Below are 64,118 nucleotides of genomic sequence, written 5' to 3'. Positions count from 1 at the left end.
TTAGCCAATTTTATTCACTTCTTTTAGCCCCAAGACTCCATACTTCTCACGTCTGCAACAGCAACCATCTCTTTTTTTTAAATGTTCATTTATTTATTTTGAGAGAGAATGTGTGTGTGAACAGAGGGGCAGAGAGAGAGAGAGAGAGAGAGAGAGAGAGAGAGAATGAATCTCAAGAAGGCTCCATGCTATCAACATGGAGCCCCCGACATAGGGCTCAATCACACAAACTGTGAGATCATGATCTGAGCTGCAATCAAGAGTCAGATGTTTAACTGACTAAACCACTCAATCACCCCAGCAACCATCTACCTTTCTTCATGGATTTCTTCCCTCTCAACTCCCTCCCCACAGAGGACAGTGTGGCTCCCAGCCTCTGCCTTATTTCCTATTGCTGAACATTATTTTTCTTCTGGGGGCAAATGTGGAGAGAAGGAGAGAAGGGGGGAAATATTCTATTCATTACTTAAAAGGAGCAAAGAAAACCACGATAGAGCCAGAGACTGATAATAAGAGTAAACAGTTTAGAAAAGAAATGAGAACCTATCAAGAGTTGTCAGTGCCAGAAGGAGCTCCTGAGAAAAGGACCTCAGGTCAGCCCCAGGCAGGAAGATCAGCTTCATAGGTGTGTGACACAATGCAGTAGTACCAGGCACTAAACTCAGAGAGCACCCATGCTTAGTTGCATGACTCTGCTGTTCCCGTGTTGACATTCTTCGTAATTTTCTTGGAACTTGAATTTTGTAAGTAAAGTCCAGTGGGACTAGGCAGCATGTATGTAAAGAGGGGATATGGGCCATCTGTATATCTACTGTTCCTTGCCTCTCTATTCACATGTAGCATTTGCGATTCCCCATGGGCAAAGAATTCCATTGGACCCGTGTGTGGAACTCAGCAAGACTCAGAATGAGTGCTAGGTAAGCATGTTGCATCTACAACTGTGTGGGCAGGGGTACTGACAACCCCAAGAGGCCCTGTTTTCAGTGTGAACCAGAACTTGGCTTGGGCAAAGAGGACAAGGCATTTAAAGAAACTTGAACAACTAAGGAATGCTCTTCTTGCTTATGTTACTTTCTTGTATTAGTCAATCATTACACTGAAGATGACACAGAAGAAAAGGCAAAGATAGGATATTGGATGGTTATTTTCCTTTGTTCTAGAATCAGTAAGCCAACTACACAGAATGTTGGTAGAATGCGTGGGATCATGAAATAAAGGTTAGTTTGTCCTGCATCTGCACTGTACTGGCAAGAACTAAACACACGAGAAAGTACGAGCTAAGAAATACCAATTGCGTAATTTCAACGAGTTAGATGCTTTTGTTTGCATTGAAGACTGCCATCATACAATACGAAGATTAATGGTAAAATTCATGCTAATGCAAAATCTTAACTCAGAATGGCGTTTTTACATAGAATGCCATTCAAAGCAAACTTTAAAAAACCTTAAGTTGAGAAGTCACAGAAGGAAAATGCTCTTGCATTTTTCAGTCCCTTATTGGTACTTTTTTCCTGCTTTTTAAACAAGAAGCTTGCAATTTCATTTTGCAACTGGCCGCAAGTGACCAAAAGCATCCTGCTTCTGAATTATTCTATAATACGCACCCAAATTATTCTACATTTCTTTCCCAAAATGGTGTGGGGACCACTGAAGCACAAGGGAGTCCAAGAGACTTCTCTCTGAAGTCCATAGACAAGAATTGTTTTATTCACCCACTCTGGAGGGTATCATGACTTTAGCTCCTTTGTAGGCAATGAACATGATTATAGCCTAGATGGACAGTGTTACAGTGCTTAATACCTCCGTGTTAACACAACTGCTGAACAGATGTGGGTTTTTTCCGGCTAGGTAGGCCACATGTGCACTTTCGGAAGTGTCCTCATTATCCAAAGCACATTTTGTAATCCAGAAAGAAAACAGGTTCCATGATGTGAAGTTACAGAGAGAATTTGTGGCTCATTACAGCACTAGAAGGAATACTCATAGTGAATGACTGGAAGAGTTTAGATGAAGCTCTGGGTAGACCCAGAGGGATGCCAATCCTGGGTCCCCCCCCCCCCCCCCCGCCCTAATCATTATTCAAGAAACAAAACTACCCAAAGCCTTCAAATTGTGGAATAGAAGGGCTTGGAAGAAACTGCTGTCCTGGTCAGCTCCTTGCCTCACCACAAAAGGCTACAATAGGGATATCAGTGGGTCCCTTGTCCAGCTTGAAATCAAGTAGCGGTGATTTTTCTCAGGACATCATAGTTTGGGGCAAAGTTCTGGTTTGCTGGAAACAGAAGCAGACTGGCATACTACTGGCTATGATTGCAAAAGAAATGGGAGACATTATGGTAAAGGAAATGCCAGACCACCAACTTTCTCCCTGTCGACAAGACTCTTGGTATTATGGTAGCAATTAAAATACCTTTTCATGGTCAGTCTTGGCAGTCTCTTACGTTTTTGTGTTTGCATCTGCTGTTTCGTTCTTTTTAACAAGTTTTTATTGATCACCTATGGGCAAGGCACTGTTCTGTGTACTGGGATTATCCAGCAAAATAAAACAAATCTACCCTCCTAAACCCTACATCGCAGTGGGAGAAGAAATAACCAAGTAGAGTACGTTATGTTGTAGATTAGAAGATCTATTGAAATGTTGACTAAGAAAGCAAGGGTCGAGTAGACACAAAGAGATGCAATTTTAAATGTGGCTTTTACATTCCCTGATTAATCCCAGTATCTTAAGTCTTTTATGGTCTAAGTAGATTAGGTACTGATCCAATGATCAGTCACAGCACTTGGTTCATCGCCTATTTGGTGATCTTTGTGAGCTATCTGACCTACGTTTTCGGCAACCTCGGTAACCTTTGTAAGGTTTAGTTTTAATAGCATCCACAGCAAGGGCAGGCAAACTATAGTGTGTGAGCTGAATATGACCTACTGTCTGTTTTTATTAACTTTACTGGAACACAGCCAGGCCCATTTGTCTACACATTGTGTAGAGTTGCTGTCACACTACAGCAGCAGAGTTGACTGAATATGACAGAGACTGGACGGCCCATAAAGCCTAAAATATTTACTCCTAGCTGTTTACAAAATAAAGGTTATAATCTATAGACAGCTAGGGGCTAGGAGCATAGGAGCTAATAAAAAAAGTGAAACAGGTACTAACACATGCTGTTGGAGCAAGTGAATCTGGCTCCACTAATCATTAGCTAATTCTGACAGATGAGTGTGGAAATAATTGTGTATTGAGCTATTAGTCAAAATACTGTTTATAGTAATAGCAAAAAACCAGAAGCAATGAACACATCCAAAAAGGTATTAAATACAGGTATATTCCTGGAAATGCAGAGGATTTATAAAAACAAGACTCATAATCTCGGAAATCTGACAAAATTCAGTCTTGTATTTTATGCTGGCTCCCCTCATTTTACTTCCTACCTTATGATTACTCAGATTTTGTTCATTCCCTCTGCTTCAGGTTAGCTCCTCCACATGTCATGTTGGTCCTAACTGTTGCGGGAATTTTTCTGGTCTTTTATGCCCATCTCATTTCTTGCTGCTGCTTCTTGTTCCTAAGTACATACAAAGGACCTTATGTTTGGAACAATCAACTACTCTCATCTCATTCCTTCAATCTACTTCTCTTAAGCAACGCCATTCTAGAAAAGCAGATTGGAACACTGTACATACTCTTCATTTCTTTCATTTTTCAACCCCCTGCAGTCAACCTTCTATGTCCTCTTTTCACTTGCTCTAATGGTAATATATCCACTCAGATTACTAATGGTCTAGCTGCAAACCAAATAGCAGTATTTTTTTTAATAGTGCAGACAGTTTAATTAAATCATTGTTATTTGTTCCAACTCTAAATTTTAATTACTATAAATTAGTTCAGAAGAAATATGAAGATGTAGGTAATATAATTTCCAGTAAAAATGAATCATGTATTTAGGGCTTAGTGTCTATTAAGTAGTATTCCAGCTGCTTCACATGTGGCTAATCATTTGATCTTTAATAACCCTACGAAGTAGGTATCCTTACCCCTGTTTCACACAAGAGGAAATGGAGGGAGATGTTAAGTTACTTAGCCTAGCTCAAAATTACGGAGTTAAAACTTAAAATTCAGTTTACTTCTAGAACTTACACATAATTACTAAATTATATAGCTTTCTCCAGGTTAAAAGAACTACAAAAATCTTAACTACAAAAAAAGGGCCTACTTTTATTATTTTCAACAGTTCTTTTTATCACAATGAAAATAAACTAACACACAGCTTTACAAAAATAAATTTTTATTAAAAGCAGTAGAGTCTGAGCAGGAGACAGTACAAAGAATGTAAACAATGTAAACATCACTACATTCAGCTCAGCCCGACGAATCCTGAAAGACAACTCTAAATGCTCTATGTGCCCTTACTAGCAAGATACATTGATCTATTATACAGAGAAAACACGCTCTAACTTTGATTTGGAATAAGTATTTTATCGAAGTCGGTCCCAGCGCCAAATACTGGCATCATCACAAACAGCTATTAGAATACTGCTATCCCTGCTATAACTGTTTTGTCGAATAGCAGCACCACATTTATTATGAGTCAGTGTTGTACATCTAGGGGAAAACAAGACAACAGGTTAAATGCCATTCACAGAAAATGTTGTCAGTATCTAACTTAACCAGTGAATTAGGAAACAAATAGATATTCCAAGCCCTATAAGAAGCATTGAGAACATCACTAAGAGTTCAATCTCAATTTTCATAAAGTTTGGGTACTTTAAAAAAAAAACAAAGTAACTTGTCACCAAAGTACTCATGATAACCAGTCACTATGATAAAAGATAAAGGCTTTAAAATAACTGAACTCTTTAAGTGTTAAAAATGATTTAAGGATGATACCTTAAGTATCAATTACTTCCTCTATATTGGCATAACAATTGTGAAAAGGGCAGGAATTATCAATAACATTTCTAAATACTTACTTGGCTTTATGAGGATCTTCCACTTCTAAATCCCAAACATAAAGTTTGCCGACCTGATTGCCCAATGCAAGCATCTGTACAAACATATTTTTTAAAACGTCAAGTTGTTAAAATAGGTTATAAAGCATTCACGCATTTCTAAGACATATTCATACTGCAAAAACACCTCAGCTCCAGTTTATAGCCATACTCATAATTATTTATTTGCATCTTAAATTTCAGATTTGTAAGTGGGGATAAGAGCAATTAATAACTCAATGAAGCACCTTGAGTAAATCAGAAGGCATTCTGCAATTTATGAAGGACTTTATTGTTTATTAAACAAAAAAAATTTTTTTTTTAAATATTTTTATTTTATTTCTAGGAGAGAGACAGAGACAGCGTGAGCAGGGCAGGGTCAGAGAGAGAGGGAGATACAGACTCCGAAACACGCTCCAGGCTCTGAGCTGGCAGTCAGCACAGAGCCCGACGCAGGGCTCGAACCCACGAACCGCGAGATCATGACCTAAGCGAAAGTCGGACGCTCAACCGACTAAGCCACCCAGGCGCCCCTAAACAAAAATCTTTTTAACATTTATTATTGAGAGACAGACCATGAGCATGGTAGGGGCAGAGAGAGGGGGAGACAAGAATCCAAAGCAGGCTCCAGGCTCTGAGCTGTCAGCACCGAGCCAACGCGGGGCAGTGGGGCTCAAACCCAAATCACGAGATCATGACCTGAGCTGAAGTCCGAAGCTTAACCGACTGAGCCACCTAGGCGTCCCTATGAAGAACACTGTTAAGTACACTGTTAGCATGTACTCTTTACTCTGCCTTAAAGAGTTGTAGCAAAAATTACAGACAGCTCCTCCAAAGCTTTCTTAGAAAATAAATACCCAAGTAATTTATTACCACAAAATCCTAACACCAATCTCTTTAAAATTTTAGATACTTTGCCCCTCTGCTGATTTTTCACTAAGTTTTCTACAAAAAAGCTACTTAAAAAGGTTAACAGTCTAATCACCAAAACATTCAATCTTAGTAACATGTTACAGAAAGTGAACTCCTCACTGCCATGCTTGACACCTGTCAACTGCATTTATAATAAGCACTGCAGATGGTGTATAGAGCCATGAAGATGGAATAAATAACAGCAAACCAAAATAATCAATATAGAACACTGAGGTAGATAGATTCCTAGAGGAATCCGAACATGGATGCACAACAGAAAAATGAAATTATAATGGTCTTAAGTAATTTGAATATGTAAAAATTTATTGCTACCTTTTGCCAGAAATCCATAGAAAACCTCATGTACCAAATGTCACACTGGCTGTAATCGAATCGCCCGAGAATAGTCACATTAGACTCACTGGGTTTAATTTTGTCTATATCATCTTCCATTTTGCCAGGTTTCCAGCACACAATGGCATTTTCACAAGACTTTAAAAGAGAGATGAGAAAAAAAAAAGATACATTACGTACAGAACTGAATTTTAAATATATTTTTAAAGAAAATATTTTTTTCTGTACTATGTTTTTAGAACTCACAAAACCGGTTTATCAATCTACTTAATACAGTGATAAACATTCATTTATATTTGGAGTCTCTGCCCACACCTGAGGACAGAAGTCATGTTATCAACAGAATTGAACACTACCCAAAAGCATTATATTATCTGCAATATTCATTTTGAAGTACCAATTTTCTTCGAAACCAAATTCAGCTCTAGATAATCTGGCATCCAGAGACTTGAGTGTTTTACAGCAAAGGTAAAATTACAAAACCTGTATACAAATAGATGGCCTTTCAATGTGTCCCCTGCTCAGAGATCAGATTGTAAGAGAAGGCAATTAAATGCAGCGGTTTAACAAGACATTGATATGGGCAAAGGACTGAAACAGAGTAAGTAACACCTTCCCTCTCCTGTAACATCATATATTTGCACACATCCTAGTTAAGCAGTAAGTGGTAAAGAACACACTGGAAGAAAAAAACTACAAAACAGTGGGCACTATTAATATTATAGGTCAGTGGTGTGCCAATTAAGGGACATTTAGCAATGTCCCTGGCCTTTAGTAGGTAGAGGCCAGAGATGTTGCCGAACATCGTACAATGTACAGGATGGCCCTCTCATAAAAAAAAATATCCAGCTCAATATCTCAACAGAATCTAGACTGAGAAATTCCCTTGTAGGTGGAGAGCACCTCCTGGAATTTTACAGGACACAGCCTACACAATCGTATGTGGCAGCTCTGTCAAGTTCACTGATATATGAAATAGGTTAACAGAAGGGCCACAGGAAGATGAGGGAGGAGACAACACCCTTTTTCTCTTCTCTGCCTTTTGTAGATCATTTGAAATCACATGGCTATCTAGCTGACATACAAGGTCTTTACTGTAAAGTACCCTGGAGATCACCTAATCTGGTACCTTTTAACTAAGTGCACACTTGGACTGAGAGCCTGTATACTTCCCTCAAAAGACTCACCTTGGTCCCAGCCTTACTGAATGAGAATCTCTACAAGGCAAGGCCAAAGCAGAAGAACTGGAACACAGCTCTTCAAGTGCTTGTCACTGATTACCCTGGTAAAGGACCCTTACTTAATTAGTAGAGTCTCCTCATGGAGAAATAAAACTTAAGAACGTAAAAAGAATTTGACAAGCCTAACAGACGACGACACTTGAAAATCACGTAGAGAGCTTTTTAAAATTACAAATTCCCACGTCCTTGTGCCAGATTTAGAATCTCCAAGAGTGAGGCCTAGGAATCTATTTTTACACTGTTCCCCTTGCGATTCTGATGCAGACATAGATTTAAGACCACCAGTATAGTTCTTTCAGGTCAGCTTCCAGAAACCTAAAATGCAGAAATCCTTGCCTGTTGTCTGATTAAGTTCTACGAATAGAAATTGTAGCGTTGGTGGCTTTTTACCTTTATTTCCAAAATGATACAGTAAATGAATTTTCCCCTATTTATCCTCACTCTAGCTTGGAAAACTAAATATTAAATATAAAGGGAACATAAAACTGCGAAAGGTACAGAAAAGGCAGATGAGTTAGGAACCTTGGGGCATGAAGAACATTTGGTCCCTTGGTTTTCTTTGGCTTCATTTACACACCCCAAGCTGGATTCTAGCAATGGCAGCAACTGCCCAGTCCGAACCGATAAAGGCCAAACAAACTCCCAACAAAAGACGGTTCTCTCTAGCCACAGAACCAGGAAGATAGCAACACAGCAAGAGAGAACACTTTCAAACACCCTACTCCAGCCAAACACCCCAGGGAAAAAACAACCAAACCTGGGCCTACCCTCCTGTGAGCCAGTAAAGGCCCAATGCGGAGCACTTCTCAGGTGGTTAACTATGCACCTCAAGTGCATATCTGACTCTCCGTATCTATCCCTCATCATAATGAGGTAACTCCCATCCTCTCCAGCTGGGGTGGTATCAAGAGGCCCAGCAGAAATTGGCATGTTTACTTACCATCAGCCCAAACCTAGGGTCACTGAAGACTTGGGAAACAATAGGGAGATATTCTCATCTGGACATGCCCTACCACCTGCCAATCATGAAGCAGCGCTGCTCCCTTTCCCCAGCTGAAAATTTATCAGAGGAAGCCTGCTCCAAAAGTTTTAAAGAAAGTAAGACCCAGAGTCTTGTATAATACTCAAAATATCCAGATCTCAATGAAAAAGTCATTGTCCTACCAAGAATCTTAGAAAATCTCAATTTTAATGCTAGAAGACAATAAATGCCAACACTGACATGACACATATGTTGGAACTACCTAAAAAGGATTTTAAAACAGGATGATAGAAAGGTTCGATGAGCAATTACAAACACACTGAAAACAATGAAAGTCTCGGCAAAAAAATAAATAAAAAGTATCAAATGGAAATTTTAGAGCTGAAAAATACTACCACCGAAACAAGAAAATCAATGGAAAGGTTCAACAGAAGAGAGGTGAACAGAGTCAATAAATTTCTAGTTAGAACAGAAACTATCCAATTTAAACAAAAGAAAACAAAAAATGGTAGTCCCAGGGGCCAAATAAAAGATTTAACATTCATAGCATTAGAATTCCAAAAGGAGGGGAGGAAGAGAACAGGCCTAAAAACGATTTTTAATAATGGCTGAAAAGTTTCCAAATCTGGGACAAACTATGTCCCCGGGGGACATAAATCTACTACAAATTCAAGGTGAATAAACCCCAGAAGGTAACCTCAAATCCGTATCATGTCACATCACATTGAAGCTGCTGAAAATTAGAAAGACAACAGAAAAAAGTCCTGAAAGCAGTTAAGACAGAACACCTGTGTTTAGGAAAAAACAATTCCAATGATGTCAGGTATCTTATCAGAAACCACAGACCCCGGAAAGAGGGAGTACAACATTTGTTGAAGGTTTGAAGAAAAGAATTGTCAACACAAAATCCTATAAGGAGCGAATGTACCTTTCAAGAATGAAGAACCAACGGGGACATTCTCAGAGGAAGAAAAATGAAGAATTTGTCACAAGTAGACCTGCCCGAAAAGTATGGTGACAGGCACTTTTATAAACATAAGAGAAATAACATAAGAAGGAATCTTGGAAAACCAGGAGGGAATAAAGAAAAATGGAAAAAACAAAAGGAGTAAACACAATAGCCTCCTTTCCCTCTGGAGTTTGAAAGTTATGTTGGCTGGTTGAAGCCAGAATGGTAATACTTTTTGACGCTCTCAAGTATAAAGGGAACATTTACGACAATTATACTGTAAATGGAGGACAAAGTGACCTACAGGAAAATAAGGCTTCTATACTTCATGCAAAGTGGAAAAATGTTGATAGAAGACAGGTTAGGGAAATATGTATTTATACTTATGTTTGCATGTTATATTTTCAGGCAACTTTTTACTTTTACTCTACACTATTTTATACCTAAAGTGACTTTCTTATAGACAGCATAACAAAAATACATAATACATATGACAAAAGGTAACAAAATAGGTAATACACATATATAGCATAACCTCTAGAGGAAGCACCAAAAAAGCTACCTAAAGAAATGTACTCAATACTACAGATAAATCAAATTGAAATTCTAAACGATGTTCACATAGGGGTACCTGGCTGGTTTAGTGAGTCGAGCATGCGACTCCTGATGCAGGAGCTCTGAGGCAAGCCCCTACATTAGGTGTAGAGCCGACTAAGAAAAAAGATGTTCATATAACCTATAGGAAATTAGGGAAATAACCCACATAAAAGAAAAAAATTAAAGGATCCAGTCACCAAGACAGAGCAATAACAAGCAACCCACAGAGCAGCAGAACATCCTAACACTGAAAGCAATATGGGAAAAACCCACAATTACAGCTGGAGACTTGCCAATCTCTCAGCAATTGACAAAATAAGTAGACAGAAAAATCCGTTAAGATATGGAATTCAACCATGCCATCAAGAAGAGCACCTAAGTCACACTTACAGAACTTACACCCAAACAGAAATGCATGTTTTTTTTTTTTAATTTTTTTAATTTTAATTTTTATTTATTTCTAGGAGAGAGAGAGAGACAGCATGAGCATGGGAGGTTCAGAGAGAGAGGGAGACACAGACTCTGAAATAGGCTCCAGGCTCTGAGCTGGCAGTCAGCACAGAGCCCGACGTGGGGCTCGAACCCACGAACCGTGAGATCATGACCTAAGCGAAAGTCAGACGCTTAACCGACTAAGCTACCCAGGCACCCCAGAAATGCACGTTCTTTTCAAGCTCCCGTGGAACATAATACTTATTTGAGAAAAGCCTCAAGTCAATAATCTAAGCTCCCTTGGAGCCTGTGGGTGGCTCAGTCAGTTAAGCATCCTGACTTTGGCTCAGGTCATGATCTCACCGTCCACGGGTTCAAGCTCCACATGAGGCTCTGTGCTCACAGCTCAGAGCCTGGAGCCTGCTTCAGATTCTGTGTCTCCCTTTTCCTCTGCCCCTCCTTTGCTCAAGTTTGCTCGCACTCTCTCTCAAAAATAAACATACACAAAATTAGAAAAAATGATTTAAGCTCCCACACCTTAAGAAATCAGTAAAGGAGCAAAATATACTCATAGCAAACAAGAGAAAGAAAAGATAAAAAAAAATTTATGAGTCTCTACCAGATCAACAAAAAAGGAAGACGATAAATGACCAGTTTCAGGAATAAAAAAGCGTGATCTATAGAGACCTTGCAGTTATCAAAAGGGCAAAAAGAATATTACCAGCAAGTGTACACATCAATTTTACTTTAGATATAATGGACCAGTTACTCAAACAGCACAGGTTACCACAACTCACACAATATGAAATAGTTAATTTGAACAGCTCTTTTTAACTTTCGGGAAGTTGAATCTGTTATCTTTAAAATTCTCCCTCAAAATTTCTAGGCCCAGATGATTTTTTTTTTTTTTTTAAATTTTTTTATTTATTTCTAGGAGAGAGAGAGACAGCATGAGCAGGGGAGGGTCAGAGAGAGAGGGAGTGACAGACTCTGAAACAGGCTCCAGGCTCCGAGCTGGCCGTCAGCACAGAGCCCGACGCGGGGCTCGAACCCACGAACCGCGAGATCATGACCTAAGCGAAAGTCGGACGCTTAACCGACTAAGCCACCAAGGCGCCCCTAGGCCCAGATGATTTAACTGCAGAATTCTAACAACCACTTATGAAGAATTAACATCAATTCTTTATGATTTCTTCCAGAAAATAGGAGGGAAAACTCCCCAATTCATTTTATAAAGCCAAAAGCCAGTGCTATCAATAGGAAAACCAGACAAAGCAATACAAAAAACTTCAGACTAATACAGTCTCAAGCACACAAATATTGAACAAACTATCAACTATTAGCAACATATATAAAAAATTACACACTAAGACCAAATAAACTTATGCCAGGGATATAGGACTAGATCAGTATTAAAAAAAAAAATGATGGGTACCTGACAGCAGGACCTCAGAGCAGAGCCTGCTTGGGATCCTCTCTACCCTAATCTGCCTCTCCCCCAATCCCACAGATTTTCTCTTTCTCAAAGTAAATAAACTTTCAAAAAAAAAAAGAAAAAAAAAAGGAATATATTGCATTAACAGGTTAAGGAAGAAAAGCCATATAATCATAGCAACTGTTACAGAAAAATTCAACATGCATTCATGATAAAACTCTCTAAATATTAGCAAGGGGGACAGTTCTCAACTTGATAGAGAACATCTACAAAAAACAGCTAATTGTGAAAGATTGAATTCTTTCCCCTTTAACATCAGAAACAAATCAAAAACATCTCAAGACTCTAATTCAACGTAGTACTAGAAGGTTCCCAGTGCAATAAGACAAGAATAGAAAGGAAAATATAAAACTGTCCCTATCTGCTGATGACATGATGGTCTATGTAACAAATCCCAAGTACTGGACAAAAAGCCCTCCTAGAGAACTAGGTCACAGGATTCCAGGTCAATATGTAAAAATCAAATGCATTCTTTTAAACTAGCAAAAACACATAGAAATAAGGAACATCATTTATAATCAGAAAAAAGAGAAGTACTAAGGTATAAATCTAATGAAGCATATACAGGACCTGTATGCTAAAAGCTACATAATGCTGATAATAAAAATCAAAGATCTAAATAAATGGAATGTCATACTATGTTCATGGACTGGAGAGCAAAGATATCAATCCCCCGCCAAGGGGGACTATAGAGCCAGACTATAGTCTATAGACTATATAGACTATAGTCTATAGCCAGCTCTGACTATAGAGCCAGAGGAACCAAGACTGTATATAGCAGTGGTAAGAGGGAAATAGAACAGAAAAACCAGAAAGAGCCTCATACAAGTAAGCCAAACAATTTTTGAGCAAGGTGCAAAAGCAGTTCAAAAGAGAAAGAGTAGTTTCTCAACCAATGGTGAATAACTGGATATCCACAGGCAAAAAACCAACTACTAGCTAAGCCTTATACACAAATGGACTCAAAATAGATCATACATCTAATGTAAAACTAACACTATAAAACTTTTAAGATGAACACAGGAAAAAAATCTTTAGGATCTGGAGCATGAAGAGCTTTTAAATGTAACATCAAAAGCACGATCCATAAAATAATTTTCTTCCAACAAAATTCAATAAATGGAAACTCGTCAAATTAAAAACATTGGCTCTGCAAAAGACCCTGTTAAGAGGATGAAAAGACAAGTGACAGACTGGAAGAAATTTTTGCAAACTACATATCTGATACAGGATTCATATTTAGAATGTATTAAGAACTCTTAAAACTCAACAATAAAAAAAACACAAAACCAATCCAATTAGAAAATGAGCAAAAGATATGAAAAGACATCATCGAAAAGGATTTATGGATCGTAAATAAGCACATGAAAAAGATGTTCACCATCACTAGTCATCAGAAAAATGCACATTAAGACCAGGATGAGATCTCACTACACACCTATCACAACAGCTAAGATAAAAAATAATGACAATACCAAATGCCGGCGAAGATTCGGAGACACCGGATCGTTCATACATTGCTGGTGGGAGTGTAAAATGGCACGGCCACTCTGGAAAATAGTTTGGCAGTTTCTTAAAAAACTAAACACACTTAACCATGACCCAGCAATTGCCATTCTAGGCATTTATCCCGGAGAAATGAAAACTTAAGTCCACAAAAAAACCTGTACACGATTGTTCATTAGCAGCTTTATTTGTAATAGCCCCAAACTGCAAAGGACCAAAATGTCCTCCAATAGATGAATAGTTACATAAACTGAGGTACATCTGTACCATGGAATACTATGAAGCAATATAAAGGGAAAACTATTGATACACACAACAACTTGGATGGCATTACACTGAGTGAGAAAAAAACCAATCTTAAAAGGTCCCATACTGTAACATGCTTGAACTGACAAAATTCACGTGATAAAATGACGACACAGAACTACACGCACACATTGTACAATGTCAATTTCCTAAATATGATATTGTGTTATAGTTATGTGAGATGTATCTGAAAGAAATCGGGTGAAGGGCAATATGGGACCTCTCTGTACTTTCTTTGAAACTTACTGTCCATTGAATTATTTCAAGATCAAAAGTTTACAAAAAGGAAACTTATACCTATATCTAGGAAAACTATACCTAGAAGGCCAAGAAAAAAAGTCAGGCTCTGCTCAAGAAGCTATGAAATGCCCTGAAATCCACATCAAGAAAAGAGACTGGATAGCATTTTTTCCAAATATGACAATCCTAAATACTCAGATAACATCACAACCAACTACTTATATTATCAGCAAAAAAATATGTAAATATACATCAACACATTAGAGATCAGGGCTTGACAAACTACAGCCCACAGCCAACCCCAGCTGTCTGTTTTTGTAAGTACAAATTTACCGAAATGGACACAAACATACCAAAAAAACCCACTACTGACTTTAGAAATTGGGTTATTTTATAATAACATCAGGTATCAGAGAAGAATATCATCTTAAAAGTTAATGTGTTTCCTGTTATTACAGCACAAGTTATAATAATTCATCAGGATGTCATATGCCTGAAAAGAGTTTCCAAATCTATGAGGCTCCGAGGGAAAAAAAAAAAAGGAATTTCCCATTTGCCATCCAATTTACCAAACTGAAAAAACTGTGCTGCCTGAAAAGTTCCCACTCACATAAACACAAACAACAGAAGTACAACTTAACACAAGTTAGCATACCTTGGAAAGTATCAAATCACCTAACCATCGCACACAATCGACATAATTCCTATGTATGTCTCTGGTGGAAAAGTCAGGAAAATGAATTTTCTGAGAAATAAATGGCCTGAAAGGGAAATGTCAAAAGTTATAAGAAAACAGGGTAGTAGAATCACATGAATTTTCACCTGCAGATTTATAAAACTTTAATAAATACAATACGCTATCTACTCAATCTTTTAAAGTTTAGCATCAACAGTCTATGAAAGTCAATTGTATCTAGATTATTTCAAAAGAACATCATCTTTCTAGAACAATGACACATCATTCCAAAGGCTGCTAAAGAGAAGATTAGATAAGAGTCCTGCCTTGAGGAACAATTTCTGAAAATGGTATCTGAAAGGAATCTGGCATTTCATAAGACTTTTCCTGTACTTATTTGGGAAAGTAAAACATACTTTTTTTTTTTTGCTTCAAGATGTCTGTGAGAAGACCACACACCACCAGTACTACCAGTTCTACAATTAAACGTATACCTAACATTTCTAATCTAGTAATTCAGTTTTAAACTGAAATAACTATAGAAGAATGATATGCCATGAATGAGTTACGTCTTGGGCAATTCAACATGTCCTTTCTACTTTTCCCTCATAGGCAAAAAAGGATGTTGGGTGGACTCCTCTCCTACATTCCTTCCAATTCTATTTCTGGGAGCTTTTCTTTATTAACACATTAAAATGTTATTCATGATCTGATATGAATTCTTAACTCTGCTATAATTATGTTCATTGCTTTTTAGCCAAATAAATATTATAATCTTTGCTTAAACCTCTTAAGACCAGCATAACTCAGTGTTACTTTCTGTAAACTGTGAACTATGGTTTCTGATTATTTCAGAGCTCTAGAAAATATAAAAACATAAATTTAATATTCTAACCCTTGGGGTTCTAAAAGGGAAATCTGAAAGGTGAACTAATTTTCACAGGCCACCGAGGTCTCACAAATGTTAGTGCGTTGAAATATTTGTTGCTGATTATCAATTTAACAGATAACCTATTATACTCTGGTTTGATAACCAGAAAGTAAATGCTAGCTAGCTCTTTGTTAAAACAAAAGTGCCAACTCATTTAACATATGCCGATTTATGACAGTTATAGTGAAAGTGCTAACAGCCTGATCAGATTCTGAAAAGACAGGTACTGAGTTCAAGAAATGAAGCATTTCAGGGGCGCCTGGGTGGCTCAAGTCTGTTCAGTGTCTGACTTGAGCTCGGGTCTGATCTTGGGATTCATGGGTTTGAGCTCTCCATTGGATTCTGTGCTGACAGCTCAGAGCCTGGAGCCTGCTCTGGATTCTGTGTCTCTCTCTTACTCTGCTTCTCCCCTGCTTGGCACTCTCTCTCTCAAAATTGAACATTAAAAAAAATTTAGGAATTTAAGCATTTCAAAAACAGATTTGAATTGAAGCATTTCAGAAATAAATTTTTCGAAAAGAAAAAACAGAGGATCGCCTGGCTGGTTCAATGGGCGGAGTGTGTGTGTGTCTCTCTTTTTTTTTAAATTTTTTTTTCTTTCTTTTTTTTCTTAATGTTTTATTTATTTCTGAGAGAGACAGAGAGACAGAAAGAACAGGGGAGGGTCAGAGAGAGAGGGAGACACAGAATCTGAAGCAGGCTCTAGGCTCTGAGTTACTGTCAGCACAGAGACGGACACAGGGCTCAAACCCACGAACAGTGAGATTATGACTTGAGCAGAAGACGGAACCTTAACCGACTGAGCCACCCATGCGCCCTGCAGACTGTGTCTCTTGATTTCGGGGTGTAGGTTTAAGACCCATGTTGGAGGGTATAGAGATTATATTTAAAATAAAAATGTTTGTATATATTAAGAAAACTGCCAACTCATAATCCCATTAAGCAGCTTCCTGCTTTCGAATTTTATCCATTTAAAAAAAGGATAATCATTTAATGGACAGATTTATGTTACCTTGAATCAAAGCCAAGAAACTCACTTAAAAAAATCAAGATTTACTGTCTTGATGTAAAATTTAGTGTTGACAAATAATATGAGTAACATTATTCAGAAGGTCTTTACCCCACAGCTAGTTTAAGCAGCTTAACATCATTATAATATAAAAAGCCAAGCATATGCATACCTAAATAAGTGAAACATGCTCCTAAATTGAGAAGAAAACACAATTTAAAGGGGACTTTGAAAGATGAGCTACAAACAGACAAAAAAAAGCAAAGCGCTTCCATTTAAAATTAGTAAATTTTATGGGATGTAAATTGTACCTCAAAGTTATTAAAAAGGGCTCTAAACTCAATCTTAGGGGATTATGTTATGGTTTGGATAAAGTAAAACACATCGTCATCCACCAGCATGAAATAAATCATTTTAAATAGGACAATTTTTACCTGTTAGTTTTATTTGGATTATAATCATAAGATTCTTTAATTGCATTCATCATTCTCTTTGAATTGATCCTCCAAAGTTTAAGAGAGTGATCCATACCACAGGACATTATTTTTTCACCCAAAAGATCATAATCCTGTATGTAAAACAAAAAAGCTGATATAATATTGCCCAGACTATCCAACTGTCATCTGATGTACCAGTGAACTGTATTTCAAGTAACAAACATTTCTGAGTTTCATCTATGTAGCCTGTAAATAAGAGCTGTTACTGCTTTCAAGATGTAATTTTAACTGATTTGTCACCACCGCATATATGAGCTTATATAAATCAAGAAAATAAATTGTTTGAATTTTGTTTTATCTATTCAATTATCTTTAAATATTACCTTTGCTTGATTGTGAAGGTAAATAGAATGTTGAGGGAAAGTAATTATTCTATGATGCAAAGACCTGAGTAAGTTTGTTTTGTCTATTAAACAATGAAACTGACAGCTGTACATGAAACTATACAATGAGTCTTAAAACATCGGAAATTTTGCTTTATCTGTATATCTACATCAAAACACTACAGTTACATTGGTTTTAAGTTCACTTTTAAAGAAAAAAGGTCTAAGAAAAGGAAATAACATATTTTAACTTTCTCATTTGCTATCTACTAATTGTTAAGACGGCTAACAGATCATCCATTATAACAACCTTATTCACCTTATTTCATAAAACAGGCACAGAGATGCGCTTAAATTTAGTACGTGATTCATGTCAAAGAAAATCTCACACATGAATCTTTCTAGTAAGGGAACTCTTTCTGTATTATGCTCTCATTTTAAGAAATAACAGGAGAAGGGCACCTGGCTGGCTCAGAGCATGCAACTCTGATCTTGGAGTTGTGAGTTCGAGCCGCATACTTGGTGCAGACTACTTAAAAACAGAATCTTTAGGAAAAAAAAAAAAAAAAAGACCATTGAAGAGTTCTATTTATGGAGAAAGACATCTTCCTTATTAATCTAGGTATTTATCTTAATTTAATCTTCGAAGTGATCATGAACACAGTTTTACAAGATCCTAGAGCTTTAGGTTTGGTGTTTACTGAATTCAGAAGTCTGGTTGCTTCTACTTCTAATTACCTCACTGTCAACAGCACCAAGACACCCTTAGAGCCAGTAGCTCTTATTTATTATTCTTAAAAAAGGATGGTAGTCATGGCTCTTCAGACAGAGAAGACCAGACGGGAGAGTGCTGCTGCAACTTCTAGAATCTCCAAGGTGACAAGGTAGCTGAAGGGTAGGTATGATTCTCTCAAGAGCATACACATGCCAACTACAGGACTAGTCAGTACTTCCAATTAACATGCTACCTGCTTCCAAACACCATCCCCTTTCCATCATTTCCTAACATACTGAAGGGTTGTCAAACCACTAAATAAGCCATAAATGGAACATACGTAAAGCTAAAATAATGTAAAATTGTGAAAATACTAGCATCTCATTAAAGCGGGTCAACAGATTATAATACATAAAGATTACATGACATCAAAGAGTTACCTAAAACTCAGTTTAAATATAATGAAACGGTTTCCTAAAAATGGGTCTTATATTTCAACCTCAAATAAATGATGAAAGTTGATCTCAATTGCTAACTAGCTTAACTTTTTTCTTTAATGCCTGAGAAACAGCAGAACAAAAGTTAGCTTGGTGATTTCTGAGTGAGCAAGTTCAAGGTATTCTTTCATGGGAATCCAGGTACTGGTATAAAGTGCAAGAGTACAGATGAAACGCAAAGAGCCTGACTCGCTTTATTCCTTCATCTTTCAGCGATAAACCTCGTGATACCACAAGCAAACGAAACGAGTGCCTGGCAGGCTATACAAAAACATATGCTTTCTTATATAAGGGTTCCACAGGGATTGTTCAGAGCTCTGTAGCTCTGCACACCTGAAAGTCACTGCCCTGCAGCTTTCAACTTACAGCACTTAGAACTTCATCTCTGTGCCCTTCTACGCCTCCAAATATTGCCACCAGAGTGTCTGTTTGGATATTCCATAATCGTAAAGCATGATCTAGTACAGACATAAAAAAAATTAAAATGGACTTTAGACATTTATTTACTCTGAACTTTCAAACCTCTTTAAAGAAATAAAAGTACAGAAATATGCACAGTGAGGATGTGGAATCCAATTATATAGCAACAAGATATTTATATCAACATGTAGAATTAAAAAAGGACGAGCTCAAAATCAAAAAAAAAATTTCTGTGGTCTTAAGATATATTTAGGTTATTTTACTCAAATAATTTCTTTTCAATAATATCCTGATTTGATGGAGTCATGCCCCTGACATAATATAACACTTAGGTATTTGACATAAATAAAGTTTATGTTATGTCACAGAACAAGATACTAAAGGTTTTCCCTCCAGAGAATCCACATTTAGCTGTTGAAGGGGACTGAGCAGATTTATGAGATTTCTACAGGAAACCCAAAATATGATTAAAAACTAAACATATCACAACATACTTTTATAGGATTAGACCTCTTAGAAATATAAACTATAATTTGAGTTATCTCATCCACTAAACATTAGCAACAAAATACACAGCAACATTAATATAAAAATGACTGTACAACTTGAAATCTGGGAAGGCCCACACTGTACATGACTAATAACCTATTCCATAGGGAACACTAAAAGGTGGTAATAAATTATGTTTACTAGTGACAATTAACATTGCTATAAAAAATTATTTCTTGATTCCAATTATGTAGTTTTTTTTTGTTTTTTTTTTTTAAATATTTTTTTATTTATTTCTAGGAGAGAGACAGTGTAAGCAGGGGAGGGTCAGAGAGAGAGGGAGACACAGACTCTGAAACAGGCTCCAGGCTCTGAGCTGGCAGTCAGCACGGAGCCCGACGCGGGGCTCGAACCCACGAACCGCGAGATCATGACCCAAGCGAAAGTCGGATGCTCAACCGACTAAGCCACCCAGGCGCCCCCCAATTATGTACAGTTTTTGTATGGACATTTGTTTTCATTTCTCTTGTCCACATACACACACAGAAATGGTATTTCTATTTCTGACTTTTTGGGAAACTTCTAGACTGTTTGTTAAGGTGGGTATGTTTTACGCTCCCACCAGCAATGTATGGGGGGGTTCAAACTTCTCTATATTCTAGTCAACATGGTATGTTTTTCTGATTATAGTCCTCCTACTAGGTATGAAGTGGTGTCACTGTGGTTTTGATCTGTATGATCCTGAGCACCTTTTCATGTGCTTACTGGACAACTGTGTATATTCTTTAAAAGAGGTCTTTAAAAATGGTCAAAACCTTTGACCATTCTTTTAAGGGTTGTATTCATTACTGAACTGTAAGAGCTCTTTATACAAATCCCTTATTAGATATGAAATTTGGAAAATATTTTCTCATATTCTGTAGATTATTTTGCACATTGGGGGAAGAGCTGGGTTAAAAAAGTTGTGATATTTAGAAACAAGTGTAGCATTATGACCTAGATCATCTTTAAAGAAATACCTGGGCCCACCTACTATTATCGGAAGAAAGTTGTCAGCTCTTCTTAGGTGTCGATTTCTAAACCTAAGTCTTGATGGTCAAAGAAAAATCACAGTGAAACATTTTCACGTAAGAGTTTTGATTTGAGGACATCTGTTACTATAAGCAGATGGGGGAGTGGAGGTTACAAGTTTGATAAGCCTTTATTTGTTGACAGCCTTTAAAAAGAATAAATTTGAGTAGAATGATAATGTAGAAGTAAAAGGAAAAAAGGCAATCAAGAACAGAATGCAGAAATAAGAACGAGCCAGCTCATTTCAGAGAGCTCAAAAACGATGTAAACGCCTGAATGAAACCCCAATAAACTTACAGTGCCAATACAGGCATAAAGAGCAAGGGAAGGCTTTCTCTTGATAAGTATGGGAAATATTTCAAAGAGCTTATGTTGGAGACTTTAGCATTTTAAGGAAGTCTATTAGAGGATTGTTTACAACACAGAAATTTGATGTCCACAGGGAAAAACAATTTTCAGATGCTATTTTCTTACTTCATGACTGGTCAGAGTAAGACGATTTGCAACACTTAAAAATTCTGAAAACTGTCTTAATTTTGGTGTTCTGCCACTAAAATGAATAAAGTTTAGTAAAATAATTCAACTGAGGATGGATGATCATAATGCACAGGAAGGGTAACACATAATCTTCAGTACCAATTATTTCATTTATGTCTGATGTTAACAGTGTATTTCATGGTCCTTTTAACCAATTCTTGGACTGGCAATGCTAATAAAGCCTAGGATTTTTCTACTAAAACATGTTTTATAAATTCCTTTTAAGTTCTGCCTTTTTTTTTTTTAACCTAAAAACTCTGTCCCTTAAAAAAAAAGTCATTCCCAAATAAAGAGAACTAAAGAAATATGTGCTTCTCTTACCTTTGCTTACTGACAGGAGGAGATTTGGATCTCTTGGGTGGAATTTCAGCTCATTGATAGCATTTCCATGGCCAACATAATGCTACAACAAATTTATAACATTCAACTGTCATATTAAATCAATAAATTCTCTCATTAATTTTAAGAGAATGGAAAAATAGTTTCACTTAAAATAATGGTTCTCAACCCTGGCTACATTAAAATCCCCTGTCAAAGTTAAACAAACAAACAAACAAAAAAAGATGCTCAAGTTCTACCTGCAGGTATTTGGATTATACTGAATTAGCTAAGGCCCAAGAAAGGATCTAAAAGATTCTCAGGTGATTCTAATGTGCCCCAGGGTTTAAATAAACTTATTTTAAAGAGATGTGCAAAAATTCTCTCAGTATCAAATTCCCAGAGTTCACCTTTTGGCTCTTTACAAGGTGCCCTTGACTCTTTATTTGTAATTAAAATGTTTGGAAAAGACTTACTCTTCCACTATAGTTCATTAGAGCCTCTCAGGATAAAGCAAGGCAGGAGGAAAATTATTCTATTTTTTAAAAATTGCAAATAAAAACTTCCTGCTAATTCCTTAATCTGTATTATCTAAATGTGACAAAGGTCTCAAAAGATTTGTCTAAAGGAAACAAAAAGGAAACCACAAATCAAATTAGAAATTGTACAGACACGGATTCCACTAGTTTTAAATGAAAAAAGTGTGCATTCCAAAAAGGGCAGATCTACAATGTATCCAAAAAAACCCACCTTTATGCACTGCATGGTTATGGGATTAATTATCCTAATTATGCCTCTAGATCCAGCAACAGCCAGCAAAGGATGGCTTGTATTGCTATCATACGTCCACGCACAAGTGTAAAAGTTTTCATCAGCCTAAGAAACGCCAGTTAAGAAATAGAATTTGTTTTTGAAAAGTAAGCACGTCAGTGATTCTAGTATAGTACAAGGCAGCCTCCAAAGAAATGCTCAAGCTTGTACAAGCCAGACCTTCCACTCAATTGGATTACTATTTCGAGATGCCTTCACTCAACTGTCATTTGATAGCAGCCATGAACAATATGCAAATGAATGGGTATCCTTGTGTCCCAGGAAAACTTGATTTACACAAACATGTAGCTCGCCCCATAGGCTGTAACTTGCTGACACTTGTTTTAGCCCAGTACTTCTGACTATGCATCTCTAGACAAAGATCAGGAACTATTCAGTTTTCCACCTTTTCCTGTGAATCTTTCCCAATATGGCTACCGATCAGTTCTTTCCATAGAAATGATGGAAGACTGAATATCCTTGCCTTTTCTTTTTTGCTACGTTTTTCAAATGGATCTTAAAAGAAACAGCTTTAACTGCCTAACCTTTTGGCTTTTTAAACCTTCCTTTTTCTTTCTGTATTCATATTTTGCAATACTGTATTTCCCAAACAAACTGCATGCTTATTTTTCCCCTATAGGCTTTGGGGTTCAAATACTTGGCATGACTGCCAGTCACGGCACAGCTCCTGATCAACCGAAATTCATGAAGATAACTACCCTGACATGACAGAACTCTATGTAAGGTCAAAGAAACAGGAGGTTTTAGCTACGCTCTTGCTATCATTTTCTATTACTGGATTTCTACCCGATCTTCACCAAAAGAACGAGAAGCAATCTATTACTGGATTTCCAATGCTTACCTCCAGCCATCTCCCCCACCTCCCTCATATCCACTTTAAAATGCAATTCTAGGAATCAGGAAAATTAAACTAAATACAAGGACTCTCTTGTGATAGTAAAGGAAGAGCACTGGTTAAAGAAAGGATCAAGTTCAACTTTAGGGAACTAATTAATTTAGAAAAGTTTTGGTGTACTTATTGAAACTCCTTTAGTCAAAAATAGTAGAAACCCAAGAAAGGATACATCAGCATCCACGTAAGACTGCAACAACCGGATTTCTCCTTGTGAGTGACATTCATATAAGGTAACCTAATAAAAACAAAAATACGGTAAATTTCATCTCAAATACAGAAATATACTTTCTTCACCTGTGAAACATTTTAGTCACAAATGTGCCTTAAAGACACTACAGAAACTTCTCTAGGGGTGCCTGGATGGCTTTCAAATAGCTTCTTTAGTGGTGCATGGGTGGCTCAGTTTGTTAAGCATCCGACTTTGGGTTCGGTCATGATCTTGCAGTTCGTGAGTTCAAGCCCCACACTAGGCAGGCTGTGCTGACAGCTCAGAGCCTGAAGCCTACTTCAGATTCTCCCTCTCCCTCTGCCCCTCCCCTGCTCACTCTGTGAGTCTCTGTCTCAAAAATAAACATACATTAAAAAATAATAATAATAAAATAATAGCTTCTTTAAACTTATGGAAATCATTATAAAAATTTTTTAATGGTTATTTATTTTGGAGAGAAAGAGACACAGAGTGTGAGTGGGGGAGGGTCAGAGAGACAGGGAGACACAGAATCTGAAGCAGGATCCAGGCTCTGAGCTGTCATCACAGAGCGTGATGCGGGGCTTGATCCCATGTACTGTGAGATCATGACCTGACCCGAAGTCGGCCACTTAGCTGACTGGGCCACCCAGGCTCCCCAAAAAGTCATTACAAAGACTAATGTATTACATAATTTTCTGAGTATATTAGAAATTGTAGTAATAACAATGGTATATATTTCTAAGGTTTTAAATTTAGATCTCATTCATCATCTAACTGCACCAGCTCTTCACAATGAATATAGTTGGGGGCACACAGGTGGCTTAGTCAGTTAACCGTCTGACTCTTGATTCTGGCTCAGGCTCAGGTCATATCATGGTTCCTGGGTTCAAGCTCCATGCTGAGTGTGGAGCTTGCCTGGGATTCTCTCTCTCTCTCTCTCTCAAGAAATAAACTTTAAAAAACAAAAACAAAAGTAAACACCTCTAAGTAAGGGTGTGGTTTATCATCTTTTAATTAAGTTCTTCAAGTCTTGGGTAGTTCAAGAATATTTACATATTAATTACATATATGAAAGTCTACAATTTGCCTAATAATGTTTTTCTCATGGGCTTGGCTCATCAAATATTACCCTCATTTTTAAAAAAAATCTGTATTTTTGAGAGAGTATGAGCACAAGTAGAGAGAAGGCAGACAGAGAGGGAGACAGAGGATCCGTGTTGACAGCTGAGAGCCCAATATGAGGCTTGAACCCCAACTGTGAGATCATGACCTGAGCTGAAGTCATATGCTTAACCAACTAAGAAATCCACGGGCCCCTAACTTTCTGATGTATGGGAGTCCTTTTCATTTGCCATATATTCTAAGATTAATACTATCTGCATAATATACAATTAAACTGTAATAAATTTCTTTTCATATTCTATACCTCATAGTCATGTAGCAATAACTTATTAATTTTAATAGAAATACATAAGAACTGGGGGTGTCTGAGTGTCTCAGTCGGTTAAGCATCCAACTTCAGCTCAGGTCATGCTCTCGTGGTCCATGGGTTCGAGCCCCACATTGGGCTCTGTGCTGACAGCTCAGAGCCTGGAGCCTGCTGTCCCTCCCCAGCGTGCCCTTTTTCCCTTTTCCTCAAAAATAAACATTAAAAAAAATAAAAAAGAAATATAAGAAGTCTATAAATCATCTATCACTATTAAGTTAATAAAAACTACATTAATATTCTAAAAAATATTTCTTATATGACTGCAAAACTAGGTTGTATCCCAGATTCTTTTTTTCTTTTTAAAGAAGTCCAAACAGCAGAATTTTTTATAATTCAATATACTATGTAATGGCCTTTAATGTCATTTAAGTGTTTATTTTGAATGAGAGATTAATTGTGAGTGGGAGAGGCGTAGCGAGAGAGGGAAAGAAACAAAATCCCAGGAAGGCTCCCACACTGTCAGTACACAGCCTGAAACGAGGATCAATCTCCTGACAGGGGCTAGACTCATGACCAGAGCTCAATTTCAGGACCATGAGATCATGACATGAGCTGAAAGCAAGAGCTGGATGATCAAGAAACTGAGCCACCCAGGCGCACCCCCCTTCAACGTCATTTTAAATGATAATAGGGATACTTTTTGTTAGAATGCATGGAATATTTAAATAAGCATACTGGAGCACAAATTATACTAATTTTCATATTACCATGGCCAAGTTAATGAAGTATGATCTTAGGTTTACAGTGATGTCTTACAGAAGATTCAAGCTAATCAATATAATAGGTTCCCAACTAGGAAAAATAACCTTAATCTTTTCTTGAAACTTTATCACTTTGCCCACAAATTTTTTTTATCAACGAATTTAGGAACCAGACAACTACAGGCAGGCTACAGATTACAAACTACATTTGGCTAAACAAAAAAAACCCCTGCTAGCCCACATTATCAACTGTAGTAGCTGAGTTTCAACAACCTAATAAAGCACGAGAGACTTAATGTAATTAAACCTTCCTTAAAGGAAGTTTTCCAGGAAATTAGCTAAAGCTAAATTTTACTTTTTAGAAAACAGGTATCTAGAAAAAAGGATCTAGCCCAGAATAGATGCATATGCATTCATATGAATCGGAAATATAGCGACATTTGAAAAATATCACGAAGATGACAGTCCCTTGTGACGAACTTAACTTTGAGGACCGGATGCCGACACTAAGAAACAAAAAATATAGAAAATAGTGTGCATTAAAATCATAGTCTTTTAGGGGTGCCTGGCTGGCTCAGTCGGCTAAGCTTCCGACTTCGGCTCAGGTTATGATCTCATGGTTCATGGGTTCGAGCACCCTGCATCAGGCTCTGTGCTGACAGCTAGCTCAGAGCCTGGAGCCTGCTTCAGATTTTCTATCTCCCTCTCTCTCTCTGACCCTCCACTGTTCATGCTGTCTCTCTCTCAGAGAGAAATAAAAACACTTAAAAAATTTTTTGAAAAAAAAAAAAAAAAAAAAAAAACATGTTCTTTTATTACCTAAGCTTAGCACAATTACTTAAGAACCATAAAATTTTATTGCACTCAAAGTAACAAAGTATGGGACATCTCTCAAATTCACTCCTCTTCACCTCTTGGGCTAAAGGCAGGGCAAGTGACTTGTATTTGTTATCCACCTATATCCAATTGGTCTATTTCCTCTGTTTTTCTTTTTCCAAATACAACAATAACTTTCTACGTCATTCCTCATAACTCCTAGTACAGAATGAACGGACACCCAGAATGTTAGCTGATACAAACTTAAAAGGACGATTTTTCCTTGAGGTGTTTCAATTTAATAAGAAACTCCAGAGACTCCCTGGAAAGCACTAACGAATCTTCCTGTTCTGTATTTATTTAAAAGTAAATAGAGTAATAAATTGCTATACACCAGTTGAGCCCCTGGCTTAACTGAAAAGTTAAATAATGGTTTATGTTAAAATGTGCCAGCATGCTTCTTCCATACATTTCTTCAGTTCAAGATACTTTTTGGCTTCCTTAAATAAAAAAATCTAACATAGATGTTTACTGACAATAGTTAAAATACTTTCAGTAACTATTATATAAATCCACTGGATTTATGCTTTGCATTTACAAAGAGCCACTAATTAGCTTATTTTCAAAAAACTACAGACTTTGGGGTCTCTCTCTCTCGCAAAAATAAGTAAACATTAAAAAAAAAGTATGTAAAAAAAGAAACTACAGACTCTGTATCTTAAATGATAAACTACCTAAATCACGTCCAAATACAGGAGTCAATTCTTTCAGCCATGCAAAACAAAATATTTATGATGACAAAATATACACAGAAATCTGTTTCAGGAGCAATTAGGAATACATGAAATAAAGACGGATTTTCAGTCATGAATACTAGTTTTAACAATGTTAGCGAGTTTTCACAACTAGAATGCTTCACTTTTACATAAAGGAATAGTGTCAAATCAGCTATGCCAAATTTACTTCAAAATCATTATACTTTAATATTATATTAACACCAGAGTCTAATAATCAAGTCAAATGCCAAACACACCCCTGAACACTCACTCTGTTGCTTCCTACAGTTGCAAACACTAACGGATCTCCTTCTTTACTGTGCCAGTTAAACTGTACTCCAAACAATGGCTGATTATGATCTTCCTGTAAAATAATCATAAAGTAATAAAAATTACTATAATTCAGATACAAAAGAATGGTGAATGGACCATTTTCCCTTATACCTTCCCCCCCAATTCCCCAAAACGTAGGTTACTATGTAAGTCAGAGGTCAGATAACAAGCATTCATCTACGAATTAGTATGATTTGCCTTCTATTTTCTTAAACCCAATCATATTCTTATGAATCAAAATTAAACTGGGTTAATTACTGTAGATGCATTTTATCTCTTAAGACATAATTTATGTTTCTGAAATAGGACATAAACAAATATACTAAGAGTTAATATAGCTTCCCTAACACTCACTAATCTTTCTTAGGTTTAATTTTTCCCTTGTAAAGCAAAGCATATCAAACTCCATTCAAATCACTGCTTTCTAGGGGCACCTGGGTGGCTCAGTCGGTTAAGCATCCGCTCAGGTCACGATTTTGCGGTTCCTGGGTTCAAGCCCAACATCGGGCTCTGTGCTGACAGGTAGCTCAGAGCCTGGAGCCTGTTTCAGATTCTCTATGTCCCTGTCTCTCTGACCTTCCCTGGTCTCTCTTTCAGAAATAAATAAAACAAAACAAAACCAAGAACAAATCATTGCTTTCTATCATTCCTATAGAAACAATTTTAAATAATCTTGATTTTGGGTCCTAAACGAAAAGCATCCCAACTAGTTTTATCATGAACAAGAATACTGGAACACTGGGGATCCAGGGAGACAATGGACTGTAACTTCAGTTACCAGGGGGCTATAAGTAGGTGCATAAAAAACAAATACAGTTGACCCTTGAACAACACAGGTTTGAACAGTACAGGTCCACTTAAACACAAATTTTCTGGATAACAACTGTACTGCAAACATATTTTCTAAGCCCTGTGATTTTCTTACTAACATTTTTTCTCTAGCTTACTTTACTGTAAGAATACAGCGTATAATGCATATAACATACAAAATACATGTTAATCGACTTTATGTTATTGGTAAGGTCAAACAATAGCCAATGTTATTGGTAAAGTATGTTACATACTTTTCTTCACAAAAATTATCTTTCAGTCTTAGAATTTTACTGGCCATCTCCTGGCACCGTAGATTAACTTTCCTGGCATTAACATTAATTCACTTTTAGAGTATTAACAACTTTCATTTCTTATCCTCTGAAAAGCCACAGATTTAGGCTTCTGAAATATTTAATCAAATTATTTAAACAGCTAAAACCAACATCCTTCATATACTATCTAAAAACGGGTTACAGAAATTAAATGTTAACACAAAACTATTCATGGACACTTCGCTTTTTTAAAAAAAACATTAAGATTAACTTCTCTCCTTTTAAGAGAGTATAATTTGACACACTGAGCCATGTATTTTGCTACACAGAGAAGAAAGTAATTTCCATATAACCATGGCCTCTTATGCCTTCCCAATACTGTACCTATTTACCTTCACATATTTAGAAAAAGATTCTAACTTACATCCATAAAAGATAATACAATGTATATTTGTGGCCAGTATGGAAAATTACTCCCAAATTTAAAACACAGAAAATGAATGATATGTAAAGGAAAACAATTTAATATCAATAATCCTTTTAATAAATAAAAATGCTTTTGAGGAAACAGCAATTTAACTCTAAAATCATGTCTTCCCAAACACTGAATATTCAAAAAGTTAATTTACACAATTTCCTCTGAAGACAGTTTCAAATGACACAAATGACAAGAATTAAATATTTAAAACTTGCACAGAAACATGTTTCAATTTATGCTGACTGAAAGTTAATGGGTCACATATAGTTCGTTTTACTAACAGGTATCAGGAAATGGCTTTATGTTTTTAAAATTTTAACAAAATATGAAGAATAATTATGCTAAAATCTTATACCTGAATACAAACAATAAAGAAAACTCTGTATGTAGTACTAGGTGAGACCCGTTTTAAATTAAAACAAAAAAAGCTAAAGAAATGGACTTTAATGTCTATGCTTCAAAAAAACAAAAAGACACAACTCTTCACAGTACTCTAATTTTAAACTTGACAAAGTACCTTGGGCATAAAATGTTTATCACTGAGAAATAATTCCGAAACCTAGGATTCAGCCCTCAGGATCTGTCTTTCTGCACATACCTTGAGACTATTTACACACTTGAAAGAATATTTGCATTTCTTTGACTTCCATTTGCCCTTCCCCCAACTTTTCCTTCCAGGAGCATTTGGTGTATTTGTAGGTGTATCAGGGCGTTCAGTGTTTGTACCACTTTCAATACTGACAGCATCATCCTGTAAATAGGAAATTAGGAAAAATTACGCAAAACAGCAGTACTGTGGCACCAAATGACTGTGCTGGGTAGCTGCTGATTGACCTAAAAGCAGTAATTAATAAATTCTGTCGGAAATGCAAAACCTTATTCCTGTCTCCAAATAAGGATTAAAAGGAAAACAGCACACGTTAGGATTTGTGGATTTCCGCATGACATTAAAAAAAAAAAAAGACAACTAATCAGAATAGTAAGAATATAATACTGCCTTTAAATAACAAAGCACTGGTCTATGCCAGCCACTTGAATACACTGGCTCATTCCATCTTTACAGCTTTTCACAGAAGGTACTGTTAGATAAGGAAGGTTGTTTACAGATGCTGGGATTCAAACCAAAGCCGTGACTCCTAAATCTGAATGAACTACACACAGGTCTTCCTAATTTATCTGACTGCTGCTCAGTTTGGAGCACAGGGCTCAGTGGCCCTTTGACGATGATGCAGTATTAGTGCCTCTTATTTTAGATGTAGTTTCTGAAATTCTTGGTATTCAAATTCCCCTTAATTATAACACAAGCCCCTCAGAATCTTTATAAAAGCCTACATATTCTGTGCTATTTACAAATGACATTTGCCTCACAGCTCTTATATAATAATGATACTTACATAGAATGCAGAACTCCAGAATCTCTCCATGACTAAAGTAAAATCCTTCCAAATGTAGAAATGACTGCAGGAAACCATGCAAATTCACTTAAAGTATACCCTATTTCCAGTCCACAAAATACATTCCTGGCCCTCAGATAATCTAAGATTTAACTACCCCCTCTGATTACATATTCCAGTAAATTCTTTTTATAAAGAGATTTATTGAAACCTACTGCCCTGGGCAACAGCTCCTAAATTCACTCCAGAGAAAGGCTTTTTGTGCAGGGTGCCTGTTAACATCTATTAGAACAAGGCTAGGAAACACTGCCTTAGGGGCTATTTCTAAATGATTGCTTCCTAAAGCTAGTGTTGTATTTACAGAAGGTTAAAAATTAACTGGAGTATCAAAGGTATATAAAAAATTCATACCACATAAATTCACCTAAAAACAGTATGGTATTATACAGTGGTTCTGGGGGTAGTTTTCAAAACTTCAAATGGTTCCTACCTTTTTAAAAAATACACTAATTATTCTGGAATATATTGATTAGGTTAGAATGAAAAGACTGGACAGATGGTACACAATAGGTGCTCAATATTTGAACTGTAATTTTAATGTAAATATAATCAGATAAAAAATGTAAAATTTTAAACTTCAGTTCCCAGGCTGAAATCACTGTTTCTATCTCTATTTCTCCCCCACTTCACAGTTTCACATAGTTAACATCTAGTGTAGAAAATAACCGTGTTTCAGTGGAAAACGAGGCAGTATCTATAGCACGTCTTTTCGTGTTATCAGATTCTAGCCCTCTTCATTGCCTTTAAACTTCACAACTCATTTTATATTGTGGGTCACTTACAGTCATGTAAATTGTCTCCAAAGGGAAAGGCTCAAAATGTCTTCCCTTTGACTCTGGAATAAACTGTCTCCATTTGCAATTTTACCTCTACATTCCTTTAGTGTATACTGTTTGACTTATGCTTGCCCAGTTCTCTCATGGAGGTAAAATAATATTTATGTTTCACTTACCTTTTTATTTAAATTGTCCTTTATCACTAGAGAAATAAAATTATAAAACTGACATTTATTCACCAGCTTCTTTACGTTCTGGCCTGAAATTAAACTGCTAATCAAGAAACCACACAGATCCCCGTTTTGTTTGAACTCTGACCACTTAACTTACCCGTCACCTCCAAAGGAAGAAAATCACGAGGAATCAATGGGAAATCAAGTCATAATGCTTTAATTTTATCTTCAAATTAAAAGCAAACCTTTGCTGAGTATCTGTTTGCAGAGTGATTTCCACCTTGGGCCTTCCTCAACATACAGAATGATGATAAGACACAACCATCTTCATTTGCCCAACAAGGAACCGAGGAGAGTGATCTTGTCCCTTCATCTTGCACAGGTTGCCTAAGCAAAGGATGTCTCCAGACTTAGCCTTCTGCGAGGCAACGGTTAGTACCCTGCTCGATGCTAAATACTCTGCATTCATAAGACCTTTAAAAATTCAATAAAATGGCATATATGTATACAATAAATTTGAAATATGTCCTTTCAATTCTTCGATTCACATTCAAGTAGTAATTGCTCAGGTAATAGTAACTCCAAAAACACCACATTCTTTCCTCACTAGCCTTTGGCCTTTTCTTCACTTTTCTTCCTTAAAGAGTTAAGACCACTGCCCCTGTTAGCTTTTTCTGAACTCCTTTTTCGACAGAGTTCTCTATGCTTTTCCTTATTGCTTCCCCCCTAATTTATGTGCTAGATCTGGGGTCCTTGGGTGGAATTTGGAGGCCCTCTAAACCTAAACGGCAAAACTAACCTGCTTAATTTTCACCATCTTTAACTGAAATTTAGCACCTGAAGGTAACATAACACGCTAATCCTACTCTAATAGCTGTGACTTTCGCATCACTGGAAATCAAGTATTTTTATACCATATGCCAGTAGTTTCAGATCTCAAAAAATTGCCTATGCTCATCATTACTACCAGACACCCTTCTATATCTAGTTACTTGATGTGTTAATAAAGAAGCACTTTGTTTTAACACTTATATTAAAGGACTTCGTTTATTTAAAAAAATCTTAAATTAGTCTTGGAAATGTTTTTATATTTTTATTATTTTGTAATCTTACACTGTATTGTATACATTTAAAATGTTTTCTCTGAGAGCGCCTCAGTGGCTCAGTTGGTTGAGCATATAACTTTGGCTCAGGTCATGATCTTGTGGTTTCTGAGTTTGAGACCCACGTTGGAGTCTAGGCTGATAGCTGGAGCCTGCTTGCATTCTGTGTCTCCCTCTCTCCCTGGTCCTCCCCTGCTCATTCATGCTCTCTCTCTCGCTCAAAAGTAAACGTTAAAAAAATTTAGAAAAATAAAATAAAATAATAAAATAAAATACAATGTTCTGAGAAGGCTACCCAGGACTCACTGAAGTGTTCCAAGGCACAAAAAGGTTTCAAGTTCCTACCCAAATCAGGGAGCCAAAACAGAGGCTTACTCCATTATTTGGTTCTGAACAGCTTTAGAATGCAAAGAACATATCCTTCTTAAGGGTCTACCAAAACACAAAAACAACTTTCAATTTATGTGGTCCTCTGAAAGGTGCCTCAATCTAGATTACTGACACTTTCATTACATTTCTGCTTATTTAGTATGTGCAAAGGCCAGAAGCAGAAGTCTTTGTGGTAACTAAAGAACACTTGTATAGTACTTATGGGGCAAGCACTCTTTCTATCACTATACCTGTATTATCTCCTTTAGTTCTCACACATACTCCTTGAGGTATAGGCCATTATTAATCCCATTTCTAAAAAACTGAGGACACCAGACCAAGTACCTTGCTCAAGGTCAGGCAACCAATGAGGAGTAGATTTGGGGATGTAAACCTAACATATGGATCCGATCTGTACTCCTAACCGCTTACCTAATCTGCCTAGAGAAACTTTCAAAAAGCAGAAATAAAACAGACTCCAAGGACTGGAATGCAGAGGGTCAACAATGTTAGAAGGCAATATAGAAGACGGAGACGCACAAACAGGAGACAGATTTAAAGTAACATTCAACACCCAAACTTTCCAGAAACTTCAAGTCGGAACTAACAATTCCCCAAACATCGTTCTTCTATCCGAAAAAGTAATGTTTTCCCACCTCTTTGGTGAAAATTTGGGACACCACACTGCGTCATACCTATGCTTCCAGTCGGTGACGTAATGATGTAGAATTTAGGAACTGGGTGTGTAACATAACGTTTATTCCTAAAACTAGCCAAATCGATGAGAAAACGAAGAATTGACATCACGGTCCGATAACACTTCAAAGATTTTTCAAGTATATTCAGATATTATTGACAGCTATTATGAAAAGGAGGTTCACACTTTGCAATAATAACTTCGCACTGTCAAGACACTTTACGGACCTTACTGCATATAAACTTAACATTAATGTCACCTTAGTTATTACTAGCGACTTACCTAATCAGTAAATGATTATGGAGATCCATTTCAGAGATTAAAAAACAGTCTGATTCGAAAACACTTTACCCATGCGAAGCCGCTGGCCCACACCTAAAGACATATGCCTTTACCACCGCTACCTAAAATCTTCCAGGTCGTCCCCTTTCTTTTAGGAAAAACTTTCAAAATAGTCCCCGACTCTGACTGCCTCACGGGTGGTTTCCCTCCCCGACTCGGAAGAGGGCCCTCTCGGTTCTGCTTCTCCGGAAGAAAAGCCGCCTGTCAGGCACACCCCATTCCCATCCACAGGAGGGGAGCAAACACAACTCCCACCTTGCCAAGAGCCACCCAAACCCCTGAAGTCCACGATCCGTCTACCCTCCCATCCGGAACAGCGTGTAAGGGTCGGAGGGTGACCCAATCCCTAAACTCCTTTTTTAAAAAGTCGCGAACACACTCTGGCTCCTCCTTCCAACTCTCTCAGGAGAGCCTCTAACTTGCCTTTGAAACTACTGGAATCTCAGCTCCGCACTCTCCCCAAATCTCCCAAACACCCCCCGACCACGCCACAGGATCTCCGAGCGGACCCTTTAGACCCTCCGCCCACCCCGCTCTGTCTGAAACCACCCTCCTTCGCCAAGTTTCCGCCTGCTCTCGGCCCCTGCTTAAAATCCCCAGAGAAGACAAGTTCGATTTTCTCCTCCACGCCCGCGTTTTCCCGAGGGTGACAATTCTCCCCCCGCCAAGCAGCCCGACCGCCCCCACCCCCGCACCGACGGCTTAAAAAGAATTTCGAACGTTCATTGCACAGTCCCGTCCACGCTGCTCTGGGCCGCACTCACATTCTCGTCTCCAGAGAGGTCCGGGTTGCTGTTCTCGTCGCTACTCAGCTTCTGCTTCTTGGCCGCAGGCATGTCTGTTCCCGCCGGCGCTGTCGACACTTCCCTCTCGGACATATTCCTCCGCCTCCCTCCAGGTTCCTGCCGCCGAGGGCGGGGCCTCCGCCACACCGCCGTCAAGCAAGCCCGGCCGGAGCCTGCCGCAAAGTTGCCACTGCCGCCGCCACCTCCACCGCTTCCCCCACTGTCGCAAACTGCGCCCAGCCGCCGAGGCGGGCGTGCGTGCGACCCCGCCACACTGCTGAAAAAGGGGCGCGCGTGCGCGCCCTCCCGCTCAGCTTCCTGGCTCTTTCCCTTTCCCTGCTCCCGTCTTGCCCTTTTCCCGCCGCTCTCCCGGCAGTTTGCACGGAGAGGTGAAGATCCGTTAGCTTTCGAGAGCAGTGTTTCCTACGTCCCCTTTCCCCAATTCCGCCTTGAAAAAGGAGAAACGGAACTCAAAAGGGATGACTCCTCAGCCCCTTCCTCCTTCCAAAGACGTTTCAGCCAGAATCGGCCCAATCCTTCGATCCCCAACCGGCTGCAAGGACTCGAAAGTCTGAAGAACGGAATAGACCACTGATGTTCCACGGGTTGGGGGAAGATACGAGAAGTCACCTCTTGCTTTAGCAGCATACGCCAAGTGTCCTTGATCTTGAAAAAGGAGAACAACACTCTCATGTTATTCATGGAACTGTTGAAGACCTAGCTTTTGGTTGTCACTGGGAGGTCGAAACCTGTAGAGCGCCTCGCACTTGTCCCCCCCATGTAGCGAATGGAAGTTACCGGCTATGAGGTGCGCATGCCCCGGGCCTATTCTCGCGCAGGCTTGTCTGGACCCGCCTACCCGGGCCCCCCCTCTTCGAAATCTTGTTTGCTGAACCAGGTAGTCTTCCACCGGGCTCCTGTAGTCCGGAATTGATTTCAAAGCACGAGAGACTCATTGTGTCTGGATGCGTCCTAAATTTTTGATGAATATTTATTCTGATGAATATTCATTTCAGTCAATGATTCTTATTACCCAATTAGTGCCAACTTTGGTTACGTTTAATTTAGGAATATCTTGAAATTATGATTCTAGACACCAACGAGTACAGCCTGCAGTGCTCTTTTTAACTGTTAAAAACATTATCAAGGCCTAAAAATAAGTAGTTATCTCCAACAGTGTATCAGATTGTGTCACTTAACAGACAAAATTTGGGGACACACCAGATAAAATTTTAGGGAAAGGCACACTAGCTGATGTATTTGACCAAAATGTCTGTCTCCACTGTCTGTGCTCTTAACGTGTGTCATATACATTGGTGAACCTTGTGGATTTGTTAGATGGTTCATTAAGTCACGTAATAAAATCAGCAGGAAAAGGAGGGCCACAACAAGAAACAAAAGTCAGACCCTCAACCCCCTTTTTGGTAGCTCTTAGTTGTGAGTACTTATCTTTCTGTGCCTCATTGTCCTCATCTATAAAAAGGAAATTGAAGGGAATGTGACACTTATTGAGCACCTACTTAATAGTACACATTTTTTTCTCTCAGAACTCATTACATCACCCAGTGGATAACCTGAATAGAGTGTCCCATCCATAAAAATTTTGTGTATTTGAATTATTTCTGTATGATGTCTTAAGAGAGAGAATATCAGTTTTATTATCTGCAGATTGCAAGTAAATTTTCCTTTTGGAAATGAGATTGATTAAAAGGAAGGTAAGCTAAGGCAAAGGGCAGAATAAAGTTTTTGCAGTGAAGATTCAGGAAAAATAAGCTGAAAAAATTTAAAGATCAGGTCTTAATAATAATAATTGCAGTCATTTGCTGAATTTTTCTAATGTTCCAGGCACTACTAATCACTTCTCAGTTTGTGAGTAAGAGATGAGACTTGCATGGAGTCAGCCACTGAGAAAGATGTGCTTTGGTGTGTCATTTTCATGGGCAGAGACAGACTTCCCCTGTCTGTCGAGGAGATGGGGAAATTTTGCTTTACAGTTAAAGAATAATCAACTGAAACGTTTCCAGTCCAAATTGTGTCTGGGATCAGTAGGAGCTGGGAAGTTGGAGTCAAATTCTGGTCATAAAATCAGGAAAGTTGCGGAAGATTTAATGAAGGACACATATGGAAGGAAAATGCCTCTAAGCATGCATGTTATCTGTAACAAAACAAAAATGTTTTTGAAGAGTTTTGTTAAAACCTGCAAGGATATTTTAATTTTTTTGTTGTTGGGTCAGGAACAATAAATGGCAATTAGTTAATGCTTATTATTACTAATGTTAAAAATTATTTTGACATTTGTTAAAATAGTAGTGAACTTTATTCATGATTATTGTAATAGGTGTCAAAGACTATTGCAATAGGAAAGAGATAGGGCTCATCTTTGAAACACAGCAAGGACAAGTGGGGATTTATAATCAAGGAGCAGAGTTGGAGGTGAAGTTTAGGACATGCCATCCACAATATGCTGCTTTGGTATGTTGGTGGTTTAGAGCTAAAGGCACTTGAAAAAAAAAGCTTTCTCTAAACTCTTTCTTATCTGCCTAAAAACAAGTCCTTCAAAAGGAGCTCAACTGTCATAAATCCCCTCCCCTGAAGTTTTATCAACCAGAGTAGATTGACTTATCACAGAAGAGGAGACTAGAAGTCACACTACACCCAGATAGACTTTGTCACAAACTACCATATCACCCATCTATTCTAAGGGTCCATTCATCTTTCTAAAAAATCATTTATTTTCCCGTGTGACATACATCTCCCAACTCCTTCCCCTATTGAGATGGTATAAGCTGAAATCTCACTGCATTTTTGGGTATTCACTTTTCCCCCTGTGATGCTCCTGTGCATCTTGTTTTAAAAATTAATAAACTTGTATACCTTTTCTCCTGTTACTTTGCCTGTTGTCAGTTTATTTCCTAGACTCAGATATCCAACACAGGAGGGTAGAGGGAAAGTTTCCTCCCCTGTGGGCGGATGGGGGATGGATAGAAACTTAGTAAGAGGAAACATCCAGGGTAGGAGAATTCTTTCTAAACTAACTTGCCAGGATGATCAGATATCCAGGGTGGGGAATTAGAACTTGATCAGGTATCAAGGGTGGGGATTCTCTCTAAACTGATTTAGGATTCTTGCTAAAACTGAACTAGGGAGACCAAAGACAGGACCCAAGGATAAGGCCTTTTGAGAAGAGAGCCCAGAGGAGCCAGACTACAATTTGGTCAAGAGGAGAGACTTTGTCACTAATCTAACATATAAACATATGTTATAAACATAAAACAAAAAATATGTTTTATGTTAAAACAAAACAAACATAAAATATCACAAGTGTCTTATTTGGAGTGCTATCTTTATGGCGTTAATTTAATAAATACAAAAGACTAGTTACCTATTAAAAAATAATTTTTCAACACTGAATTACTGTGAGGGATCTCAGGAACCATTACAGTTGAAGTCTTACCACCCACATTTTTACAAATGTAGAAACTATGACTTAGTGTAATTAAACAATTTGCCCAAAGACACACAGCTCTTCAAAATGGCAAAGCTGGGGGTGCCTGGGTGGCTCAGTTGGTTAAGCATCGACTTTGGCTCACGTCATGATCTCGAGGTTTGTGAGTTCAGGCCCCATGTGGGGCTCTGTGCTGACAGCTCAGACCCTGGAGCCTGCTTCGAATTCTGTGTCTCCTTCTCTCTCTGGCCATTCCCCACTTGCACTCTTTCTCTCTAAAAAATAAACATTAAAAAAAATTTTTTTAACAGAATGACAAAACTAGGATTCATACTCAGGTCTGATTGGTTTGAAAACCAAAGCACTTTTGCCTCAAGATGATAAACCTAGGCAGCTCTAGATTTATGTCATTCTACTCAGGTGCTTGGTCTTTATACCACATAATCTTCTATACCCTATCAAAGAAAGCTAAGTAACTTGGGAGAGAAAGAAAACATACCTGGAGAAACAAGGGAATCCAAATGAAGTCTGGAGTTTAGTTAATAGTTATAGACATACTTTAGTTTTTAAATTTTGACAAATGTGCCATCGTAATGTAAATATTAAAAATGAGGGAAACTGTCAGATTTTTTTAAGAAAGTAAAAAAAAAAAAGGAGGTAGGGAGGGGAACTGAATGAGGGGTATACAGGAAGTCTCTATACTGCCTTTGTAACTTCTTTAAAATTATCCCCTACACACCAAAAACCCTACTTAAAAAAAAATCTATTTCATATTAGATTATGGAGAACACTAGTCAGAAATACCTCTTAGACTACAAATAAGTGGTTAATCCATCTTGAAAAACTTATAAAGATCATTTATTTATAAAGAAAAGAAACTTTACAGCCTCCCTTCCTATTGTTTTCTAGTATCATGTAAGCTTCAACTCAGGAAATGAGTTTCAAAATCTAAATTAAATCCTTCCCATTTCAACTGAAGTCTATTTCTCATTCATTCAACATTTTTTTTTTTACTCTTCTGCTTCATAAATAGCAGCTGTTCATCATCACTCATGCACTCTGTAATCACACGCTTCCAGATCCAGTTTTCTATGAACAGAACATCATATGGCTTCTTTGAACATTTAAAAATCAATCAGGAGGAATTTACTGAATGCCATTTATGTGCAAAGCATTATGGTGATTATGTGGGGGGAGGGCAGTCTAAAAAGGGAAAATAAGACAGTCCTTGCCTTCAAAAAGCCCAATATGCCTCCAGCATTAAAAAATGTCTCATGCAGCGGCTCCTGGGTGGTTCAGTCAGTTAAGCATCTGATTTTGGCTCAGGTCATGATCTCACAGTTCATAGGTTCCAGCCCCGTGTCGGGCTCTATGCTCAGAGTCTGAAGCCTGCCTCAGATTCTGTGTCTCCCTCTCTCATCTCCCTCTCTCTCTGCCCCTCTCCCACTCCCACTCTGTTTCACTCTCTCTCTCAAAAATAAACATTAAAAATTAAAAAAAAAAAAGTCTCATGCAGGGGCACCTGGGTGGCTCAGTTTGAGTATCTGACTTTGGCTCATGTCATGATCAAACAGTTCATGAGTTCGAGCTCCACATAGAGCTCGTTGCTGTCAGGCTGTCAGCGCAGAGCCTGCTTTAGTTCTTCTGTCCCTCTCTCTCCGTGCCCCTCCCCTGCTTGTGCTCTCTCAAAAATATATATTAAAAAATAGTAGACGTATCATGAAGACTTTCTGCCTATACTTTGAGAGTGGCTCTTCCCAAGAAGGCACTGCTGCTGGAGAATAGCCATCAGTCATGGATTCTTGTCAGACCTTCCATTCTAATTCTTGGGATCTTGACTCAGTAAAATTCTGTCCCCAGCCTACCTCTTCTGAACCTCTCCAGCTGATGGAGGGGACCCCACTTCTCCTTTGGGGGGTGTTTGCTAACACCTCTGCATACCTTTGCCCAACAACACACTGCAGGGCTCTCCTTTCAGATCCAGGAGGTAGGTGGCATGTTCCTTTCTCATCCCAGTTTTGCAGGTGAACAAAGGAAGTTGGGAGGATGGAATAGGGAAACAGAGAGTGTCCCCAGGTGTGATATATTCCTAGATTGCAATTCAGCTTCTCATCAACAGCTCACTTGGCATTCTTCTCTCCAAATGTCCCAAATGTTAATAGTTGAAGGATTGTGTTCCTATGCCACTGAATAAAAACAGGTCAACCCCTCAAAAATGAGCTTATGCTCTAAAATTTAAGTGATTTGCATATAAATTATAATCTATCCAATAGTAAAATTTAGGTGTTTTAGGGAAGACTTAAACCCTAAAAGCAAAGTTGGAAAAGTACAGCTTGTAGAGGCTGCCTGTAGGCAACTGACTTGAGCAATGGAAACCTGAGTATGCTAGAAGGGTCGACAGTGACCACCACGCTAAACAAAAACAGGCCCACTAGGTGACCTCTCTCAAAATATCCATAAGCCCTAGTTTGCCAGTGAGTTACTTACATTCAGACACAGGTGTCAAAAGAGGAAAAATTCTGGAGCACCTGGGTGGGTCAGTTGGTTGAGGGCCCAACTCTTGATTTCAGCTCAGGCCATGATTCCAAGGATCCTGAGATTGAGCCCTGCGTTGGGCTCCATGCTGAGGCGTGAGGCCTGCCTAAGATTCTCCTCCTCTCCCTCTGCCCCTGTACCTGGCTTGTGAGCGCTCTCTCTCTAAAATAAAAACCTTTTAAAAGTAAAATTCCATACATTCCCATATCTCCTCACCTCGTCCCCTTAATTAGAATCCCCACCACTGCCCCCTGCCAGACAGTCTCTCCTTTGCTGTCCTGCCTGCTGCTCCCTAGCAGTGTATTCAGTAAACTTCCATCTCCTTTGATCTGCTTTGGGTGAATTCTTTTACCTTCTACACCAGTGGCCTCCACCTAGTCAGGTCGCCCCACATTTGGTAGATGCTGCATTTGGTGGGGAGACTTTGCTGGCCTGAGGCTCTCCCCAGATTCTCTGGGAATTTCTCTGGACTTTCCCTTGGACCAACTGATGTCCTCCAGCCAAGGTTACTCCTTGGTGAGGATCTGAAGCCCCAGAGAAAACCAGCTGGGCACCCTTGCCCGAAAGGGTGAGGGATTTCCCCACTTGCCCTCTGGAGGGATCCTTCCCTTCCTCTCTTTTCTCTTTTTGGCCCTTTGGCAGTCTTAACCCTACTTGCAGACCAAATGTTTGGTGACCACCTGTTTTTGTGAATAAAGTTTTATTGGAACACAACCATGCTTATCGCATATTATCTATGGCCTCTATTGTGCTGCAATAGCAGAGCTGACAGAAGCTAAATGGTGCTCAAAGCCTGAAATACTTGACAACTGGTCTTTTACTAAACAAGTCTGCTGGCCTCTGATTTAGACAGAGGTCAGAGTTTTCCACTTCTTTTTTTAAATGTTTATTTACATTTAAAAACATTTTTAAAAATATTTTTTATTTATTTTTGAGAGAGAGAGACAGCGTGAGCACGGGAGGGTCATAGAAAGAGGGAGACACAGAATCTGAAGCAGGCACCAGGCTCTGAGCTAGCTGTCAGCACAGAGTGCGTCACCAGGCTTGAACCATGAGATCATGACCTGAGCTGAAGTCAGACACTTAACCGACTGAGCCACCCAGGTGCCCTGATGTTTGTTTACTTTTGAGAGAGGGAGAGAGAGAGACAAAGCATGAGCAGGGAAGGGGCAGAGAGAGAGGGAGACAACACAGAATCCAAAGCAAGCTACAAACTGTCAGCACAGAACCCAACATGGGGCTTGAACTCATGAACCGAGAGATTGTGACCTGAGCTGAAACCAAGAGTTGGATGCTTAACCTACTGAGCCACTCAGATGCCCCCAAAGTTTTCCACTTCTGAATAACTACCCATCTTTAAATCTCTGTGACATACCCAGAGGCCTTGTGAAATGAATTGCCTTAGCTATGGTCTGGGCCCCAGCCCATGACATAGGAATCCCAGTACTTAGAGGTTTTTTGGGGCAGCAGTAAATGCATCTCCTGCTGAGCTGCTGCAAGATTTGAGGCAAAGTTTTTAGCTTCCATGGGTCTGTGTCTTATGTAGAGAACTGGATGAAATGCTGTGAGCTTCTTAGTAGAAAAGGATTATTTGATATAGGCATGAAACTAGGATAATTCACCCTCAGACTAGTTCTTTCATCTCTGGTGTCTTGTGCAGTCCTCACTCATTGGCTCTTCCAGAAGAACGTGGCTCCTTTTTCTCTAGCACCTGCATTTCAGGGATGCTCCCTAAAGGGGGCAGTAAAAGCCTCTGGTAAGCAAAGCAGAGCAGCTGGAGAGCTAGGAGTATTCCCTAAAGAAGACTGTGGATGGGAGCAGGGGCCCAAGAGGCAGTTTGCCTTGTGGGGCCTGCAGGATGGTGGGGCCTGGGGTCAAAACTGAACATCTCTGGGGGTCCTGGTTGGCTAAGTCAATTAAGTGACTGACTCTTGATTTTGTCTCAGGTCATGATCTCTCAGTTTCATAGTTTGAGCCCCAGCTTGGGGCCTGCTTGGGGTTCTCTCTCTTTCCCCCTTTCTCTGCCCCTCCCCAACTTGTGCTGTCTCTGTCTCTCTCAAAATAAGTAAATAAACTTAAAAAACAAACAAATACCGAACATCTCCAAGACTTGGTTACTTCATCTCTGACATGAGGTAACAGTAATAATATATGTTATGGCCCTAGTACAGTATGTGGACTAATACATGGGATCGTTTAATATTATTTATGTTGTCATTTAAAAAGCACACTGCAAACAAATAAAGAACAAATAGGAAAACAACTTCATAGAAAAAAAGAAAGAAGCATATTACAACACTGTATAGACTTGGGCCCTAAGCCTGTTAACAATATGTACACATTCATATAGACAATGGAAGAGATACATGAAGGTACTTAGGAGCCATCTTACAATAATGGGGTTGGTTATATGAGTCATTGACATTTTTTTGGTACCTTCCTGCCATTTTACAATTTTCTGCACACAATGTGTGGGTTTTATTTTCAGAAAAGAAAAACCAAAAGGATAACCATGACTGAAGTTTTCAAAGTTCTTAGAGGACAGAGAGCCCGTGGAAGCAGCCCCAGGCCACAGGTCACCACCTCAGGGTATGCTGTTTGGTGCAGTTACTGGGACAGCTTTGAATATCGTGCTGCAGTGATCTGCTTGAGTAATGGATTCAACTTTCTCACTCAGTTTCCTCATAGTTCTCTTGGTAGGAAAAAAATGGCTCTCCTAAGCCAGGCACAGCTCTGCTCTGGCTCCCAGGGGCATGTGTCTTCCCAGCCAGACCTATCATCTTGCCTTGCAGGGCAGATATGGTGACAAGTTTGTTATGTGGCTTCTTTCCAGGGCTCAGAAGCAAGGAGACTGGCATGTCCCTCCCTGCAGTGTTCTGATGAGGTTCCAGAAGCATTTCTGACCCCTCATAGAGCCCCTTTGCCACAAATATGACAATTAAAAGAACTGGGGGGGAGGGGAAGAGAAAGGAGAACTTGGGTGCTTTTCATGAGGGATTGGAGCAAGCCGAGGGGGAGGGTGGTTGGTGGCATGCAGCAGGCAGCCTTCCAAATAGTAGTGGGTAGATTTCCTTGACCTTGTCCATCTTGACCTCATGGAAGCCACCATCTGGGCCACAGTACTGGCTCAGAGAAGTCACCTCTCAGGGACAGCCCGCAGCCCAGTGTCTGGGCCTTCCTAGCCCAGTCTGAGCTCTAGTAGTCCCTCTTTGGGTTTGAAGATTTAGGGAGAACAGAACATGTCAGTTTCCTAAGGGGGCTGGGCATGTCTGGGTCCCCAACTGTATTGGCCATTATGGTGACTTACACATAGGAAGTTGCTATCCTGTGTGTCTCTTCACTGGGCCACTCAGATCACACATGCATTTTGTTCTCTCTCCTGGCTGATGCATTTTTATTCCTCCAAACAAAAATAACTTTCTTGTTTATCCGGTTTAAAAAATGATGTTTAAAAAATCCAACTATTGCTGAACACATGATAAAGCAAGTCACAGAACAACTGAGTAGACTGTGGTTGCATTTTCACTTAAAACATAAGAAAAAAAGGAATGAATTTGATTATATATGCTGAGAAGAAAATCTAAAGAAGGGATGTCAAACGTTAACAGTGGTTATATCTGAAAAATGGGACTGATGGGGAGAGTTTAATTTTTTCTTTCTTTTTAAAAAAATTTTTTTTTAGAGAGAGAGAAAAAGAAAGCTGAAGCGAGGAAGAGGCGCAGAGGGAGACAGATAGGATCTCAACCAGGCTCTACACTCAGCACAGAGCCCAACATGGGGCTTAATACAGGACCCTGGGATCATGACCTGAAGTCAAGATTTGGATGCTCAACTAACTCAGACAACCAGGTGCCCCATTTTTTTCTTTATACACTTCTCTGTTGTTTGACTTTCTTATCATAAGCCTGTATTACTTTGAAATTTAAATAAATATATAATTAAAAATGAAAAATAAACATTATCTAAACCACCTACCCCCAAAATGTCTCATGCATTTAATAGACATTTACTAATTACCCACTACATATCAGTCACTATTCCGGGTATTGGGAATACTTGGTAATAAGTAAAACCACACACTTTCCTACTGTCATAGGGTTTACTGTCTAGTGGGGGAAACAAACATTAACCAAATAATCACACAGATAGTTGTAAAATGACAACTGTGGTAAGTACTATGAAGAGGAAGTACAGGGTCAGGGCTGCTGCTAACCCATATAGTATCTGTGTGCTATTTTTTAAAAGGGTTCCCCATGGATGGAAACAGCCCAGAGTAGTCATAGCTTAGCAAGCGACTATGCCATTGATGAATTAGAAAAAGGCAGCCCTTCTTCCAGATTGACACAGCCCTGCTCCCTGTCCAAGGCTTTGTGAGTGGAGCACAAATTTCATCTACTATCATCTCAGCTGGGAACCTTGTTTAGATGAACAACCTGCATGAGTATACGCAGCAGCCCTACAAAAGTTTCCATGGACACATATAACATAGTGAGATTTGAGAAGGTTTCTTTGAGGAACAGACAGAAGAATGAGAACTGAAAGAAGAATGGGAGTTAAACAGGTGAAAGGGAAGAAAGAGAAACATTCTGGGGAGTGGTAACAGCATGTGCAAAGGCTCTAGGGCAGCATAGGAATACATGCCTTTGGGGAAAGGTCATTGCTGGTGAAAGACTGAAAAAGTGACAGGAGCAATGTTAACAGTTAAGTCTAGTAATGTAGGTAGGATATCCGATCACACAGGATCTTATAGACCATCTTAAGATTGGTATGCAAAAAAGTCTCCTGCTGATAAGACTTATACAAGGAATTAAAATGGCAATACTTTATTTTATTTTTTGTTGGTATTTCATTTATATACAGTGCACCGTATGAGTTTGATGACTTTTAGTATATAGCTTGTACAAGTATATAGTTTGATGAAATTTGACACAAGCATACATTCCTGTAATCCATATCCAATCAAGACATAGATAGAACTTCACAGTACTTTAGAAAGTTCCCTCATGTGTCTTACCATCTTTCTGTTCAAACCTCCCCAAGCCCCAGGTAACCACTATTCTGGTTTCTTTAACCTTAGAGTAGTTTTGCCTATACTAGAACTTCATACAAATGGAATGATTTAGTATATGCTCTCTTGTCTCTGGCTTCTTGTACTTAGCATGTTTTTGAGATTTATAAAATGGTGTTAACTCTTAAACCACTGGTCTAGATGATAAAAGCAGAAATGTCTTATAGTTTCCAGAAATTTATCTATTCATTTCATTCAGTAAATATTTTCTTTGTTTTTAATTTTTTTTTTATTTTTAAAAGAAAAAGCGTGAGCAGGGGAGGGGTAGAAAGACAAAGAAGGGACAGAGGATCTGATGGAAGCTCCATGCTGACAGCAGTGACCCTGATGGGGGGTTCAAACTCCCACAGAGCTCAAACTCATGTGGGGCTTCAAATCATGTGAGGTTCCAACTCATGAACCCTGAGATCATCACCTGAGCTGATGTTGGAAGCTCAATCAGTTAAGCCACCCAGGGATCCCTTGGTAAACATTTTCTTTAAGCACCTGCTGTGTGCCAGACCTTTTCTAGGTGCTGGGGAGTCAAAAGCAATGGAAAACATCATGCCTCTCCTCTAGTAACTTACAATCTGGTAAGGGAAGACAGAGGTAAGCCAAATGAGTATTTCTAGCTGTCTTAGAAGATCTCTCATTAAATGATGGACAAAATATTTTAAAAGAGAAAATATTCCCGCTTTCCAAAGTAGGTAAGCCACAAGAATAAAAGCAAGGCTGTGTAATGAATAGATCCTGTCCTAGCTATAGAATTTGTCACTGCCACACTGAATTCAAAGATGATCAGTAAGATCTTATTTTATCATTTTCTATGTGTCCTGTACCATGCAAAGTGCTTTCCATGTAGCTTGACATTTAATCCTCCCAATAACTCTATGAAGGTAGGAGCATACTGTCTACATTTTATGGATACGGTAACTGTAGCTCAGAGAGATTAAGGTACTAGACAAAGTCATTCAAATAGTAAGTGAAAGAATCAGAATTCAAACCCAGATCTGGTTGATCCAAGTGCTGGTCTTTTTAATCACTACCACTTACAGATTTCTAGAAGAGAGCAAACTTCTTAAATAATTTTAGTGCTAAAAATACTAACAAGTCCTATAGTAGTAATACTCAACACAGAATACAGTACTATGATAGGACAGGTAGGGCAGTAATAATTTTAACTGGGTAGAAACATGAGAAGCCTTCATGACGAGGTGGGAATTAGCCTGGAAAACAAATTTTTGTCAGTATTTCCCTAATAAGGTCTGAGAGGCAGAAATAATCCAGTGGATGCCAATGCTGTGTTCCAAACACTAGAAAGGTACACTCTCCTGTGGATAAGGGAAAGTTTATTGGAATCAATTGTTGCCTGCATGAAATTTTCCTTGTGATTGTACAGTGCTTTTGTTTACTAAGTACTACCTTATGATTGTTACTTCAACTTTCTGGTTTCCTTGATAACAGGAAGAAAGTACCCTAAAAAGCAGACATTTGTATGTTAGTCACTGGAGAGGGATATTCCACAGGATCACTTTAATACCTGGGTTTACAGTTTATAAATAGGCATTTTGTTCATTTGGAAGTGGCCAGAGAGTGAAAAGTCTATGCCATTGGTCTGTAAGTAATGGGTGGCCAAGGAGTTTTCTCTCTTGGCAGACATCAGGGAGTAAGACTGGAGGCAGAGAGGTAAGTTCCAAGTCTATTGCAACACTGCAGACCTGAACTAAGGCAGTGCTGGTGAAGATGAATGGATAGTAAGGGGTTGTTTCTGGAGATATTTAAGAAATATAACCATCAGGACTCAGTAATTCATGGAACGTGAGGAGTGGAGAGAGAGGCATAGCATGACTCAGGTTTATAGTCTGGCTGACTTTCTGGATGATGGTATCTCTAAATAAGATAGGGAACACAGGAGGAAAAGGAGGAGCAGTTTTTAGTTCTTAGCATTGAGCAGATAGACATGTAATTTTATTTCTCCCCCAATCTAAATATAGTCTTCAAAGGTAAATGCAAATGACAATAATCTATTATTAACCTAAGGTTCTATTATTAATCTAATTTTAGCCTAAAAATGGAGATAATTCCAATGTCTTCTTCTTTTAGAAGAGTTGTGTGAGCATTAAATAAGACAATATGTGTTGAAGAGCTTGGAACATTATTGCACGGAAAACTGTTAGGTGATAAATTAATTTTGATTTTTGAAATAAAAGATTGGTCTTGGTTTAAAAATCACCAACCTTGATTTTAAAAATAATATCATTCTATATACAATTTTTCCCTTATACAATTTATTAAAATTTTTTCTGAGAGAGAGAGAGAGAGTGAGTGTGCAAGTGAGGCAGAGGGGCAGAGGAGAGAGAGAATCTTAATCAAGCTCTATCCTCAGTGCGGAGCCCCATGTGGGGTTGGATCCCACGGCCTGGGGATCATGACCTGAGCTGAAATCAAGAGTGGGATGCTTAACCTACTGAGCCACCCAGGTGCCCCTCCCCTTACACAATGTTTTTTAAGGATGAAGAGAAAGATAATTGTGATTATAAGTGACTATCTTCTGAGACTTCCAGTGCCCTTTTCAAATGTAAATCAAACCCAGCAACGTCCCTGTTTGAAAACACTAAGTCAAATAGAATCTAGAAAGTTGAACTAATGATCAGCATTCATGGAAGGCCTACTATATTCAAGGCACATTGCATGATTTATTTCACTTAATCTTCATAACATCCTTGCTCCTCTATTAAATTTACAGTTGAGGAAAGTGAGATGGAGGAATTAAATTACTAGCTCAACACAGAGGTGGTAAGTAGTGGAGTTAGGTTTGAATGCACACAGCCTAGCTGTGGGAACTGAGTTCTTCAACTTTGTACTATATGGCTTCCCACTGTGTCGTCAATGTATTTTCTCTAGGTGGATGGACCTGAGTATATCCTTTATTTCTTTCTCTCTGCTTCTCTGTATTTATGGCAATAAGCATATATTACTTTGAGGTTAAGAAAAAAAGTTATTTAAATTTAAAAAGCAATCAGATAAATGAATTTATTTTAAATAGTCCAATTCTCATTCATTCCCTGAAAGAATACCTCTGTATCTAATTTTGATTTTAAGCATTAAATACACTGCTGTTTGAAGACCAAGTTTTGTCTTGTGCATGATATAGGGTATGCTTAATTCCCTGAAAAATAGACTAAAATTATTGCCAGGTTAATTAACTGTCATTATCTCAGAGTCTGGAATATTAGAGATAAATGTGCAATTCGGAAATAAAACTTTAGCTGTCAAAGCCAGAGAAAGAGGACTGTTTAAAAACAAAAAACATTTGTGACTTTTAAATAGTTTGAAAAACTGTTAATTAAGCTTAAGAAATTCACTACTATCTACAACAGTCCTGAGATCTGATGTTTAAAAGAAATGTGAGGTTAACCTCTTAGAATGCAAAACTGTATTTCTAATTTTCTTTGTATTTGGCTTTCCTTCCCCCCCCCCCCCCCCCCCCCCCCCCCCCCCCCCCCGCTTCATATTAGTTTGTTATTGTATAATGTCTCAGGAGCATTAGTTTGTTGGATCAGATAGCACTGTTTTTGTTGGAATAAGGCAACATCAGGGATGTTTTTCTGTTGAAAGGATAATTAGATAGATTAAATTACATGGGCTTTGCAAAACAACATGAGGCATTTAAAGGGAAACAAAAAACAAACAAAAAAACCCCTCTAAAACAGGTTACACTTGGATTCACTGAACTTGACAAATCCACCATTGGTACATATAACCATTGCAAGAAAAGAAATGTACTTAATGCAAATACACTTTATAGAAAATTACTTGCTCCTTTTTGGTTTGAAGACGTATGTATTTAAAAATGTCTCTGAGAGAGAACCTTGATGAGGTTTAAGGTACACGACAGTTTTTTCCCAAATGAATATGAGTAAAAATAAATGTGCTTTTAAAAAGGGAATAGGAACTAAATTAGAAATTGTACACTCTGAATTTACTCCAACTTGGGTTCTTTATTTTATATCTTTGATAGAACAAAACGTGACTTCTGGTTCTTAGAGCAAAGTCTGATGGTGCTAAGTTCAAGCATTTTGGAAGGCTTGGCTGTGAGAAGGGATTTTGGTGAGTTAAGTGTAAATGAATCCAAAACATAGGGATTATGAGCACATGAATTTAAGTGTGCATAGAAAAGATGCTCACTAAAATGCTTAGGGGCATTCTAAATCTCAAATACTTGAAATATTTAAGATTTGTGGTGTGCATTGATGAAACCATGGCTATCCATCTTCAGGGTAAATGTGATAATGTGGTAAATGTGATAATGTGAATAGCTTTGTTTCTCCATTTCACATTTTCTAAATCTTATGCCTGAAAATAAGGATGCTGCATTAGTCAAGGTTCTCCAGATAAATGAAACAAATAGGATGTATGTATAGAGAGAGATAGAGACAGGGAAGGAGAGATTTATTTTAAGGAATTGGTACACTCAATTAAGGAGACTGGAAAGTTCAAAGTCTGCTATTCAAGTTCAAAGGCCATCTGTTGACAGAATTTCCTCTCACTTGGGGAGGAAAATCTTTTGTTCTATTCAGGCCTTCAAGTGATTAGTTGAGGCCCACCCACATTATGGAGGTTAATCTCCTTTATTCAAAGTCCATTGATTTAAATGTTAATGTCATCCAAAACACCCTTACACAAGGATCCAGAATATTGTTTGAGCATATACTTGAGCACTGTGGCCCAGACAGATTGATACATAAAATTAATCATCACAGATGCCTAGTTGGCTAATACTGTCTTTTTTTTTTTTTTAAGTTTCTTTATTTTAAGAGACAGAGAGAGAGAGAGAGACTGAGAGTGAGCATGAATAGGGGAGTGGCAGAGAGGGAGACAGATAATCCTGAGCAGGCTCAGTGCTATCAGTGCAGAGCCTGATCCCAGGAACTGTGAGATCATGAGCTGAGCCAAAATCAAGAGTCTGACACTTAGACAATAGCCACCTAGGCGCTCCATGATATTGTCTTCTTGTTAAAAGCAATGCTGTTTCAGATGAGTAAATAGAATCCATAATAAATTTTTAGAGCCAGAGAGGCCACTGGAGACCTTCTAATGGTATTCCTCAATGGGAATGTTATTAGCCCTGGAGGCAGAGTAATTTTCATATGTGGGGGGTTATTCTGAGCATTGAAAAGCAATTTAGCACCCTGACTCTAATCTCTGATTGCAAATAGCTCTCTCAATCACTGTGCCAACCACAAAACCATCCCAAAGATTTCTAAACTCTCTAAGGTGGGTGTAACACTCTTCATTAAGAATTACCCTGTACACACTTTTAAAGTAGGTAATAGATTTGACAAGGTTGCTTTTTGCTATATCTCATATATAGACTATTACTTTCTCTTTTTTTTCTGATTTGACAGTGTAATTTATCGTACCAGATTATTTTGCAGTAAATAATGTGTGAATCTATAATTCTACTACCTAAAATAAGGTTTAAAATATAAACTCTGATTAACATAACAAGTAAAACTGTACAAAATTGGGTAAGGATTTCAGTCATAAAACTACTAGGGGTTTGGTTAACACACTTCCATGTTTTTGATGTTAAACTAAAAGCATGGATAAATTATCCCCTATTTAAAAAACTTCTTGAAAAGTTGCTTAGTTGGAGAAGCATTAATTCAAAACTTGTATACATGAACATATTGAATGTCCCTGTCCATTTGGAAAGGGAGCATTTCTGGGGCTATAATTAGCTTTATTTTGGTTAACTAAATGTCATGTTTTAGATAGGAACTTAGATGTTACCTGCTACAGGAAGTGGTCACCAAGCAAACGTACTTCATTGGCATCCTATATTCTGCTCACACAAGTCATCTTCATAACCTACAATTGGTCCTATCACCTCCCTCACTAAACTGTAGGCTCTGTGAGGTCAGTAACCTTGTGAAGATTGTTTATCTGCCTTTGTACTCTTAACATTGAGTCAAATGCCTGGCACATAGGAGAAGCTGAATAAATACGTGCTAGGTGAATTAGGAGGGGAGTAGCATACAGAAAATAAACTTTTATCTCTATTGAAGATTATGCACATCATTTTCAATTGTGAAGCCTAGGGAACAGTAATATTTTTCATCTGTGTGTTCCCTCACTTCTCAGCATTGCACCTGGCCTGACTAGTGTCTCTTATGCTTTACTGAGGTAAAATTCATATACAATAAACTGCACTCGTTTAAAGTATACAGTTCAGGGGCACTTGGATGATCAGTTGATTGAGTGTCCGACTCTTGGTTACAGTTCAGGTTATGATCTTGCGGTTCGTAGGTTTGAGCCCTATATTGATCTCTGCGCTGACAGTGAGGAGCCTGCTTGGTTTCTCTCTCTCACCCTCTCCCGCTGTCCCTCTCCCACTCATGCTCTCTCTCAAAATAAATAAATACACTTAAAATTGTTTTTAAAAAGTATACAGTTCAATGAGTTTTGATGCCAGTGTAATCCCTGCCACCAAGAATCAGAACATTTCCATCATCCCAAAAGTTCTCTAGGTCCCCTCTGCAAACATTTTCTCTCCTCCCCTTCAACCCAGGAAAACACTGATTTGTTTCCTGCCAATATGGATTTGTCTGCATTTTCTAGAATGTTATATAAATGGAATCACACAGTATGCACTCTTGGACATATATCCTTCTTGAGATTCATCCATGCTTTTGCCTGCATATGTTGTTTGCTCCTTTTTATTTCCAGGCAAGTATTTGATTGAATGAATATGTAATAATTTGTTTACCCATTTCCTGTTGATGGACAAGTGGGTTGTTTATTTTGGGGCTACTATGAATAAAGCTGCTCTGAACATTCATGGACAAGTGTTTGTATGGACATATTTTTAAATTTCTTATGGGCAATGGTGTAGGAGCGGAATTCTGGATTATATGGCAAGAATACGTCTAACTTTGTAAGACTCTACAAAACCATTTTCTTTCTTCTTTAAAAAATGTCTTTAATGGTTATTTATTTTTGAGAGAGACAGAGACAGAGCGCAAGTTGGGGAGGAACAGAGAGGGGGAGACACAGAATCTGAAGCAGGCTCCAGGCTCTGAGCTGTCAGCACAGAGCCAGATGCGGGGCTCAAACTCAGGAACTGTGAGATCATGGCCTGAGTTGAAGTTGGATGCTTAACTGACTGAGCCACCTAGACACCCCTAAAAACATTTTCATAGTGGTTGCACCCTATTTTTTAAATGATGCAGTTATCTACCCATCTGTCTGTATGTCTGTCTATTTATCTATCTTTATAGTTTATTGTCAAGTTGGTTTCCATATAATACCCAGTGCATATTCCAAGTGCCCTCCTCCATGCCCATCACCCCTCTCTCCCACCCCCATCAGCCCTCAGTTTGTTCTTGGTATTCAAGAATCTCTCATGGTTTGCCTCCCTCCCTCTCCCCAACTATCTTCTCCCCTTCTCCTCCCCCATGGTTCTGTTAAGTTTCTCCTGTTCCACTTATAAGTGAAAACATATGATATTTGTCCTTCTCTGCCTGACTTATTTTGCTTAGCATAACACCCTTGAGTTCCATTCACGTTGCTACAAATGGCCAGATTTCATTCTTTCTCATTGCCATGTAGTATTCCATTGTATAGATAAACCACATCTTCTTGATCCATTCATCAGTTGATGGACATTTAGGCTCTTTCCATGATTTGGCAATTATTGAAAGTGCTGCTCTGAACATTGGGGTACATGTGTCCCTATGCATCAGCACTCCTGTATCCCTTGGGTGAATTCCTAGCAGTGCTATTGCTGGGTCATAGGAGAGTTCTAATGTTAAGTTTTTGAGGAACCTCCACACTGTTTTCCAGAGGGGCTGCACCAGTTTACATTCCCACCAACAGTGGAGGAGGGTCCCCGTTTCTCCACATCTTCGCTAGCATCTAGAGTCTCCTGATTTGTTCGTTTTAGCCACTCTGACCAACATGAGGTGGTATCTCAGTGTGTTTTTGATTTGTATTTCCCTGATGAAGAGGGACTCCGAGCATTGTTTCATGTGTCTGTTTGCCATCTGGATGTCCTCTTTGGAGAAGTGTCTGTTCATGTCTTCTGCCCGTTTCTTCACTGGATTATTTGTTTTTTGGCTGTGGAGTTTGGTGAGTTCCTTATGGATTTTGGATACTAGGCCTTTATCTGATATGTCATTTGCAACTATCTTTTCTCATTTCGTCGGTTGCCTATTAGTTTTATTGATTGTTTCCTTTGGGGTGCAGAAGCTTTTTATCTTGATGAGGTCCCAGTAGTTCATTTTTGCTTTTGATTCCCTTGCCTTTGGGGATGTGTCAAGTAAGAAATTGCTGCGGTTGAGGTCAAGGAGGCTGTTTCCTGCTTTCTCCTCTAGGGTTTTGATAGTTTCCTGTCTCACATTCAGGTCCTTCATCCATTTTGAGTTTCTTTTTGTATATGCTGTAAGAAAGTGATCTAGTTTGATTCTTTTGCATGTTGCTGTCCAGTTCTCCCAGCACCATCTGTTAAAGAGACTGTCTTTTTTCCATTGGATGGTCTTTCCTGCTTTGTCAAAGATTAATTGGTCATACATTTGTGGGTCCAATTCTGAGTTCTCTATTCTATTCCATTGGTCTATGTGTCTGCTTTTGTGCCAATACCATACTGTCTTGATGATTACAGCTTTGTAGTAGAGGCTAAAGTGTGGGATTCTTATGTCTCCCGTTTGGATTTCTTCTTCATTATTACTTTGGCTATTTGGGGTCTTTTGTGGTTCCATACAAATTTTAGGATTGTTTGTTCTAGCTTTGAGAAGAATGCTGGTACAATTTTGATTGGGATTGCATTGAATGTGTAGATTGCTTTGGGTAGTATTGACATTTTAACAATATTTATTCTCCCAATGCATGAGCATGGAATGTTTTTCCATTTCTTTGTATCTTCTCCAATTTCCTTCATAAGTTTTCTATAGTTTTGATCATAACATCTTTTACATCTTTGGTTAGGTTTATTCCTAGGTATTTTATGGTGTTTTGGGTTGCACCCTATTGTTATTACCACCATCCATGTATGAAAGTTCTATTTGTTTTACATCCTTTCCAGAACTTGGTATTGTCAGTCTTTTTAATTTTAGCCATTTTGGTGGGTATGTAGTGGTATCTTGCTATGGTTTTAATGTGCATTTTCCTGAAGACTAATGATGTTGAACACTTATTGATTATTCATATATCTTCTTTGGTGAAGTGTTTGTCCAAGTCTTCAGTCCATTTATTAAAAACTTGTTTGCCTTTTTTTTCATTGAGTTGCAATGAAAGTTCTATATATTCTAGATATAAAACCTTTGGTGGATAAACATAAAATGTTTTCTCTAGTCTATGTCTTTTCACTTTCTTAATGATGTGTCTTAAGTAGCAAAAGTTTTTAATTTTGAGAAGTTCCAATTATCAATTTTAAAATGATTTCTTTTTTTTTTTTTGTTCATCTGAGGTCACAAAGATTTTTCTTCTATGTTCCTTCTAAACATTTTAGCTTTTAAATTTAGATCTATATGACATTGTAAGTTAATCTTTATAGATGATGTGAGATGAAGATTGAGGTTTAACTTTTTTCTGTATATATATAATATATAATATATGTATTATATATGTTATATATAATATATATGTAATATATATGTTATATATATGTTATATATAATATATATATCCAGTGGTTCCAACACCATTTATTGGAAAGACTTTTCTTTCTCCACTGAATGTCTTGGCAGCTTTGTCAAAAATCAATTGACTGCCTATGTTATTTCTTTTGGTCTTTCTATCTTATTTCATTTATCTGTATGTCTATCCTTTCACTAATACAACATTGTCTTGATTTCTGTAGCTTTAAGTAAATCTTGAAGTCGAGTATTATTTGTCCTGAACTTTGTCCTTTTTTTCATATGTTTCTTATGTTGTTTAAATATTAGGCCAAAGAAGATCCTACTTACTAGGACCAAGTATAACCTTGCTTCCTTTTATATCCCATGATGCCTTAAAGTGTTTATAGATTCATAAAAATAAAGAATCATGCTTTCCTTACTCTGTTATTTTTAGTTTCTTCTCTGCCCCAAGAGACCACTCTATGCTTTGGCCAGGAGATCCTTTGACTTAACAATGGTTAAAACTGTTGTTGTTTTTAATGATATTATTTTTTTAAGAGTAATCTCTACACCCAACATGGGGCTCAAACTCACAACCCCGATGTCAATAGCCAGCCAGGTGCCCCTAAACTTAGTTTTAATAGAGAACATGGAAGGTCATGAGATGGACAAATGGGTATTTGTACACATATGAATTGTAAAAAGGGATTGCTGTGTGATGTTACAAAAATCACTTTGGTTAAAACAAAAAACAAAACAAAGCAAAACAAAAATCACTTGGGGATGAAATTTATAATAGGTGAAAGATGTCCTTATTATCCATAAGCCAAGTCTAAAGTTGTTTACCTGGTATTCCTATGTCTTAAAGACTTCTTTATATACATCATGCTCCAGGAACTGTAAAATAACTTTTTTCTTTTTTCTTTTTTAATGTTTTATTTATTTCTGAGAGAGAGAGGCATCATGAGCAGGGGAGAGTCAGAGAGAGAGGGAGATACAGAATCTAAAACAGGCTCCAGGTTCTGAGCTAGCTGTCAGCACAGAGCCCGACACGGGGCTAGAACCCACAAACCGTGAGACCATGACCTGAGCCGAAGTCGGACGCTTACCGACTGAGCCATCCAGGCACCCCAAAACAACTTTGTTCTATAGCCTCCTCACCTCTATGCTCTCATGCTGCCATCACCTGAAAGGCCTTTACCCCTCATCTCAGAATATCTAAGTTTTCTCCTTTTACAAAGCCTTTTTGCAGTCTTCTCAACCAGGATTCATTGTGCCTTTTCTTTTTTCTTTTTTTTTTTAAATTATTTTTTAATGTTTTTTATTTATTTTTGAGAGTCAGAGAGAGACAGCGCAAGCAGGGGAGGGTCAGAGAGTGAGAGACACACAGAATCCAAAGACAGGCTCCAGGCCCTGAGCTAGCTGTCAGCACGGAGTCCAATGCAGGGCTCCATCCCACGAACTGTGAGATCATGACCTGAGCCGAAGTCGGATGCTTAACCAACTGAGCCACCCAGGCGCCTCTCATTGTGCTTTTTCTAGATCTCCCATAACACTAATTTTTATCTCTGTATTGTATTTATGTTAGTTATATAATAGCTTACATTTATTGATTACTATGTGCCGGACATTGTGATTAGTACTTAACATGCATTATCATTTTTAATCATCATAGAAACATGATAAGGTAGACAGTATTATGACCTAATTGACAGGTGAAGATATTGATTTACAAAGAGATTATGTATGCAAGGCCACACAATTAGCAAATTTTTTTTTAATGTTCATTTATTTTTAAGAGAGAGAGACACACACAGAGTGTGAGCCAGGGAGGAGCAGAGAGAGAGGGAGACACAGAATTCGAAGCAGGCTCCAGGCTCTGAGCTGTCAGTACAGAGCCCCAATGTGGGGCTCAAACTCACAAACTGTGAGATCAAGACCTGACTTGAAGTCAGACACTTAACCTACTGAGCTACTCATGTGTCACAACAATTAGCAAATTCTGGTGTTAAGATTCTGACTAAGGTCTGACTACAGAGTCTGTGTTCCTAACCAATATGCTGTTTTATTCCAAACAGTGCCTGCCTGTTTTGTTGGCCTCTCAGAAACTCTAGGATACTACGGAAGGCCATCAATAGTCCTGTTTGCACATGGCCAACTAGCATACAGGAAGAGATGGTGAAGACTCTAGCATTGCTTGTGAGGCCCGGGGATATCATAATTTAAAAAAACCCCTCAGAACACCTGGGTGGTTCAGTCCGTTGAGCATCTGACTGCAGCTCAGGTCATGATCTCATGGTCTGTAAGTTCGAGCCCCATGTTGGGCTCTGTGCTGACAGCTCAGAGCCTATAGCCTGCTTGGGATTCTGTGCCTCCCTCTCTTTCTGCCCCTCCCCTGCTTGCACTCTGTCTCTTTCTCTCTAAAAATAAATAAACATTAAAAATTAAAAAACCCTCAAAGATAAAACGATGTAGGAAGACTCCCTGTAGTTCCTGGTGAGTGTGCCCCAGATGGGTATGGGAAGTGATGCTTTTCTTTGCCCCTTGATACAAGATCTGTGAGTAAAGTTTTGAGTTGGCACAGTTGGTGTGTCTAAAATAGTCTTCTGTTTCCTTCCTTGGGGAATTTGGTAAAACTTCTTTGTCAAAAAACCCTATGAAATAGGAAGAGCTAAACTACTTTTTGGTCTTTCTTTTTAAAAATATAATTTGTTTTGAATAATGAAAGTAACACATGTACATTTCATATAATTTGAAAAATACAAGGAAACCACAAAAAAGAAACTCTTCTATAATCCTACCACCCAGAGGTAACCACTATTAACATTTGAGTCTTCCATTCTTCTAGTCTCTTCCTGTGCACTCACAACATGAATAGACACATATTTGGAAAATGTAATCATGCCTTGTTAAGGTTTTGTAAGCAATGTTTACAACAGCATATGGTGAATATTTCCATTTGTCTTCCTGAGACATCGTTTTAATGGGTCCATAGCACTACATCAGAAGGATAGCCATAATTTAATTAACCACATCTCAATTGTGTGGCATTTAAATTGTTTCTGATTTTTTTGTACTTATGCACATACATGTTGATAAGCATATGTGATTGTTTCCTAAAGTGGGAGGTAAGCTAAATCATTCAGGCAAAGTTACATTTCACTCTGGTAAAGTTGTATAAGTTAAGACACAGTGGAGTTGGTTTAATATTTGATGAGTAAAAGATTTGTAATCTTTTAGTGCCCAGATTCCTGAAAGGTTGCCAGAATTGCAGGGAAGCACAGGCGCTCCAAGCAACAATGAGAAAATAACAAACACAGTTTTTTGACCTTCCTACCAGAATGCTACAGTTGCCATATGCCACCAGTTTATTGGAACATACCTCAAGGCCCACAGATCAACAACACAAAATACATATATACTTCAAGTTCTCAACAGAGATGTTAGCATTAGTCCAGCTACTTAGCTGTGCCACACCCCCACCCTGGCAGGATTATTGGTGGGCAGAATCCATTTCTAATTCATCTTGATATCTGTGGTGACTTCACACTCAATAAATGTTTCTGAATAAATGAAATCAATACTATCTCTGTTTACTACCCTAATTTAATTGACTTATTTAGAGGCATTAAAGAAGGTAAGCTTCTGGAGTTGTTATACATAGATTGAGACTTCACTTATGGTCAGAAGAGAATTGGACCAACTAAAACCATTCTGACAGGTTGGAGCTTCTGGGCAGAGATCTCTTGCACAGGCTCACTAACCCACCTAAGTAAAGAGATCTTGAAATAATCATGTTCAAACCTGCATTTGGAATCTATTCAACTGCAACACACTTGTATAACTTGGTTTTATATATACATATAAAAAAATTTTTTAATTCTGTTCATATCAGCAGGATAAACATACTCTTTCAACAAGCTTTGTGTTGAAACATGGTGACCAAGTTCTATTTTTACAGATCAAATTTCAGTAAAACAGTTTTCACTATCACAAGATGGATTATAGTAAAATTTTTTCTAAGCTTTTGCAGGCCCATAATAATAATATTTTGCCAATATCCACTTATCCCTAACATTCATTTATGTCATACTCCTGAAAACCACATGGAATATCTCTCATAGCCAGTACATTTGCACACAGTAAAGAACATTATGTGGGGATGAGTAAGGACTTAAGAAGCCCTATAGTTTTCCCTCTAATGATTATAGTACAGAAAATGTACTATTTAGTTTCTTATGCCTTTAGTATAAAAGTCCTGAGTACATGTACCCTTATGCAAAGAAAGAGTTAATATCTCTTTGCCTGTGAATGCTAAAGGACAGGTCTGGGTTATAGGAAAGTTTTAATAAAGACTGGAGTTTTAAGGTACTGTGTTTTTAAAAAAATTCTCTGAACCTTAGTTTCCTACTGTGTAAAACGGACAGGAATAGGGAGAGTTGGGGGATTGTACTAATATAATTTCTCTCCTATTTCCACGTTCTTGGCTTTGCTAGGAATCATAAGAAATTTGGAGCCAGTGTGGTGGATCCAAGCTCTGCGGAACTGAGGGAAGACTTGCATTAAAGTCCTAGCTCTGCTATTTAAAAACTGTGAAATCTAGGGTTAGTCATCTAAATGAGCTTAAGTTACCTATAATGTGGAACTCTGATTAGATCTGCCTACAATAGCTTGAGCTTCAAATAAGATAAAATTACTCGAATCCTTGTTGCGTCAGCTTATTTAATTTTTGAGTGTTCATGAAAGGCCTTTTCTTTACTTCTTTGCTTGCCTCCTTTTCCTCCACTTCTTGTCTCCTTTTCCTTTACCTACCTCCTCCTTTTCTCAGGGTTCTACCATGTCTTTCTTTTTGTTGTATCAATGAATATGTAACTCTCAGGTGACCTATTCTATTCTGATAGTTTCAACTATTAAATATATGTTGATGTCTGCTATTGGTGTACTGTTGAGCTTTAGACCTATATATTGTACTATCTGGACATAACCACCTATATGCCCCAGAAGGTCAAGGTCAAATGTTCAAAACTCAACTATTATCTTTCTCCCTATGCGTGTTCCTTCCTGAGTCTCAGTGATTAATACCACCATCCACAAAGTGGACCTACCCAGAAACCTGGTTTCATCTTAGATCCTGCCCATTCAATCATACCCCTGTCCAATCAGTCCAAAGTATTGTAGATTTTACTCCTGTAATATCTCTTTGACATCATGTCTCCTCTTTATTCCCTCTGCCATCACCTAGTTAAAATCCTCAGAAGTTATTTCCTGGATTACTTGAATTGTCTCCCTTCTAATCTTTCTGCCTCTTTTCTGATTCCCTCCAGTCTATTCTCATTGTTGTTACAATAAGTCTTCTAAAACATAAGTGTAGTATGCTGTCATTCTGGTTGAAAACAGTCAGTTGCTCTGGCTATCTTTCTAGGGAAGATCAAATTCTTTAGGTTATGCCCTTTATGATCTCACTAATTTTGAATTTAGTCTCATTGCTAGTCATCCTGCCACATTTACCTTGTTTCCAGACACAGATTCTTCGAAATGTATGAACAGGTTCATTTTCCAAGTGGCTGTTCTTAGGTTCATTTGTTCCCAAGCCCAGCAGAACTAAGAGGTGTTTAGGCTTGCAGGCCTAGGATATAGTTTGACCAAATAGAGTCCTTGAAGTTTTCAAACCAGACAAATTTATTGTTTTAAGTGAATTTTTTTGTTTTTTTTTATTCTCAAGTTAGTTAACATACAATGTAGTCTTGGCTTCAGGAGTAGAACCCAGTGATTCATCTCTTACACATGACACCCAGTGCTCATCCCAAAAAGTGCCCTCCTTCATGCCAGTCACCCCACACACACATCTCCCCATCAACCTTCAGTTGGGTCTCTGTATTTAAGAGTCTCTTATAGTTTGCCTCTTCCTGTGTTTTTATCTCAGACTTCTTGTTTATAATAACAGAAGACTACAATATAAATCCATCAATTGAGTATTGATTATACTCCATTGAAGGTGCAATGTATCTTTATATGTAGCTTTTAAAATGAATAAAGTGTGTCTACATGAATTAATACAGAACAATCTCAAAAATATATTAAATAATTCCATAGGAAAAAAGTTGCAGAAATAAGCATATAATATGCATTGATTTGTATGAAAAGAAATATAGGAAACTCTTTTTTTTAGCTTCAAAAAATTTTTTTAAGTAAACTTTACCCCCAGTGTGGGACTCAAGCTTACAACTCCAAGATCAAGAGTTGCATGCTCTACCATCTGACACAGCCAGGTGCCTGTAAAAGATATTCTTAAGGTTCAGTAGATTAAGCATCCAACTCTTAATTTCAGCTTAGGTCACGATCTCATAGTTCATGGGTTCGAGCCCTGCGTTGGGCTCAGGCACAGAGCCTGTTTGGGGTTCTTTCCCTCCCTTTCTGTCTACTCTTTCCTGGTTGTGCTCTGTTTCTCTCCCTCAAAATAATAAATAAACATGAAAAAAATTTAAAAAGATGTTTCAAGTGGTTAGGAATAAAACTAGATTGGCTGGACAAACATTAAAAAAAAAAGAAACCGTTAACAGTGGTCACTTCTAGGCAGAAGAACTGGGGAGTCTAGGGAGGAAGGAAGACTTGTTTGCTACTGTATATCTTTTTACACTACTTGGATTTTTAAACATTTACAATTATTGCTTGAAAAAAACCCAATTAGTTTGTTTTTAAAATGACAAATCAGACATGCTCTTTTCTCCTGTCTTATGTGCAATCTATCGGCTATCTCTTTTACCATCTTGAACATATGTTGAGGCAGGTGGTCCCCCTCCTTGGGGATGGTAGCAAGTATAGAAAATTCCTTGGCAGCTCTAATGTCCTTAAGTATGGAATTCCACTGTGACTGTGTCGAAGTTTAAGGAGCAGCAGTTTTACCATGTCCAGCGGAGTTCCTAAACAAATGCTTGTGTTTCTCCAGAATTAACTTTTTTTTAATGTTTATTTATTTTTGAGAGACAGAGAGAGAGAATGAGTGGGAGAGAGCAGAGAGAGAGGGAGACACAGAATCCAAAGCAGGCTCCAGGCTCCGAGCTGTCAGCACATAGCCCGAAGCAGTGCTCGAACTTGTAAATCACAAGATCATGACCTGAACAAAGTTGGATGTTTAACCTACTGAGCTACCCAGGCGCATCCCTCCATTAACTTTTGTTTTAAGTTCATTTATTTATTTTGAGAGAGGGAGGGAGAGATAGAGATAGAGAGAGAGAGAGAAGAGAATCCCAAGAGGTTCCATGCTGTCAGTGCAGAGCCTGATTCCCGGTTCCATCTCAGGAACTGTGAGATCATGACCCAAGGAGAAATGAAAAGTCAGAAGCTTAACCTTTGAGTCACCCAGGTGACCTCAGAATTAACTTTATTTAGACATCTGACATTGATCTTCCTCCAGCTGATAATTACTCATTCTGATAATTACTCCTCATCTTGCTCATTATTTTTGATGGCATAGGTACATGCCCCTAATTGAATGATTGGACCTTTGTTCTTCAGAACTGTCACTATCACTGAAACAATTTATCCCTTAAGTGTACACATTTATTATTTTCAATTGCTTACTACAGCTACTTTTGTTTCTATACTAATTCCACATCTCTTCCTACCACTTCCTAACAACACTATTAATATTCTAGTTGCATCTGTTCCTTCTTCTGAAAAACACTTGTAATTTTTGTAAAACAGTGAAAATTAAAGCAAACACACCAAACATACAAATATCAAAGGTCACAAAGTGATGGTCAACAGACTGAATTTAGCTACATAAATTTTTTGTTTGGCCTGCCCACAATTTTAAAAACTTGACTTAATTGTCAACAATTCAACACTGAAGGAGGTCTCTGGTTTGCCTTGAGAGAGCAAAGGCATGGCAGCACCAAGATACATTCTGGCAGGGTAAAATCGGCTGGTGCCTGGGGCCACTCATTCCCTTAGCTGCACACAGCTCACCTCATACCTCATGCTCTAGTTCACCTCAGGCCCCACCCTGCCAGCTGTACTCATGGTAGGTATTTCAGTTTGCAAGTTAAAGAGTTAATTCAATGGATTAAAGAATAACCCAATGAAGGGCGCCTGGGTGGCTCAGTTGGTTAAGTGTCTGACTTCAGGTCATGATCTCACAGTTCATGGGTTTGAGCCCCGCTTCGGGCTCTGTGCTGATAGCTAGCTCAGAGCCTGGAGCCTGTTTCAGATTCTGTGTCTTCCTCTCTCTCTGACCTTCAGCTGCTCACTCTGTCTCTCTCTCTCTCATAAATAAATAAAACATTAAAAAATTAAAAAAAAAGAATAACCGAATGGAATAATTAAATACATTAAGGAATAACTCAATGATCACGTGACTAGTACTAAAATGACCTCACCTGACCACTAACTCCTTCTGGCATGTCTGAAAGAGTTGGTGCACCTTTGCTTGGAAGTCGAGTTTTGTATTTATGAATGTTCATAAGTTGAAAGTACTTGAGTAAAGACCTGTAGTGAATTACTTGTGGTTTACTGATTAGGCAGTGATCTCTTTCATATACATGTTTCCTTTTGTTTCAAATACCTTCTTCTTCCAAATTCATCCTATTCAAAATTTAGCTTCCCAGGAGACCTTCCTGATTCCCTCATCTGATTTGGTTGCCCTTTTCCTCATACTTCTATAGAATGCTGTTTCATCTTAGTATCTAATTCTAGATTT

General features: G+C 38.2%; 1 protein-coding gene across 2 annotated transcripts; it reads right to left on the bottom strand.

The window, feature by feature from the left end:
- Positions 1-4,263: 4,263 nt before the first annotated feature.
- On the bottom strand, positions 4,264-35,364 carry EED (embryonic ectoderm development). 2 transcript variants are annotated; one of them, XM_039217028.1, is made up of 13 exons: positions 34,753-35,364; positions 29,673-29,825; positions 27,450-27,542; positions 23,376-23,441; positions 22,231-22,356; positions 21,484-21,565; positions 19,012-19,103; positions 17,048-17,181; positions 14,653-14,758; positions 13,421-13,495; positions 6,229-6,387; positions 4,966-5,039; positions 4,264-4,597 (listed from the first exon to the last, which is right to left on the bottom strand). In XM_039217028.1, exons 1-13 carry the CDS (start codon positions 34,864-34,866, stop codon positions 4,471-4,473), a joined length of 1,401 nt encoding a protein of 466 aa, XP_039072959.1. In that variant the 5' UTR covers positions 34,867-35,364; the 3' UTR covers positions 4,264-4,470. The 2 variants fall into 2 exon arrangements, with proteins under 2 accessions (XP_039072959.1, XP_039072960.1); XM_039217029.1 differs by lacking the exon at positions 13,421-13,495 and having other exon boundaries at positions 34,753-35,361.
- Between the last annotated feature and the right edge of the window lie 28,754 nt (positions 35,365-64,118).

Source organism: Hyaena hyaena, unplaced genomic scaffold (assembly GCF_003009895.1).
Source record: "Hyaena hyaena isolate Hyena2069 unplaced genomic scaffold, ASM300989v1 scaffold_667, whole genome shotgun sequence".
NCBI classification, from domain to species: Eukaryota; Metazoa; Chordata; class Mammalia; order Carnivora; family Hyaenidae; genus Hyaena; species Hyaena hyaena.
Note: the sequence above shows the minus strand (reverse complement) of the source record. Positions and strands in the feature narration are given on the sequence as shown.

Coding starts and splice junctions, on each gene's coding strand:
- EED (XM_039217028.1), bottom strand. CDS start 34,866: ATGTCCGAGAGGGAAGTGTCGACAGCGCCGGCGGGAACAGACATGCCT. Junction 29,826..34,752: donor ACCTCTCTGGAGACGAGAAT/GTGAGTGCGGCC, acceptor TCCTATTTACAG/GATGATGCTGTCAGTATTGA. Junction 6,388..13,420: donor CGAATCTTCGCCGGCATTTG/GTATTGTCATTA, acceptor TCTCTTTTAAAG/TCTTGTGAAAATGCCATTGT.